Raw genomic sequence first — 72,089 nt, 5'->3', positions numbered from 1 at the left:
TTTATTTGCATCTCTTTATGGTTTTTGTTTACTTTGAATGGTCAAGATTGTTTAAGAGGTTAAATTTTTTAGTTCTCATATAAATGATTTACACACCCCCCCCCACCCTTTCTCTTAGTTATATTGGTGGACTATTATTTTTAACATCAAATTTGTACTATTTTTAGTTTATTCTCTTCATAGATTCTCTGCGAAGCAATCATGTAGTATAACCATCCATTTTGACAAGGCCTATGAATGTAACCTTTTAATAAGTTAATAAGATCAACAAAAATTACTTTTGGGAAAACCCTAGTAATTGGGACTACTATGTGTGACTCTAATTTCATTTCTAGTTTTGTTGTTCATTTAGTTTCAATATAGTGTATGGAATGAATGTGCTATTATTGAGAATTTAATGAATGTAAATGAACTTGGTTTTGTTTCCTTTTTTTGATAGATTGTATATCTTAATTTCTTCAGCATAAGTATCTTAATGGGACTCAAAATTATTTTCTCAATTTGAGTGTCATTCCAAACTTTTGAGTATTTTTGAGCCCTATAAGTGAATTGTAATGCTTATGTAACTAGTCATCATTTTTTAGGCATATGAGGTGTTTTATGTTTCTAACATGTTGCATTTAGCATATCAATGTGTCCTTTAATGATAAATCATCATTTTGAATCAATCTATGAAGTTTCATTTTAAGCATTGCTTAAATCTACATTTTTGTTGATGTTTCAAACAATGATAGAAGGCCTAGTTTGCATTTGAATATCTTGTACCTAGTAATGTTTCATGACTTGCCACTTTGGGATTATTTTTTGTCAAAAAACTTTGCACCCTTACCTGAATTTTTTACCTAAAAGAAACCTTGTGAAGCATGGAAATAACCTCCAAGTTGTGAGACTTGAACAATGAGGTTGAGTCTCCAAAGAAGGTTGGTTTCCTTACTATCAAGATGCACCTAACTATTTCTTGAGAGGAAAAGGGAGAAGGAATGCATGAAAGAAGAACTACCTAATCTAATCTAAGGAGGTGATGCACCAAAAGAATTTTTTCAAACCAAACTTTGCCCATACATGTACGATTAGACCATCATGATGTCAAAGAATATATAGATTCAAACATGTTTTAATCTAGCAATCACATGTAGATTAGATAACCAAATGGATGACATAGGGAAGAAGGTTTTCACTATATATCATTCATAGGCCAAAAGAGATATAATCATGCAAAATATAGATAACCACAATACATTAATGAGGGGTAAATGAATCTTACATAGTACATCAATGGCTGAAAGAGATTGATGAGCCTCTAAAAGTCTATTATTTTGAGAACCTTTTATCTTATTTTTAGACAATTATCTTGTAGAAACATTTTATGACTCTATGGTTTAAGAAAAAGAACTTATGTTTTTATGAATATATTATCTATATGTTAAACATGAATATTGAAGCATAGATTGTTCAGTTATGATGTGTTTTCTTGAATCTATGGACTTCTATGGTTTAATGAAGGAATATTACATGTTGATATATATTTCCTCATCCATGATATTTTTGGGTAGGTTCCTTCCTATCGACATAGGATTTTCAAAGAGTGATAGTTTGAACATTAACATCTTTTCTAACATTGATGATGAAATGAATATATATGTTTGTGGAAGTTGTTGCACTCAATGTTTTGTAAGTACTTGCTACACATATTCAAAGTTAGCATTTCAACACTAAGTGAAAGGCAACTAGATTGATGAATCACCACAATAAGTAGATTATTGTGTGATTTCTATTATTGTAGCACATGAATATAGCTTCCTCAACCTATTATATTCTTAGAGGAGTTAAAATGTAGTTAATTATATTTTTTTTGTAAAATTTATGATCTTTAATTGATCCTCATTGATGGAATGATCATAGAAGTAAGAAATTTTTGTATCTTTCCTTTAAATAATGTCTACTATAGCTTTGAAATATGAGTTTTTCCATAAGGGAAATAGAATAGATTGTTTGTTCAAATTAGTAGTGTGTAATCTTGTTTTTAGATGTAATCTCTTACTATGAATGAATAGAATAAAAAGTTCAAGTTTCCACTTTTTGTCTTGGTTGTCATTTTTGTTAACTCATCCAAGAGAACCCACTTAGTGAGTGAAATACTTTGTTAGAATAGATTTTATTTTCTTATTTGTTTTTTTTTCAAAGTAGACTTTTTTTGTTCCTACAACCATTGATAATAGAATCATTCAACTATTCCTTAGCATAGGTGCATAGATAGATTTACTATTTTTAGCATTACTCTAATCTTTAAGACAAGATGTCATTTCAGTTCCTAGCTTAGTTTCTTTCAACATTTCTTTTCTATTTTAGTTGTAATGACTTAAAGAGGAATTAGAGCATATACTTTGTAGCCACCCTTTCAAGATTACACTCTTGGGTTGACAAAATAAAATGAAGTTAGTATGTTATTCTTAGGAAAACACATGATTCTATCTAATCATAGAGTCAATGTGAAAGGATGTCCAATCCTTTGTTACTGAGGTATTTAGCTAATTGACCATTTTAAACATTATTTTTAGGAAGCTATCAATCTAATTCAACCCTAAAGTCATTATGTTAGATTATATTTTGCATTATCTTGAATGGATAGAAGAAGAGACCCCTTTGGGAGATCCCTTCCCCATAATATTTAGGAAGACATTTTTAATCTTGAACCTAAAGAACCTCATAGCAAGAATGAAGAAGAACTTTTTGAAAATCCATTCATTGCTGCTCAAGAATGAATACTTTCATCCTTTTGATGAATCTTTGCATTTGAATGATCTCTTTGTTGAACCTAAATACCAAGATAATCTACTTTTTCTTTTCATATATCAAGTGCCACTGCCACTCCCTCTCCAAGAATGGATCAGCCTTAGCCTCAACCAACATTTCCTCTTCCTATTCCTCCTTAGCAAGGTAGCCAAAATGTGGAGAATATACCTATTGCTACACTTTCCAATTTTTATGGCTTGATCATTGAAGTCCCCAAAACCTTTCTCTTTGAGTTTGACATACTATGTAGAAGTTATGACTATACACTTGATTTCCACAAACTAAATTTGTTTCCTTCTACCCTCAAAGAAGCTTCTCTAAGATGGTTCATGGGGTTGGGTGCCAATGTTGTAGTAGATTGGCCTACAATGAGCAATTTGTTTCTCACAAAGTTTAAGGAATACCAGAGGGGTCAAGATTTAAAAGGGGATGACATTTTCAAAATGTTCCCAAAGGATGATGAAACCTTGGAAGACTATGTTTCCTAGTTCATGTTCAACTTGTAGCGTAACACACAACATCAATTGAATGAGGAATCAAAGAAACATCTTCTTCTAAGAGGTGTGAATGATGGAATCATTGAAGCTCTAGACCTTATGGTAGAAGGTTATATCACTCAAAAGACTTGCATTGATATATAGAGTATATGCTTAAATTATTCCAGAGCTACTATGAAAAAAGGTAGCAAACTTAAAGATCTACCACATAAGTCCAATGATAGTTCAGGAGTATCCAAGATGGAATAATCTAATTTTCTATTAGATTTCAAGAAAAACATCATTAATTATGTAGCCAATCAGCTAGACACCATACAAACCCAAAGAAAGAAAGATGAAGCTGATGCCATGTTGACTAAATAGTATCCATATTGTCGAGAAAAGGAAAAGCATTGTAGATGTATGTCTATTGCAATTGTGGAGATGCAACCAATTCCAACTAAGTTCAAAGCCATTGATGAAAGTGGAGAGGTACTTTATTTCACTCAAAGAAGGCCATGGGCTCAAAGATAAGGTATACTGCAAGATCCTCTTCAAATTTATACCACAACCTTAGCAAGGTTGGTAGCAACCTCAAAATTAGAATACCCAATCTAGTCAATGAACCCTACTACCACCACCTTAGTAGAAAGCTCTAATGCATCCTCCTATAGCCACTAATACTCCTTCCAAAAAGACCCAACTACTAGTTCAACCTAATCCCAATCAAGACAATACTAAATAGTAGGTTCAAACAAAGCTATGCCATCTCATTAAATGATATTCACTTAAGGTTAGGCACCACTCTTCTTGCACCAAAAAACCTATGATAACTAAAGTTGAAGATCCTTTGGTTGAGCATATAGATGAGTCAAATTAATAGACCTCTCCTACAACCAAAGAACCTCCATTTTCCCATAGGTTGATAGAACAAAGCCAACCCATGAAGAACCATGTAGTCATTGACTTTCTTAATCAGCTAAAGTAGATGCCAGTAAAAATACCATTGTTGGATGCTATTAAGGAAGTCCATGCCTATACTAACGTTATTAAGGAAGCATGCATTAAGCATCTAGGAAGGAAGAAGAAAGATCCAAAAACCATTCATATCCTAAGGAAATTGTCTAACTTAATGCTAGAGAAATTAACTATACCCATATACTTTGACCCTGTGAGTCATGTAGCTATAGTCACTATTCATGGGATCCAAGTTCAAAATGCTTTGGTTGACCTAGAAGCATCTGTTAATTCCATGAAAAAGGAGGTATTGTCTTGAATACATATCATTGGCCTCAAAGAGACCCCCACCATCCTTCAACTTGATGATAGCTCTACCATTAAACCAGATTTGATGATAGAAGATGTTATAGTCATCTTAAATTCTTGGGAGTATCCAATTGATTTTGTTGTGCTCCCCCCAAAGGCTAATATGGGAAGATGTCCTTTAATTTTAGGAAGACCATGGTTGGCTACTATATATGTTTATATAGCTTGCTAATTTGGAAAGATGAAAATACCCAATGGAATTCATACCAAGAACTTGACTTTATACTTGTCCGCTCAACCATTGTTACTAGATGACCAAGTAATCTATCTAGACTTGGGTGATGATGATCTAGAATTCAATTTCATCCATCAGTTGATGATGATAAGTAGAGATTCATTTATAGTTTCTCAAGAAGAAGATGAAATAATCTCTTCCATTATTCTGAATGAATATGGAACATAATCTCCAATGTGTTCTCAAGCTAAACATATCCTACAAACCATTGTACCATCCTTGAATTCACCACATCATTTAGAAGCTTCATAGTTTCTCCATTCATTATTACCTCATAAGATGGATTCTTCTCCTATTTCCCAATTATTCATAGAAAATAAGGTTATTAAGATGGAAATTGGTCTAGGTAAGGAACTAAATGTAAGCAATGCCTTATCACCCTCTCAATAGATAGCTATGTTGTAGTTACTATAGGAGAATCAAAGCACATTTTCATGGGATTACATGGACATGAAAGGATTAGATCTTATGATCTTCACTCACAAGATTTACATCAGCCCTAACTTCAAGCCTATTTTATGACCTTAGAGAAGAGTTAACCCTATCTTAATAGATATCTTTAAGAATGAATTGTAGAAACTATTGAGTGTTGGTTTTATATACCCCATCTTTGATAGCAAATGGGTCTCACTCTTGGTCATAGTACCCAAGAAGGGATGACAATGGTGAGTTTTTGTAGATTATAGGGAGCTCAATTTAGTCATTACAAAGGAACATTTTCCATTGTCATTTATAGACCAAGTCCTTGACAACCTAGCTGGTAAAAATTATTTTTCTTTTCGGGATGATTTTGGTTACAATTAGATTCAAATAGCACTAGAAGATCAAGAAAAAATAACTTTTACTTGCCCATGGGGAATGTTTTTCTATTTATTCCTACCTTTTGGATTGTGCAATGCCCCAACCACATTTCAATGAGTTGTCATCAATATCTTTTCAGATATTTCTACTGACTATATGGATAACTTTACTATTTTTGGTGCCACTTTTGAAGAAGCAAAAGAAAATTTAGAAATAGAACTCAAAAGATGTCAGGATTATAACCTTTCCCTAAATAGTGAGAAATATTTTATGATGAAGGAGGAAGGGGTTGTGCTAGGCCATTTAATTTCATCTAAGGGCATCCATGTAGATCCAACAAAGATTGAATTCATTAGTACCTTGCCCACACCAAAGAAGTAGAAAGATGTACACAATTTTTTGGGACATGCTAGTTATTATAGAATATTGATTAAAAACTTTAGTCAACTTACAAAACCTCTCTATAACCTACTAAAAAAGGATTATGGATTTTCTTGGAACTTTGGCTATGCAGCATCCTTCCTGCAACTTAAGGAAAATCTTACCATAATGCCTATTTTGAGAGGACCCAATTGGGGTCTACCTTTTCAAATTCATGTAGATGCCTCAAACTATGCTATTGGTGTTATGCTGGGATAGAGAGTAGACTCTATCGAACATGCCATTTATTTCATCAGTAAAATTTGTAAGGTGTAGAATTTAATTACATAGTCACTGAAAAGGAATTACTTGTAATCATCTATGCCCTCAATAAGTTTAAGCACTAAATTACTAGATATGAAATATATGTTCACACTGACCATTTTTCTATAAAATATTTGGTGAACAAACCTACAATTTTAGGAATATTGGCTTGATTATTATTGCTCATGCTAGAATTCAACATTACCATAGTTGATAAGCCTAGTAAGGCCAATTTGGTAACCAACTTTCTCTCATAGTTACATGTCCCCAATGATCCCACAACCATTGATGATAGTTTTCCAAATGAGCACCTTTCTTTCTTGTCCACACAAAACCCATGGTATGTAGATATTTCTAACTATCTCACCACAGGTAAAATTCTAGTTTACTTCTCTACCCAAGCAAGAAAGTTACTAGCAAAGAAGAGCTTTAATTATTCATGGATTTCTAGATATATGTTCTATATTGGACCTAATCAAGTTATACATAGGTGTATAAGAAAGGAACATATGATGTCTTGAAGGAATTTCATGATGAGCCCTATGGAGGTCACTTTGTAGCAAAAAGAACAACCTTTAAAATCTTGACAAATAGGTATTATTGGCCAAGCTTGCACAAGCATGTAGCTAGATATATGAAGAAATGTGACAAATTTTAAAGAATGGGAAGACCTACTAAATTAGATGAAATACCCTTGTAGTCTCAAGTAGTTGTCACACCCTACAACAAATAGGGGATTGACTTTGTAGGACCCATTGAACCTATTTCACAAGGCAAATCCTATATTCTGGTGTGCATTGATTATGTAACCAAATGGGAAGAGGCTAAAACCATGAAACACCCAAGGGATATTAATGGAAATTTTTTTATATAAATACATATTTACATGGTTTGGCATTCCTAGGAAATTGACATCTGATTAGGGAACTTAGTTTACATCAAATTTGATAGTTTCTCTTATGAAGGAGTATACTATCAGGCATGGTAAATCATCATCTTATCATCCTCAAGCTAATGGTCAAGTAGAAGTTACTAATAGGGAGCTAGAATCTATTCTCACCAAGATTAAATAACTCCATAGGAAGGATTTGGCTACACACCTTCCTAAAGCCCTTTGGGTTTATAGAACCACCTAGAAGTCCACAACTAGTTTTACTCCCTTCAAGCTTGTTTATGGTAAATCAGTAGTAATGCCTATAGAATTTGAATATAAAACATTGAATACTACCTTGGAGCTTGGAATATAACTCAATATTTCCCAATAGGACTTAATTCTGAGTTTAAGTTGTCTTGATGAATGGAGGAAATTTGCAGTGAACAATACTAAGCTCATTCAACACTAGAGAAAATAGTAGCATGAAAAGTTTATCAAACATAAAATGTTTATTGTAGGAGATTGGGCACTCCTTTATGACTCAAAGTACTAGCATAATCGAGGGAAGTTCAAAACACACTAATTAGGATAGTATGAGATTGTTGTTGTATTTCCAAATGGTGTAGTTCAACCATCTACCATTGATCCTATTTGTTTCAAACTATTTGTCAATAGGCATCGTCTCAAGCTTTACAATAAACTAGTTAGCCATGAAGAGTTCCTACAACAATTCCAGCACAATGAGGATATTTTTATTACTGTAGCCAATGAGTCTGGGTCTCCTACCCCAACTCTTAATACTTCTTGACTCTATTCAAGACATTCATAATAAACACTTTCTTTTTTTAAGTACTTTCTTCACATCCATTCCACTTCAACTTCTCTATCTTCCATCTTATCATTCCATCCCATCACTCTATCAATTCTGATGATATTTTCCAAAACATCTTTCCTACATTAATTGCCAGGTACCTACCACCTAACTTTGCATGCATTTTATTTTATTTTATTCATGTTTTTTTAGTATATGGTATTGTTTATAATTATTCACTCTTGCATATCTTGGCCTAGTGGGACCCATGCCTTTATTTAGTTGGGGAGGGAAATATTAAATGTTTTCTTTTAAAATCAATTTCAAATCGAATGTAGCTTCAAAAGTTCATTAAGATGACTAGAAATAATTGCATACTTAATATCACATGTTGGTGACTTACTCTTATGCAATTGTGTCATTATGAAATTAAGAATATTAAAAGTAGTTACTTAACTTTTAATGATGCTTTGCAATGTGTTTGGATGACGAACCTGTACACAAGTGGAAATTATGAAATTTGATTCAAAAGGGATATTATGATTGTTAGCAAAAATAATTAATTATTATTACACTGTACTTAATTTTACTTAGGATAATGCATTTTTATTAGTTGTCATGTAGAAACCTAGGAATATGCATAGTCATATTAGTTGTCTTGTTGATAACATATGAGTTAGCAACGTACTAGAGCACATGGTGTCTACAACATCTCTTTATGAGATACATCTATGTAAACGTATCCTCTCATCATCACACAAACTCCTATGCTCAATGGAGGATAATCCACTCTTGCTGGACATGTGTTGAGTTGTAATCCTTATCTCTTTGCTAACTACTAGTCATTCTGCCTTTATATATAGGAACTTCTAGTGTGTATTAATTCCATAGCCAATCATTTGATATCCATTCTCATTTGATCATATCTTGTCTCTCTTGTTCTATCTCTTGAGCTTCTAGATCTTGGCATTTCATTCTTGCCTTAGGAAAATTCTTACATAGTATCTGAGCTATACCAAATTCTTACATGGTATCAGAGCTATACCAAATTCTTACATGGTATCAAAGCCATTGGAGTTTCATTGCATAGCCATAGGAGAGATTTTTTTTGTAGGTCAAGATTGGAGCTTGCTAGTGAAATTAGATATTGGCATCTTATTTAGAAGGTCAAAAAACCCCCAAATAAACTTTTGTTTCATCAAAACTGGACATGTGAGGTGAAATCTAGAGTCATTTGATTTTTAGAGATTCGATGGTGGTGATTCAGGAAAAATAATTACAGAGGTGATTTCCAAACAATGATATCTCCTTCATACAAACTCCTTTTTATGAGCAATGTTTTTTGCTTTGGGGTAGAATTTCATGAACTACACATTGGTGTAGGATGTTTGAGATCTCTATTCCAAAAAAATTCTACAAATCATAAATCATATTTTTTGCAACTTCAAAAGTTTAGTTTGGGCTCATCTGAACACATATTTAGGTGCTTTTTTTTTAGAGTGCATGATTTTTTGTCTACTTTCCAAACGTGGTATTAGTTTGGAGTAATTTTTAGTAGACATAATACTTTCAAATTTTGGTCTCATTTTGGTAATATTGGCACTTGTAATTAATTAGATCCTTGAGTGGTCTTGTGTCTTATCTTGTTGAGTCTAATATAGCTTCATATTTTTTGTTGTAACCATCAAAATTAAAAGTCCACTTACACCCTAAATTAGCAAGTGGTCATTGTAATCACACTAAATATAAAGTACCAAATCATGCATTGGGGAGGGGGTGGGTGGGGGTGGGGGGGTGGGTTTCTTTGATTTTTTTTCATTTTGGGGGTGCATACATTATTTGATCTCATGGAGTCATGTCAAAAGTGTCACTTTTGTTTAAGAATCAAATTGACAAAAACAAACTATCAGAAATGGAGTGCTTTGATGATTGATCATCTAAGAGAACATAAGGAAGTTTTTCCTTATCTATATTCAAAGATATTTTCACCTAATACTAACTGGGGACATCTTTCTCTTCTTCTTCACTTTATGTATAATAGTATGATTGAGGAATCTTTTTCTACTCTTAGTAAGCCAAGTAGTCCTCATGATGTTTGATATGTCTTTGGGAAGCATATGGAGATCCATAAATCCCTCCATTACCAAAGGACATTCTACCTCTAGTCACTCTAGTTGTGGTACCTACAACTCTAGTTCAGATCATACCTTCTGATGCTCCTGTTGCTTCTACTAATCTAGTTCTAGCCACAAATGTTTCTGATTTAGTACAATAGGAAACACCATGTCTTCCTATTTCAATTTCATGGGACGACTTCCTTCTAGACATTGTAGTGTTGTTTGTGGAGTCTTATATTGAAGATATGGGAGACATTATTGATGACATCCATCTTCTCTTTGCTGAGGAGAATTCTTCTTCACTTGTTGCAAGGGAACACTCTAACCCTCAACCACTTAATCTTTCTTTTAAGATTGGCATGGTTGTGGAAACTTCTTTTCAGTAGTTGGAAGAGGACTCTTTTACTTCAAAGGAGACATATCAATCTTTGGATATTGTATTCCATTTTCCTCACACATCATATCTTTTGAGTATTCTTCCTACTAGTTGAGGAACATTCTCTACTACACCTATGGCACCACTTCTTCCTACAAGGAGGAACATCATTCAATTTTCATGGTGCAGCTTCTTTAGCTATCAAGGAGCTTCTTTCATGGGTGTGCATTCATCACTGAGGGGAGGCTACATTGCTTCTCTTCCCATATCTTCCTATAAGAATCATTCCTTGTCTTTGGGGTTTGATTCACTTTCATACATGGATATGTTACTTTTTTTTCCACCTTCTTTTGGGCATCCACCAGATTGGCTTGTGGCATCTACATTCATCAAGTACTTGTCAACATATGAGCAGATTTCAGAGGCAACATCCATAGCATAATACATATGGATTCCTCATCCATCTTCCTATCCACAATGGAAAGTATACTTGCACCTATACTTGGTATATCTTCTTCCTAAAGGGAGAAATGTCATTTTTAGGCATTGGATACATTTTTTTCTTCATGACATCCTTGCAGGAGATTATTCAATATGGGGGGATACCATCATTTATTTTTTCTTATGGGGGATATATGCTTGTACATGCATGATGTATGGGGGGTCTTGATTACTCCATCCTTTCATGCATCTTTTACTACTTCATCTCTCTTTTTGGAGGAGGTTTTTCCCATGAGGTTTTCCCTCTTTCTCCATTTTCAGAGAGATTTCATTGCATTGTATAGCATTTTATATAGAGCATTTCATTTGTACATGGGTCACTAACATGGCCTAGTAGCCAAGACCCACATTACATCTTGCATTTATCTTTTGTGTGCTTAAGTGCATTCCCATAACTTTCACTTAAGGGGGGGTGTTAGTGTAAATAATTAATTATTATTACACTTTACTTTAAGTTTACTTAGGATAATGCATTTTTATTAGTTGTTATGTAGATACTTAGGAATATGCATTGCCATATGAGTTTTCTTGTTGACAACACAAGAGTTAGCAACTTTTTAGAGAACATGTCTACAACATATCTTTATGAGATACACCTACGTAAACTTATCCTCTCATCATTGCACAAACTCCTATGCTCAATGGAGGATAATCCACTCTTGGTGGACATGGGCCGAGTTCTAATCCTTATCTCTTTGCTGACTCCTAATCATTCTAGTTGCATTTATATACAAAAACTTCTAGTGTATATTCATTTCATATCTAATCATCTGATATCCATTCTCATTTGATCATATCTTGTCTCTCTTGTGCTATCTCTTGAGCTTCTAGATCTTGGCATTCATTCTTTCCTTAGGAAAGTTCTTACATGGTATCGGAGCTATACCAAATTCTTACATTGTATTAGAGCTATATCAATTTCTTACAATGATATATTGTGCATTAAACTCTCCATGTACACACTATTTTTCTTAATTAACTAGGGCTAGTGTTCTAATATTATAAAACTTGATTCACCAATCTCTGAAACATCATGATTTTTCCATAATTCAACTAGAATTAACCATGAGTGAAGGTATACATAGGAATGAGCCCATTGATCATCAAGTTCTTTTGGGTGATGCAGTCAATTGTAAAATGTTTAGAAGAAGGGGATGGTTGGATTGTTGTCTTAGTTTGAAAGTATTTGATGAAGAGGTAGCTCTTCAATTCATGAGCACCTTAAAAGATGGTTTTGTAGTGATTAAAGGTCTAAAAATTGAGTTCTTAGAGAAGGTGGTAGTCGAGGTCACTAGGTTTCCTTAGGTAGGAAAAAATTGGGAAAAAGAGTTTGACCTAAAAACAACTAGGGCACAATTCAATATACACTGGGACCCTACATTGGACATTGATAAGAAACAAAGTATGTGTAGGTTATCCTTTCCAATGGAGTTTATTCAACTAGCCATGATTATCATCTGGTACTTCAAGAGTAAGGGATGTTACAAATACCTACATTCTATACATTTCAAAATATTGGCTCACCTACGGCATGATTATAGATAGGTAAACCTTCCAAATTTCATGTTTAATATTATTAAGAAGAAAGCTTCTCTAGTGCAATTAGAAAAAGATCAATCTATCTCTCATTGTTGCTTAATAAATTTAATCATAGAAAGGGAATTGAATAAGAAAGTAATTGGGACATGGGAGGAGTTCTTGTAGTTAAAAGAGGTAGAGCCTAGGTTGGTTGGCCCTAGAGGCCAAGGGTGTTGGATGAAGGGATAGAACATCTACTAGTTCTCTAAAGTTGTTCCTAGAGTTAAAAATACTCCAGAAGCCTCTCCCTCTGGTCCTAGACCAACTAAGAAGAGAATTTACAAAGTTGAACCCTCCATTGTTAACAAAAAGAGAAACAAAAATGTAGAATTTTCTAGTGCTCTTAAGGCCCCATCATCTACTAAGAATAGGTCTCCCACTAAGAAAAAAAAAGATTAAAAAATTTAACCTAAAGTAGAAGGGGTAGAAAAACAACCATGGGAGGAGAGTAACCTTAATGAACCCCTACACTCTCAAGAAGAGAAAAATCTAAAAAAAGCCTACTATAGCACCTACATTGGAAATACCTGTAAGTAAGAGGAAATGAAAGAATCCTCCATGCTTGACAACACCACCCATAAGGTGAAGTGTAAAACTCTCTAAGAGTAGGGTTCCTAAAGCCTTTGTTACCAAAGTTAAGGTTGAGCTTTTTAAATATGAAAATGAGTCCTCTCTAGAGGACAAAATATAGCAAACTCAAGCCAGTGAGAATGAGAGAAAAACCCAAAATCTACAAGTGGAAGCTATTTTTAATATTGATTATATGCTTATCGATAGTGATAAGGAGTCTAATGAGTGTGAAATATCTAAGGATTTTGAAGAAAACTGTGATATGCAAGATATTAGTGAAAATTTTGCAAAACTCCCTTCGAAGAATTACCCAAAATTTAGACTGAAAATTGTTAAGGAAGTACTAGAAAAACTAGACCAAGAAGGGTTAGAACATTAGCAGTAGTAGTCACTAAATCCAGTAGGAATGAAAATGTGGAGACAATTGTTGTCATAAGAAAAGGAGAGTACTCCACACTATAGAGTGTCAAAAAAACTCCCCATTTGGCACCTGAATGGATAGACCTCTTTAATCATGAGCCATTGCCACTACCTGATCTATCTACATCTTTGTCTGTAGGAATTATTTTGTTTCAACAAATATTATGGGAGAGAGCCTAATAGAAATTAGAGAAAGAAAAATTAAATCATGTTATTAATGAGTAGAGTTACTAGTTGAAACAAATTTTAGATCAAAATGAATTCCTAAAGAGAAGAATTGAGCAGATCACAAGATTGATTCCTAAGTTAATGGAATGTAGGTTTTCATCGCCAATACATGCTTTATTTCTTAAAGAAAAATATGCAAATTATAAATTGACTAGAATTGTGGAAGCTCTTAATCCCTCTATCTTTACCCCACATGAGTTTTATGATGCATTTTGATCTATTCCCATGGCTTTGAAAAATTTATTATGTGAATTGTATCTTCACAATCTGGTAGTGCCTAATGACACTAAATGAAACCTAGTCCTATATGTAGGGGATGTGCAGTCAAGAGTAGTAAAGTCATGGATACAGAATGAAATAAGCAGAGAACATCAAGTTATTGCACAAATTATTTCACTCTCAAAGTAGGAAGTTATTGTAGCTTTCCTTTAAATAATGCCCACTATAGCTTTGAAACGGGGTTTTTACCAGAAGGGAAATAGAATAGATTGTAGGTTCAAATCAGTAGTATATAATCTTTTTTTCAAATGTAATCTCTTACTTTGAATGAATAGAATAAATGTTCAAGTTTACACCTTCTATCTTGACCATCTTTTCTATTCACTCATCCAAGGGGGCCCACTTGGAGAGTGAAATAATTTGTTAGAATATATTTTATTTCCTTGTTTGTTTCTTTGCAAATTAGACTTCTTCTATTCCTGTAGCCATTGATAACAGAATCATTGAATTGTTCCTATAGTATAGGTGCATAGATAGATTTATTGTTTGCAACATTACTCTAAGCTTTAAGACAAGATGTTGTTTTTAGTTCCTAGGTTATTTTCCTTCGACATTTATTTTTGGTTTAAGTTGTAATGAATTAAAGAGGAATCAGAGCATATACTTTGTAGCCACCCTCTCAAGCTTACACTCTTGAGTTGATAAAATAAAATAAAGTTATAATGTCATTCTTAGGAAAACACATGATTCTATCTAATCATAGATTCAATGTGAAAAGGATGTCCAATCCTTTGTTACTAAGGTATTTAGATGATCGACCAAGGATAAAGAAGAATAACACAAAGTTTAGAGGCAAAGGGAATTTACAATAAGCACGCCAGAGAAATGCCAAAGAAACAAAGAAGAGTCAACTATATGAAGGGTTTTGAAATGTATCTTTATAGCTCAAACATAACCTTTGGATTGCTTTAAAACTTAACCAATGCATTCAAGCCTACTAGAGGATGATTGGATATGATTTAGACAATAGATTTTATTTGGTACATCTTTGGAAACTTGAAAATCATCAAACCCTAACCTAGAAGAAAAAATGAAGTGATAGAAACACTACCATTAATGCTCTAACCATCTAGATGGATAATCAAGTAGTGATCAAATGCCATTTACATCTTTTATAACCCTTACATTCATTCAAAGTGGTTGAAATCAATCATGAAGATTGGATCATGCAAGAAAAAAATAACCCTTTTCATTTTTGGCTTGACAAAACATCAAAATTAGTAGTCAACTAAAGAAAGCAACTAGAAAGAGACATGTGGACCAATGGTTTTATTTCCTTTCACTAGCTTGTAAGGCCTTCACAAGTTGACTCCCTTATCACCTTAACCACACCAACTTTTCAACCTAACTATAACTACTCTAAGAAACTACAAACTTAGTTGTGATGTAGTTGTGACTACTTACCTTCAAACTAGGCTCATTGAGACACATGTCAATATTTTTCTTTGTGGAGTGAAATAAAGTTTGAGCAACTCTACATAGTGACAAAGAAATATCCATGGATCTCATTTCATTTGATGTCCTAAAAATGCATTAGTCCATGTCAACACTTGACAAAGGAGATTGTTGCCTTTTGCCAACTTACCTGACACCCTTGTCCACCTTGCCTCTAACCCATAAAAGAAGATAGAACCCATATGCCATATGTCACTATAAAAATTTGGTATAGCTCTAATGCGATGTAAGAATTTGGTATAGCTCTAATACAATGTAAGAATTTTCCTAAGGTAGTAATTCAATGCCAAGATCAAGAAGCTCAATATATAGCACAAGAGAGACTAATGATGATCAAGATAATAATGGATATTCGATAATTGGATATGAGATATGAGATGAATATACAATAGAAGTGTGTTGTATATAAAGGCAACTAGAATGACTAGGAGTCAACAAAGAGATAAGGATTACAACTAAGAACATGTCCACCAAGAGTGGATTATCCTCCATTGAGCACAAGAGTTTGTGCGATGATGAGAAGATAAGTTTACATAGGTGTATCTCATAAAGAGATTTTGTAGACACCATGTGCTCTAATAAGTTGCTAACTCATGTGTTGTCAACAAGACAACTCATATGTCTATGCATACTCCTAAGTGTCTACATGACAACTAATATAATAATGCATTAACCTAAATAAACTTAAGTAAAGTGTAATAATAATTAATTATTTACACTAACATTCACATTATCACTATCTCTCAATGACAAAAAGATGTACATTTCTGCATAGTGGTATAGCAGCAATCACTGATGTTCCAAGATCTAAGGGCAGATGAAAATATTGAAGAAACATTGGTCGATGATGTGAAGCACAAATTAGAACCTACCAATTGGGACCTATTCTAACAACTCTACCAACTACAAGAAGGAAGGCCCACCATGTGCATGTGGCACACATTCTCTTTGTCACATAAAATAAATTCTATGCACTTCTAAGAAGCAACAAAGTGATAGCCATAGATCATGGAAGATCGGATGATGACCAAGATACAAGCCTACTAGAATATTAAAATGTGCAATCACTTAGGAAATAAGATATAACCTAAGATATTAAAATAGGTATTTTTTTGTGCATTTATATTTGAATAATTCAAACATATGAATTCATAACTATGTTTAAATTCAAATCTTTTAGTTTGGTGAGAAGGAAAAAATAGCTAACAATTTTGGTGACTTAGGGGGATGCAAGCTTGCTATGCATATGACTAGAAACCTTCAACATCCATTGGGATATGGAGTTGTAAAAAACATGAAGATATGCCTTGCAAAAAACTAGAATATTAAAGACATGAAGAAACCTTTGTGACTACAAAAACTTAGGAAAATCCCACCTTTACACTCTCTACAAGACTTCAAAAATTGTCATTCTAGAGGAACAATACCATGTGCAGCTTGCACTTCTTGGAAAATAGGAAAGAATTGAAAGAAATTACCCTAACTATATAAATGAAATATTCATCATCATTAGAAACAAGCTTTAAGATATATGCCATTGACTAGAATAGGAAAGATTTCACCATTAGGCTTGCTTAATTGGAAAGAATTGGCCTGCTTCCAATTGATTATCACATAGGTACCACTCCATATTGCATCAAACTTTGAATGTTTCCCTAGTTTTTCTCTATCTGCATCACATTTCAGAACAAGATCACCTTCCTTAAAGTTCCTAATCTTAGCCTTCTTGTCAAAGGACCTTTTCATCTGTTGTTGATGTGTTTCCAAGGCCTACATGGCTTGGTGTCTTTTCTCCTCCAACTCTATCAATTCTGCTATTCTTGCTATCATAGCATCGTCCTCAATCAATTCCAATTGATGGGATAGTTCAAAAGTAGTAAATTTGAATGAAATAGAAAGCTAGCTTCTCTTCCATTTACCAACATGAAAGGAGAATTTCCTATGGCTCTCTTAGGTGATATCCTATCCACCCATAGAGTTGTTCTCAATTTCCAATACCAACACCTCTAATTATCCTCTATGGTCCTTTTCATTATCCTAATCAAATTCTTGTTGGATGACTCAGGTACTTCATTACCTTAGGGATAGTAATTGGAAGATGTACTCAAATAAATACCATGATCTACTACCCATGCACAAATCTAAGCTCCTATAAATGATTTTGCATTGTCTAAAATTATGGTAGAAGGAGTACCAAACCTTGTTATGATTCCACCTAAGAACTCAATAACTAAATTCTTAGTAGCATCCTTTAATGCAATTTCCTGTGTCCACTTGGTGAAGTAATTTGTAGCAGCTAGAATCCATTTATGGCTAGAACTAGAAGGAGGATTAATAGGACCTATGAAATCTAACTCCCATTGAATAAAAGGTTGATCCACTTGAATAGGATGAAGTGGAAGGGCTACAAGTCTTTTCTTACCTAAAAAGAAGGCACATTTTTCACACCTCCTAACATACCTATGACAATCATGGAACAAGGATGACCAATAATAGCTTGCCCTCATTATCTTCATGGCAATGGTTCTGACTAAAAAGTGACCACCATCAGGACCATCAAGAAGCTCCTAAATTATTCTCTCAGCTTGATCTACATCAATACATCTTAGAAAAGTTCCATTGAAGTCCTTCCTATGGAGAATACCATTAACTATGGCATAAGGAATTGACTACAATTTGAATTTTCTTCTTTAGCCTCTATCCAATCCCTGAGGATATCCATTTCCTAATAAGAAAGCCACCATGTCATCTATCCAACTCCTTGGATTCTCATCTCTTACTTCTTTTTGATCTATCAATATCAAGGAAACTTCTTTATCTCATACTTGAGATGAGACAATCTACTTGCATAGTCCTTTCCCTCTCACCAACTTGGTAATCTAGATGTCCACATAATACTCCATCACATTAGTGATCCAACCTACTCTTTTCTCATTTATATCTTTGCTCAGAAGTAAATCCATCACACTTGGATGAGGCACTAGCAAATGGATTTTATTGTGAGATAGAAGATGTCTAAATTTCTTCAAAGATCTTATGACTACAATAGCTTCTTTTCTATATAGCTATACTTACCTTCATACTTCTTGAGCCCTTCACTAAAGAAGGCAATGGGTTGTTCTTCATTCTTATCATTTGATTGAGTCAAAATAGAAAAAATACTTGACTCTCCTCCTAAGGTGTAAAGAATGAAATCCTTCTCAAAATTTGGCTTGATGAGAGTAGGAACTGAGGCTATGGCTACTTTGATCTCTTCAAAACTTTCTTTCCCTTCCTTGGTCCATTAAAAGACCATATTCATTTTGAGAATAGCTATAAGAGGTTTCACCATGGTAACTAAATTAAGAATGAATCTCCTCACAAAATTAATCCTACCAAGGAAACTTTTCATCCCTTTTTTGTGGTTAGGAAGAGAGAGAGAAAGTATTTCTTTTATTCTTTTTGGATCAATAGTCAGACCATCCTTGGATATAATGTGTCCTAAAATTTTTCCTTGATTAGTAACAAAGACACATTTACTTAGATTCAGAGGTACTCCATACTCTATACACCTTTAAAAGGCTTGCCTAAGGTGGCCAAAATGATCTATCATAATCTTTGAGTATACTATAATGTCATCAATTTAGACCAACACAATTTTTTCTATCATATTCTTAAAGATCATCTCAATTTCCTTTTGGAAAGTGGCACCTCCATTTGTTAGCCCAAATGGCACCTTACTGTAAGCATATGTACCCCACTTTGTGGTAAATGCAGTTTTGTATCTATCACCCTCTTTTACTAATACTTGATTGTAGCCTAAAAGTCCATCAACGAATGAGAACCTTTCTAAACCACTGACCCTAGATAGGATTTATTCCATGGAAGGAACAAGATGACGATCCTTAAGGGGAGGCTTGGTTAAGGTCCCTAAAATCTACACATAGTCTAATTTCTCCATTCTTCTTCCTAACAGGGAGAAGGTTTTCCACCCAAGAGGAATGCTTGATAGGAAAGATAATATTAGCCTCAATCAACTTAGATATCTTCTTTCTCATTAAGGAATTAATCTTAGGATTCACTGGCCTTTTCTTTTGTCTTATTAGTTTGGGATTTTCCTTTAGGTCTATGGTGTGTTGAAATAGGCTTAGGTTAAAACCCTTTAGGTCATCATATGTCCATGCAAACACATCACTAAATTCTTGATATAAATGAATGAAATTTTCTTGTTCAATTTTAGTACATACCTTTCCCATATTTAGAGTTTATTCATTAGCAACCATGACTGGTATGTGATCTCTTTACTTGTAGCAATGTTCATGCCTCTATCTCTTGTTTGATCATCAAGAGTGAAAATATTTTCTAAGGTAATCAAACCTTTAGGCAACTTATTGGAATTGAGATTTATGATCTGGTCCCCATAATAGTCATATAATCTTGACTAGTTTCTATCTGAGAAGTAACTTCATTCTACAAGAAACTCACAATTTGTGCATTAGATGCAAACACTTGTCAATTGATATTATTATTAAGGATAGCAGGCCTAGCCACCACTCTAATCTATTGCTCTCTCTCATTTTCAAGGCTTCTTGGCACATCATAAAATGCACCAATTGCTTCAAGTCTTTTAGCATGTCTATTTTCTTTCCTAGGGATGCTTTGAATATTAAATACATTGAAACCTTCAAGAAAATTCCATACTCTATGTTTATAAGATGTGAGAAGACCATTTTTGGTGACATTCTAATTTCTCACTTGATGGAAAATCAACTCACTATCTCCATATGCACTTAAGGCTTGAATTTCTCTTTTTTGAGCGAGTAGGAGACCTTGAATCAATGCCTCATACTCTGCTATGTTATTAGTACGACTAAATTGAAGCCTAAATGAGAAGTAGTACCTTTCTAGTGTAGGAGAAACCAACATCACACCAACACCTGATCCATTTTTATTTCTTGGTCCATCAAAGTACATGCTCCATATCCCACTTGTATCCTCTTTGTTCTTTATAAGGTTAGGGACAAGAGCATCCTTTTTTAATATACAATAAGTACCAATGCCTGTCTCTAGGGTTTCTAATATAGGATCGAATTGATATGCATTAGCCCACTCATCCAAGAGGAAAATAGGTATCCTTGTCAAGGAAGTGGTAGGCTCTTGCACTATATCATTTCCATATATCTCTAGGATAGTGCAAGTCATTTTGATGAGATTAGGAGTGTAGGGCTCAATGTGATTGAGGGATAAGGGCTCTACTCTGATTGAAGCTTTAGTTCCAAATCTTGTTCTAAAAAACATGTATGACTAATCAGAGGATATGTAGCTGCTAATTTGGGTAGTGAAATCTCTTGAAATACATATGGAAAAGTGTGGTTTACTTTAGTGACTAAAAAATCTTGAACTATAGTACAACTAGGGTAGGCATTTAGGGGTATTTCAACATTCCTAAGGATTCCCATAGTCTTGATTGTACTATCATCCAACTACAATATGTCCCTAATAATGGGCTCATATTTCATTTCTAAGACATCAAAAATACACTTAGGCATCACTAAACTACTAGCCCCTAAATCAATCATGAAATTGTGGACTAGCTTATCCCCTATAATCAGAGAGACATAAAACAAAGGAGGTTTAATTTTTTTTACTTGTTTTTGCCTCTGTTGATGGTTGTACATGACTTGTGGTACTCTCCATGCTAGACAGTAGATCCTTTGGTTCAATTCTCTCCAATTCCTATTGAAACAACTTCTTTTGCATGGGTATATGGTGTAGGAGCACCCACAATGAATCCAAACCTTGGATCCAAATATCAAACCTCAAAAAGATTAATCAAATAGGCATCTAGACCAAATTATATGACCTAATTCCAAGATTGGCACCATTATAAGCCCTTGGTCAACTATAGTCAAAGATGGTCAAAGGGCCTATGATCTTAGATTTTTGGATTATTTCATGTTTTATCATGTTTAGGACCTATTTGGGTCATTATATTAAGTTTTTATAACTTTTTTATAAAGTACAAAAAGTGCAAAAAATGTAAAATTGTTTGAAAAGTTATCAAGCAACTTTTTGCAAATCAAATAAAAGACTTAGCCAATTCCCATAAAAAGATTGAAATGTTGTTATGACAATTGAAAGGCCTGTAATAATCCCTTTCAAGTTGATGATAGGCCAAGATTATGTATTCTCAACTTTCAATCAATAAAGATACCCTATTTTTACTGCAAATAACCTGTTGTCCTGTGTTGTAATGGTTTTTATGGATTCATCCAAAGTTTAAGAACTAAATTTTGGATAAGTGGATGAATTAATTTTCTAATACTTCTAGTTTTAAGTCTCCATCTATCCCCTAACTCAACATATTCACATTTTGTATTAGCAAGTCCAGATTTCTTGCTAACCCAAGGTTTTGAAGCATTTTCAAGCATAGAGGAGGATTTCTCCATGGGAATTTAATGGACTCTAGTAAAATACTACTATTGGATATGTATTTTAAGATGCAATTGGTTTTAAGTTTTTATTTGGAGGGATCCTTGAGAATTTTGATGCCCTAGGCATACATTTCCCATGTGCATGTTAGGAAAAGGAAGCAACATCTTCCACAACTCCAACCAATCTTGGTATCAAGGCTTGAAATAAAGTTTGTAACTTTTCTAGGGTTTTCCTCATATGTTTCTATCATTTTTTTTCAGGATGGAGTCCTATAACATGTACTTCCTTTTTAAATGGACGCCTAATTGCCCTAGTTGCCTAAGCAAGAAAGTAAACAAAAACCCATTTTTTTGTGTCATCAAACCTTGGTGCCTTAGTATGTTTTTTAAGCCCAGTCCAAAACTGAATTTCTTTCCATAGGTTGTGTGGATATATTTCCTTTCAAATCTAATTTTCACCAAAAAGGGCTACTAGCCTTTTGGATGGTCTAACAAAGCAACTATGTGGAAAAACTTACATAGTTTGGTTTTAACCATTGTTTCATGTCATTGGTGACCTAAATAGACTATTCTCATATATTGGTGTCTTCCTTGGTCAATTGAATAAGTTTAAGGTTGTTTTCCCAAAATTGGTCAATGTGTGCATTGTGAGAAACTTGTGATAAGTTATTTTGTTCATAGGGTTAATTAGTGATTAGGGTTTGTCTTGTTTGGGTGTAGGTTTTGATAATTTGATATCATCCTTGTAGCACTTGTGACTAGTGCTTTCATGTTTGATCATCTTTACCAAGAGATTTGGTTGAAGGACTTTAGTGAAGAGGGTTTTTGGACAAGTTGGCCACCTTGTGATCAACCCCACTAGTCTCTATTGTATCAAGTGGTATCAGAGTCATGGATCTTAGTTAAGGAGAGAAGAAGTACCTACTAGGGTAACTAATGATGAACTAGCAAAAATAGTAATGGAGCAAAGAGAAACCAATGTTGAAGGAAGTTGAAGGAAAGTTGGACAAACAAAGAGCACATAGTCTAAAGAATATTAGAATATAGAAGTTGAAGATCTTGATGGAGATAATCAAGTGTCTATTGAAAAAAGGCCTCTCTTGAATGCTCTCAAATTCATGGAGAAAAGAAACATGGAGGGGAAGTTGGAATCGCCAACTTTCAATGGTAAAATGAATGTTGATGTAGCATTGGATTGGATAGAAGCCCTAACTAGTTTCTTTGAGTGTGAAGACATCCCAGAGAAGCAAAGGGTGAAGATGCCAAAGTCCAAGTTGAAGGGAGAAACCCTAACTTGGTGGAACTTCATCCAAATAGAAGGGGTGAAGAAAGGAAGAAACATGATTTCTTCTTGGGTAGAATGGTGGTACTAGTTAGGGAAACATATGTGCCCAAAGACTATGGTGTACAACTACATAGGAGGAAACAAAGTCTAAAGCAAAAGGATCTAGATGTTAGTTCCTATACAAAGGATTTCTTAAAATTGTGTATGAATACCAACATAGTAGAGGATGAGGAATAAAAATAGGCAAGGTACCTAAATGGCCTTAAGTTACCCATCTAATAAGAACTCAGCCTTCAAACCCCTAGTTCTATGAATAAGTGCTATCAATTGGCACTTAAGGTGGAAGAAAAATGGAAGAGGAGGTAGGATCAAAATAAAGGAAGGGAGAATAATAAAAACATCAAATGGAAGAACAATTCTTGGAACAAGGCAAAGAATAGTGGAAAAAAACCTATTGATCAAAATAAGGATCAAGGAGGACAAATTTCTAAGGGAAACTATAGAGGAGGAAATTCTTTTAGAGGAAGAGGAAGAGGAAATGTTCCTCTCATAGGTTATAATTGTAATCAAGTAGGACACCATGCAAGAAAGTTCCCTAAAAAGAGAAACAATTATCAAGGGGAAAGAAGAGCACACATTGTGGAGGAAGAGCAATTTAATTGTAGAGAACTTGAACCTAGGGAACAAGCATGTCTAATAATGAGGCAAGCATTTTTTTTGATCCCACATAGCCAAAATCCACCCCAAAGAAAGAATCTCCTCAGGACAAGGATCAAGTTCCAAGGAAAGGATTGCTATTTTTTGGTTGATTCTAGTTCTACTGAAAATCTAGTTTCCTTTGAAATGGTAGAAAAACTTAAACTACGTAAGAAATCTCACCCCTTGTTGAAATAATTTAGAATAACTAAGCGAGGGGATGAATTAGTTATTCAAGGTCTAGATGTATGAATAAAACTTTTCACAACTTAGTGAACCCATTCATATCCATGCATGCATCCATAAGATTATGTAATCACTAAAACTTATAGGTTACTATCAAATCAACTTGCAAAAATCTAAAGCATGAAACATAATAGATTCATCAACTCAAATAACACAATAATTTATGTAGACACTCAATTTGGGAAAAACCACTAGCAACATGCTACTCCTTTGCACTCTTTTGAAGTGATGCCTTGTGAAAGACCAACCCTATTAAAGGTTACAATACACACTATTAAATGTGACCCAATTAAGGGATTTCAATCACCCTATTAGAAGTGAGCCTTGTTAGAGGGCTTAAGGCCATTCACTTGGAATGCCACCTAGTTAAAGGATTTACAAATGACTATTAAGTCAACCTTACTCCAAAGGATTTACCCTAGACTGATACAATTTTTAGAGAGCAACAATAGAGCTTTGATTTGATAAAACTTATAACTTCTCTTGCAGATTACACATCTTTATTTAGTCCTAAATTATGCTTGGCCTTCATACTTTGTAGTATTGATAGCTTATTCACCCTTCAAGCATTCATCTCCTTAAGCCTTCTTGCTTAACATGTTATTGTAGCCTCTTCTCTTGGGTTACTTGATGAAGGAAAACCCCTAACTCCTTTTCTTCCTTAGGTTGTTGTGCATGACAACTTTGTTTCATGTCTAGACATTCCTATAAATAGGAAATTAGGATATTTTCCCACTCATTTTCCATTGTCAAAATTTAGGGTTTGGATGGATTAGGTAGGATACAATGTATCTACCCCATATCTCATATCTCTTCTAGAAACTTCTCCTAGAATCCATTTGAATTCACCTAAAAATGGTTTACCTCAAATTTTATGCCACCAGCTCATCAACCTTATCTTCCACCTAGTTCACAAAATTCAAGAAAATAAACTTGTCAGCTTAGATTTAGTGAATCTTTGATCTTTAAAATAATATGGTAGCTCGACATTATCAACCTTCTAGTGTTTGACACATACTGCATTTCTTGGAATCTATTAACCTTCTGATGCTTAGTGCATACTGTGTTGCTCAGCATCAACAAAAGTTTACTAATGCTCGACATCAATTGAACTTTACTCAACATCAACTATCTTTCTTGGCATCCACTAGAATTTTCTTTCACTCAGCTCCAACTGACTTTCTACTTGGCTTGCACTATCTTTGCTCAGAACCTAATATGCACTCGATCAAGCTTGGAAAACAAACTTTATGTAACTTGTTCTTCTAAAATTTCTAAGTGTAGCCAACATTTTTAACCTTAATTAGATTATCTATAGTCATTTCATCAATCTTAACTAATCCTTATACTTCATTACATAATCATAACTCAACCAACTCTAGGTGCTTTTGTTACATCTTATTGATCAAATCCTCTTAATCAATCAACTAAGTGATAGAACTTGACTCTTATAAGTTGTCTTACTAATAAATAGCAGTCTAACATTAGTGACAAAACAATGATTGAAACACATAGTCTTCTTCAACAATCTCCCTCTTTGGCATTGATAGCAAACCAAACTAATCAACTAAGTCAATCAAATGATGAACTTCTTATTTAGCCAAACTAACTAGGTTAAAATAGTAAGACAATACCAAAAAGAAAAACTTGTATCAAAATATCTCCCTCTATTAGCAACTTCCATCTTCTGATTAGGTTACAAAACTCTTTCTTATCTTATGACTCCCTCTGAGTTCCTTCTTATATCTTTTTCATCATACATGTGATTTCTTCTAATAGTACTGACCGCTAACATGTCATCTCTTTGACAACAATCTCTTGATACTATTGATTAGGAATATCTCCTTCAACATTTATACTAGTTTGATCAGCAAAATATCTCCCTTTTTATCATTAAATCTCTCCCTCATTTCTAGCTCTTGATCAGTAGAATATCTCCCTCTTTGAAAAAAATACCAAAGACATGTCATCTTAACATCTTAAACATGTAGATATAGACTTTTGCAGTTTCTTCAATTTCTCCCTCTGTCACCTAGCTTGTGACTGAATTAAAGTTTTAGCTCTGTTATTACTTTAGGCAGCTCCTAAAGTAAGATCCTCTGCATCAATGTGTAACATATGAATATCATATTGTTTGATGTAGGGAACTCCTCTTGTTACTTAGATAGCCTTTGACAGGGTTATCACCCCTAATTTACCTCTTAGATACTCATGAGCATCCTTAGGTAATTGTTGTATGAAGATATCAACAATTTTCTCCTTTGTGTTACCATATTCTATCTTCACCTCTTTATCTTGAACTCTCTCAAGTAATGATACTTGATTGCAATGTGCTTAGTCTTTATGTGCATCACTGGATTCTTTGATATATTGATAGCACTTGTATTATCACAATAAAGTATCACTGGTTCTATGATTTCTTCCTTCATTCCTTTGAATAGTTGTTTGATCCATACAATGTTTGTGCAATTTACAATAGTAGCAACATATTCAGCTTCAATAGTAGATTTTGAAATACAACTCTATTTCTTGCTAGCCCATGTAACTAGTTGCTTGCCTAAGAAAAATGCTCTTCCACCGATGCTCTTTCTTTCATCAATGTTTCCAGCCCAATTAGCATCGGTGTAGGCTCTCAATTCAAAAATTTTGTTCTTCTTGTAGTATAGACCAAATTCTTCTATTCTTTTTAGATATCTCATTATTCTCTTCATAGTCATTAAATGATTTTTCTTGGGATTAGCAAAGAATCTTGCAACTATCCCTATAGATAATGCAATATCAGGTCTGCTAGATACTAAATATTGCAATTTTCTAATCATAGACCTATACAAGGTTTGGTTCACCTTAGTAGAATCATCATTTTTTGACAACTTGTGTCATGTCACCATAGGTGTATTTACTAGTTTAGAATCCTCTAATCCAAAAAAATTCAATATTTCCTTGACATGTATTTTTACTTAGTGATGTATATACCATACTTCATCTAATATACTTGCAAACTAACAAAAAATTTGTTTTCTCCAAACATAGACATTTAAAATTCTTGCTTCATCTAATTTGCAAAATCCTTAGATAAAGAATTTTGACCTCCAAATATGATATCATTAACAAATATTTCAAATAATATAATACCTTTCCTTTCTCTATCTTTATGTACAGATTGTTGTTGTCATCAGTCCTTTCAAATCCAATTTTCACAAAATAATTATGAAGTCTCTCATACCATGCTCCAGGTGCTTGTTTCAAACCATATAGAGCTTTGTGTAGTCTACATACCATGTTCTTATTATTATCATCAACTAAACCTTCTAGCTATTCTATGTAAACCTCTTCCTCTAATATGCCATTCAAAAATGTAGACTTAACATCCATTTGATAAACTTTGAAACCTTTGTATGTAGTATAATCAAGTAGAGTTCTCACTCCTTCCAATCTGGAAATAGGGAAAAATGTCTCTCCATAGTCAATTCCTTCTTCTTGTGCATATCCCTTGCAAACTAATCTTCCTTTGTTTCTTGTGACTTCACCATTCTCATCTAGCTTGTTTTTGAATACCCACTTGATACCAATTACATTCTTGTCTTTTAGTCTAGGAACTAGACTCCACATTTTGTTATTTTCTATTTATTCAATCTCCTCTTCCATGGATTTGTACCAATCAACATTTTCTAGTAAATCTCGTACTAATTTGGGCTCCTTCATGCTCAACAAATATGATTCACTTCTCTATCTATTTCTTGTCATTGGCCTAGAATCTTTATCTCCAATGATTTGAGTAGCAGCATGATGCCTTTTGACATATTTGGACAATCTTGGCTCATCTCTTGTTTCTTTATTTTGTGTTTTGACTTCAAAATCACTATGTATATCTCTATCATGTATCTCAGCATCTCTTTCATGTGTTCTAATCTTAGAATTAGAATGTGCATCTACTTCACTGTATAACTCAACATCAGAATGTAGCTTAGTTCTTGAATGCAACTTGGCATTTACAAGATGTGACTCAGTAGTTACTGAAACTTGCTATTGGCTTATAACTTGATTTGCAACATCTTCTTTGGTAGGCATTCCTTCATAAAAGTATACAAATTATTTGTATTCTTCTTTCTTTTTCATAGGTTCAGCCTCATCTACTTCTATATATTCATCAAAATTCACATTTGCACTTTCCACAATTTTGTTAGTGTTAGTATTCAAACACTTATAAGCTTTACTTCTTGTGGAATATCCTACGAATATACCTTCTTCACTTTTTGCATCAATTTTTCCATTCCTAACATCTTTAAGAATGTAACACTTACTTCCAAATACCTTAAAGTATTTTACATTGGGTGGATATCCATACCATAGTTTAAAAGGTGTTGAATGAGTACCCTCTTTTATTTGTACATTGTTCAAGGTATAGACAACTATACTTATAGCTTCTCTCTAGTGTTTTAGAGAAACATTCTTCTCCATCATGAGTGTTCTAGCACAATAAATTATAGATTTGTTTCTTCTTTTAGATATTCCATTTTGTGGAGGGGTCATAGGGGAAAATGTTTGTCTTTTGATTCCTCTGCCATTAAAGATCATCACACATTCACTTTGTGTAAATTCTCCTCCTTTGTTAGATCTCAAACATTTCTTACTTTTACCTATTTCTTTCTCAACTCTTGTCAAGTACCACTTAAACATTTGAAAAGCATCAAATTTTTATTTTAGAAACTATCATCATAGAATAATCATCAACAAATAACATTATGTACTTATCTCCCTTGTAGCTTTGTAATTCAATCAGTCCACACAAGTCAGTATGAACAATCTCTAGTATTCCTTTGGAGGTATAGGTTTTACTCTTAAAACTTGACTTTGTCATCTTGCCTAGCTGACATTGTTGTTGGATAGTGTTGTCCTTGATGTCACACAAAATGTCATATCAGTCTTTAATCTCAATTAACCGAGTTCAGACGATGATAACTGAGCTTACTCGGTCATTGAAGAAAATAAAATAGACAGTGATAATCGAGTCATCGAAGAAAATAAAACAGATAGTAATAACCGAGCTCATCAAAGGAAAGATGGAAAAGTCAGTTTTCACCAAGCTCACTCGGTCATCGAAGGAAAAATGGAGAAGTCAGTTTTCACTGAGCTCACTTGGTCATCGAAGGAAAGATGGAGAAGTCAGTTTTCACCAAGCTCACTCGGTCATCGAAGGAAAGATGGAGAAGTCAGTTTTCACCGAGCTCACTCGGTCATCGAAGGAAAGATGAAGAAGTCAGTTTTCACCGAGCTCACTCAGTCATTGAAGAAAAGATGGAGAAGTCAGTTTTCACCGAGCTCACTCGATCATCAAAGTGGATTCAGTTTCACCGAGCCCACTCGATCATCATAGGGAACTCAGTGCTTACCGAGTTCACTCGGCGACTGAAGGATTTCACGGAATTCTCTGTATTAACCGAGCTCATTCAGTTAACACAGGAATTATTTTTGAATAGAGTTTACCGTGCTGGGTCAGCCAGTAAAGGGATTTGTTAAATCTTGCAATTCAACCGACTGTTGGAATAATTGTTTTCCAAGTTATTTGAGCCGACTTGATAATCTAAAATATATATATAGAGAGTTATTCAAGTTGTAAAAGTCTGTGAAAAAAAAAAAGGTGTAAAAAAAAAACAAGTGAAGAACAAGAGAAGCAAGGATGCAAAAGCAAATACTTGGATAAGAGGAGACTGAGCAAATCCTGATGAAGGATTAAAGGAGCTGTAAAGTTGTATTTGATCAGTAAGGATCCAATCAAGCCGAACAGAGATCTGTAATCAGCAAAAGATAAGTTGCATATTATTCAGGTCACTTCATTGTTGCTTTATAACCTTTGCAGCAGTGAATCCAAATCTCTTAACAGAGTTGGTTTAACAGCCATTTTGTAAATCCTCTAACAAGGTGACAATTCAGTTGAATTGTTCTAAAGACCTCTAGCAAGGCCACTTCTAACAGAGTGTTTAAATCCTCTAACAGGGTCACACCTAACAGTGTGTTTTTGTAACCTTTAACAGGGTTGGCTCCTAACAGGGCTCACTTCAGAAGAGTGAAAAACAGTAACTAGTTACATTGATGGTTTTTCCCATATTGGGTTTCCACGTTAAATCTGGTGTCTCTAGTGTTTGAGTTTGCTGAATTGTTTTGATATCAGTTCTTAATGATTGTTATTATTTGCTGCAATATCAAGTTTCAGTAATCTGTAAAATAGATCAAACTTTTAGACATCTAAGGGACTGTGAAATGTTTTTGTAGTAACTGATTCACCCCCTCCCCCTCTTAGTTACTTCATTCTCATTTCCAACAATTTTTTGCACACTACATTATCAGGCTTCTTCAACTTAGACAAAACTCTAACTTTCTTCATGTTACTGATACTAACCAAGCTATCAAAATTAACATGACATAAACTTTTGTGCCAAAGCCATACATCATCAAATTTTGTAACAAGACAAGTAGCATCCTCTATATTGAGATAAAATAGATTAATTCTAGTTTGATCACCTTTTTTAATCAGCTTCTCGTTTGTGTCATATATCTTAGCAATCTTGTTTTGAAATTCAACCGTGCATCCCAAATTGTTCAATTGTGACACACTCAATAAGTTATAGTTTAGTCCTTCAACATAATAAGCATTATCACATGAAAACTTATCTGTGAGTTTGATAGAACCTTTTCCTTTTATCAAACATGGTGCATCATTACCAAATCTTACACTATTTCCATCATAACAGTTTAAGGTAATGAACTTACTTTTGTCTCCAATCATATGATGTGAGCATCCACTATCAATGATCCATCTATCATTTTTATTCACACAAGCCACAAGTGTAGTTTCCTCATCTTCATTAGATTCATCCTTCATTACAACATACACCACTTCATCATCATTTTCATTAGAATAATCCCTTGTTTCCTCTTCAACAATATAGCATGAATTTTTGCCTTTATCTTTGTAATCTTTTCTATCATCTTCTCTTCTAATCTTGTACTTGTCACCACTTACGTAGTTCTTCTTCTGTGTACATCTTGTAGCAATATGGCCAACCTCATTGCAATTGAAACAAATGATGGGTAACTTACCTTTGAACTTTCCTTTAACTCTGTAGAATATTTTTGCTAGTAGTGCTTCTAGTTGTTCAACATCTTCCTCATCTATATCACTTTCACTAGATACATATTTTATCTTTCTCTTCTTCTTCTACTTCACTTTATCATAGTCTTTCAATAACAGCTTAGCTTTCAGATTCAAGACTCTCAAGTTTGTAATTATCAAAGTTAGATAGTTAAAAAGTAGTGAGTCTACCTACCATATCTTCAAGGGTTAGATTATTTTTTGGAATACATCTTAATTCTTGAATTGTAGAAAATCTAATAGCATAAATAGGTAGTAATGTTCTCAAGACTTTTCTTAACACAGTATCATCATCTATCTGAATAGTGGCTACTTTTATTGCACTAACAACTTCTTTTATTCTAGCAACATATTGAGCAATATTTTCACCTTCTTCCATTCTCATATCATCAAACTTACCTTTGAGACTCTCAAATTTAGCTCTTTGAACATTTTTGTCTCCTCCATAGATGGTGGCTAGGGTATCCCACATTTCTTTACATTGTCAAGACCTTTGATATCATTGAATTTGACATAGCTTAGGGCAAAGGCAATCTCCAACATCGCTTGACTGTGTTCTTTCTTCTTCATCATATCTTCAATAGTTAGAACTCTAGCTAGATCAATGTGTTCCACATAAATGGTAGATTGTATCTAAACTCCAATTCCTCCAAGGTGTAGCTTTATCAAACTTTTCCATGTAAGAATGTTATCTCTATTGAGCTTAGGTACTTCTCTTTTAAACATCTCGATCTTTGTGCTTCTAGTACCTTAAAATAGTCCTCTTAAGTAGATGGCTCTAATACTAATTGATGGAATAATTTAGAATAACTGAGAGGGGGGGTTGAATTAGTTATTCAAGGTCTAGATGTATAAATAAAAAATTTCATAGTTTAAAGAACCCATTCATATCCATGCATGCATCCATAAGATTATGCAATCACTAAAACTTGTAGGTTACTCTCAAATCAACTTGTAGAAATGTAAAACATGAAATATAACATATTCATCAACACACTTGACACAATGATTTATGTGGAAACCCAATTTGGGAAAAACTACCAATAACATGCTACTCTTTTCACTCTTCTAAAGTGATGCCCTATTAGAAGTGAGCCTTGTTAGAGGACTTTAGGCCATTCACTTGGAATTCCACCTAGTTAAAGGATTTACAAATGACTATTAAGTCAACCTTATTCTTAAGGATTTACCCTAGATTGATACAATTGTTAGAGAGTAATAGTAGAGCTTTGATCTAATATAGCTTATAACTTCTCTTGTAGATTATAGATCTTTATTCAATCCTCAATTATCCTTGGCCTTCATACTTTGTATTATTGATAGATTATTCACCCTTCAAGCATTCATCTCCTTAATCCTTCTTGCTTAACATGTCATTACAAACTCTTCTCTTTGGTCAATTGATGAAGCCAAACCCCTAACTCCTTTTCTTCCTTAGGTTCTCGCGTATGAAAACTTTGCTTCATGACTAGACATTCCTATAAGTAGGAAAGTAGGATATTTTTTCGCTCATTTTCCATCATCAAAATTTAAGGTTTGGATGGATTAGATAGGATACAATTGTATCCACCCCATATCTCATATTTCTTCTAGAAACTTCTCCTAGAATCCATTTGAATTCACCTAAAAATAGTTTATCTCAAATTTTGTGCCACTAGCTCATCAACCTTATCTTCCATCTAGTTCAAAAAATTCAAGAAAACAAACTTTTCAGCTTAAATCCAACAAATCTTTCATCTTTGAAATAATGCAATAGCATGACATTATCAACCTTCTTATGCTCAGCACATACTGAATTGCTCAGCATCTATTAACCTTCTAATGCTCAGTACATACTATGTTGCTCAACATCAACTAAAGTTTACTAATGCTTAACATCAATTAAACTTTACTTAGCATCAATTATCTTGCTTGGCATCTACTAGAATTTTCTTTCACTTAGCTCCAACTGACTTTCTACTCAACATGTGTTGTATTTTCTTGGCACCAATTATCCACTCGGTTAAGCTTGTCAGACAAACTTTATGTAACTTGTTCTTCTAAACTTTCTAAGTGTAGCCAACATTTGTAACCTTAAGTAGCTTATCAATACATCATTTCATCACTATCTTAACTAATCCTTGTACTTCATTACATAATCATAACTCAACCTTTCCTCTAGGTGCTTTTGTTACATCTTATTGATCAAATTCTCTTCATCAATTAACTAAAAGATAGTACTTGAATCTTATAAGTAGTTATCTTACCAAAAAATAGCATGTTTGACATCAATGAAAAAATAATGATTGAAACACATATTCTTCTTCAACAATCTTCCTCTTTCAATTATCTCTTTTAATCAGATCTCAACATTCCTTTCCATATCATGTCTCTTGGCTAACAAAGGGTCAACAAACCTTAGTGATAAGACAAGCATTGGTAGACTTTTCTCTAGCAGACTTCAAGGATAAGGTACTTTGTGATGTTGTAGAAATAGATGCATATCATATACTTCTAGGAAGACCTTGGCAATATGATGTTTATACCTTCCACCATTGCAAGAAGAATACCTATTCTATAACTAAGAACGGTGTAACTTTCACCATGAAGCCCATGCCTAATCCTAAAGAAGAACCTACTATTTTAATCATAGGGGAGAAAGAAATGATTGAAGCCTTGAAGTAACTTGATGCCCAAGGTTTTATTTTGGTCTCTAAGCCAAAGGAAAACATAACTTATAAGGACATGGATCCTATCGCTAAAGAAATACAAGGTCTGCTAGAAAAGTATAGTTAGGTTACTATTACTAATCTGCCCATAAGCCTCCCTTCCATTAGAGATATTAGTCACCAAATTGACTTGATACCTAGCTCTTCCATACCTAACAAGCCACCTTATAAAATGACACCAACTCAACATGCTATAATTGCCAAGCAAGTGAATTATTTGTTGGAAAAAGGTCTAATACAAAGAAGTTTAAGTCCTTTGGTAGAATTTTCTCTAGCAGACTTCAAGGATAAGGTACTTTGTGATGTTGTAGAAATATATGCATCTCATATACTTCTAGGAAGACCTTGGCAATATGATGTTTATACCTTCCACCATTGCAAGAAGAATACCTATTCTATAACTAAGAACGGTGTAACTTTCACCATGAAGCCCATGCCTAATCCTAAATAAGAACCTACTATTTTAATCATAGGGGAGAAAGAAATGATTGAAGCCTTGAAGTAACTTGATGCCCAAGGTTTTATTTTGGTCTCTAAGCCAAAGGAAAACATAACTTATAAGGACGTGGATCCTATCGCTAAAGAAATACAAGGTCTGCTAGAAAAGTATAGTTAGGTTACTATTACTAATTTGACCATAAGCCTCCCTTCCATTAGAGATATTAGTCACCAAATTGACTTGATACCTAGCTCTTCCATACCTAACAAGCCACCTTATAAAATGACACCAACTCAACATGCTATAATTGCCAAGAAAGTGAATTATTTGTTGGAAAAAGGTCTAATAAAAAGAAGTTTAAGTCCTTGTGTTGTTCCATCTGTCCTTACTCCCAAAAATAATGGAAAATGGAGGTTGTGTACTAATAGCAGGGCTATCAACAAGATTACTATAAGGTATAGATTCCCCATGCCTAGAATTGAGGATCTATTTGGTCAACTAGGAGGAGCTTACTATTTCACCAAGATAGACTTGAAGTCTAGCTACAATTAAATTAGGCTAAAACACAATGATGAATGAAAGAAAACATTAAGAACTATTGAAGGTTTGTTTGAATGATTAGTAATTCCCTTTGGGTTAAGCAATGTCCCTAGCACTTTTAGGAGGCTTATGAATGAGATATTCATAGATTTTATTGGAAAAAATTTTGTTATTTACCTTGATGACATACTAATATCTATTCATAGCAAGGAGGAGCATCTTGATCATGTGGAACAAGTACTAAGGAGGCTTTATCAACACAAGTTGGTGATCAACTTGGAAAAGTACATTTTTATGAAGAAGGAACTTGTGTTCCTAGAATTTGTGATCTCACAAGGTACCCTCAAGATGGACCTTGAGAAGGTCGAAGCAATCATCAACTAGCCTCCACCAAAGAACCAAGGTGATGTAAGAATATTCCATGGTCTTACTACCTTCTTTAGGAAGTTTATCAAAAACTATAGTCATGTGTGTGCACCCATGCTTGACACCATCAAAGAAGGAAAGAAAAAAAATGTTCTTGGACAAAGGAAGCCAATGATGCATTTTAGTACTTGAAGGATAGAATCTCTCAATACCCAACCTTGGTTCTACTTGATTTCAATAAGGTTTTCACTATTTAAATTGATGCAAGAAATTTGACTATAGGTGCAATCCTAAGTCAGGAAGGTAAGGCAGTAGCTTTCTTTTCTGAGAAACTAAATGATGCTAAGAAAAAAATTTAAACTTATGACTTGGAGCTTTATGCCATGGTACAAGCCCTCAAGAAATGGAGGCACCACCTAATTCCAAAGGATTTTTTAGTATATACTAAGAACCATGCATTGAGTTTCTTTAATTCTTAGGAAAAGCTATCTGTTAGACATCTAAAATGGATGGCGTAGTTGCAAGCTTATACTTTCAACATCAAACATAAGAAGTGTGCTACAAACAAATTTGTTGATTCCCTTAGAAGAATGGTTGGTCTAGTTGAAGAAGTAAAACTACAAAGTGTGGGAATTGATTCCCTCAAGCACTTATATGTTGATGATCCTAATTTTGCAAAGATTTTTCAAGTTTACACAAAGATGTTTGGAAGATACCATACAGATTTCTCTAAATGTATTATTCAAAATGGACTCCTATTTAAAGGAGGTAAATTATGCATTCCCAAATTCTCAATGAGGAAAAATATCATCAGTGAGAAACATTGTGGTGGTCTAGAAGGATATTTTCGCATTGACAAGACAACAAACATAGGGAAAAGATTTTATTATTGGCCAAAGGTGAAAAATGAGGTAAATAAGTTCATTGATACTTATACCATCTATCAATAAGCCAAAGGTGTTTCAACAAATTAGGGGTTATATCAACTCTTACTAATACCCACAAGGCATTGGGAATCAATCTCAATGGATTTTTTTGTGGGGCTACCTAGAACTAAGCAAGGTTTTCATAGCGTTTTTGTGGTAGTGGATAGATTAAATAAAATGGTCTACTTTATACCATGTAAAAGAACAAATTATGCTTCTCATATTGCACATATTTTATATAAGGAAGTAGTTAGGATCAATGGTTTACCACAAACTATTGTATCAGACAGGGATGCAAAATTTAAATGAAATTTTTGGAGAACACTTTTTAAGAAACTTGGTACTAACCTAACCTACAATTCTTCCTACCATCTACAAACTAATAGGTAGGCTAAGGTGGTAAACATATCTTTAAGAAATCTCCTACGATGCCTTAAAAAGAAGTGTTCTCAAAGTTTGTATCTACTCTTTCCCCAAGCATAATTTGCATTTAATGAATCCATGAATAGGTCAACAGGAAAACTCCCTTTGAAGCAGCATATGACCTTCATCCCAAGGGACCATTAGACTTGGTAGAACCACCATCTAATTTCAATATCATTTTTTAAGGAAAAGAGTTAGCATAACTCATTACAAAGGTGAAACATGAAGTAAAGGAAGCAATATAAAAATCATCATTGAAATACTAGGAACATGTTGATAAGAAAAGAAGGGAAATCCACTTCAAAGTTGGAGATAAGGTTTGGACATATTTGAGAAAAGAGAGACTAGCTAAAGGTAGATATTCCAAACTTCAAATGAAGAAATTTGAACCATGTAGTATACTCAACAACATGGGTGAAAATGAATATGAAATCTCTCTTCCCCCTACCTTGAAAATTTCTCCAGTCTTCAATGTTGTAGGCCTCACCCCATACAAATGCATAGAAGATTCAAAATGTGAACAAGGTGGGCAAGGAAACATCCATAGTGAAGATTGTGTAACTAATATCTCTCAAAGAAAACCAATGGAGTTAGAAGAAATTTTGGACACAAACTTGGTAAAATAGAACAAAACCAAGAAGTACATGTAGTACTTAGTCAAGTGGAAAGAGCTCCCCAATATTGATGCAAGTTTGATGACAGAAGACTAGAACAAACAACATGGTAGTTCTATGTAGCAATTTCCCTCAAGTAGGAGCTTGAGTTTTGAAACACAAGGGAAGTATGGTGCAAGAGCACCCAAAATGAATCCAAACCTTTTACACCAAGTCATAAACCTTGGATCCAAATTTCAAACCTTAGATCTCAAAATAAAACCTCAAAAAGATTAATCAAATAGGCATCTAGACCAAATTGTATGGCCTAGTTCCAAGATTGATATTGTTATAAGCCCTTGGTCGACTATGGTCAAAGATGATCAAAGGGCATATAACATTATGATTTTTCATTATTTCATGTTTTATCATGTTTATGACCTATTTGGGTCATTATATTTAATTTTTCATAAATTTTTCTTGTAAAGCGCAAAAAGTGCAAAAAATGCAAAATTGCTTGAAAAGTTGTCAAGCAACTTTTAAGCAACTTTTTGAAAATCAAAGGAAAAACTTCCCCAACAGCCATAAAAAGTTTGAAATTTTTTTATGACCATTGGAAGGCCTATAATAAGCCCTTTTAGTCAAGTGATAAGCAGAGATTATGTATTCTCAACTTTCAATCAATAAAGATATCCTATTTTTATTGCAACCAACTTGTTGTCCTATGTTGTATAGGTTTGTATGTATTCATCCAAAGTTTAAGACATACATTTTTGGGTAGGTGGATGAATTAATTTTCCAATGCTTTTTTTTTGAAGTCTCTAACTATCCCCTAACTCAAGATATTCACATTTTGTGTAAGTAGGTCTGGATTTCTTACAAACCTAAGGTTTGAAGCATTTTCAAGCATAGAGGAGGATTTTTCCATGGGAATTTAATGGCCTCCAGTGAAATCCTAGTATTGGATATGTATATTAGATGAATTTTTTTTTTAAGTTTGTACTTGCAGGGATCCTTGAGAAATTTGATGCCCTAGGAATGCATTTCCCATGTGCATGCTAGGAAAAGGATGCAACATCTTTCGCAACTCCAATCAGACTTGGCATCAAGGCCTGAAATCAATTTTTTAACTTGTATAGGTTTGTACTCACATGTTTCCATAAAAAAAATTAGGATGGAGTCCTCGAACACGTACTTCCCTTGTAAATGGAGGCCTAATTGCCTTAGTTGCCTAAGAAAGAAAGTGAACAAAAGTCCATTTATTTGTGTCATCAAACCTTGGTGCCTTAGTATGTTTTGTAAGCCCCAAAAGGGTGTCCAAAACTTAATTTTTTCCCTAGGTTGTGTGGAGATATTTCCTTTAAAATCTAATTTTCATTAATAAGGGCCACTAGCTTTTAGATAGTTTAACAAAGCAACTATGTGGAAAAATTTACATAATTTGGTTTTAACCATTGTTTCATGTCATTGGTCACCTTAATAGACTATTACCATGATTTGGAGTCTTCCTTGGTCAATTGAAGAAGATTAAGGTTGTTTTGCCATAATTGGTCAATGTGTGCATTGTGAGCAATTTGTGATAAGTTTTCTTGTTGATAGGGTTACCTAGTGATTAGTGTTTTCCTTGTTTGGGTGTAGGATTGTGATAACCTAGTATCATCCTTGTAGAACTTGTGATTGGTGCTTGCACATTTGGTCATCTTTACCAAGAGATTTGGTTGAAGAACTTCAGTGAAGAGGGTTTTTGGACTAGTTGATCACCTTGTGATCAATCCCACCAAGCTCCACTACATCAATATAGTAGCAACAACATCCCACATTGAAATTTTCACATTTTTTTCTTCATTTGTTCTACCACATTAAATGAGACATTATGTTCTTTGGTAGAAACTTTGGGAGCTACATGTGTAGGAGGTTGAGATGGAATAACTAGGGGGCCACTCGCATCTTTTTACCATTATTTTGCCTTTTCTACTAAGAAACATTTCATTGATCATTTAGTACTTGTACATGAGGTATTGTATTTGATGTTGAGGCCTAACTAGGAGGAGGGGCAAAATCTTCAATGGCTCTTCTCTTACTCCTAGTGTTGTGAGCAATGAGATCTTGATTCATATTATAATGTTCTTCTACTTGATGATTCATGAAGGAGTAATCACCTTGCCATTGTAGATGAGAAGCATCAATAGATTGATTAGCATTGTATTGTTGATCTACTACTTGTTCTTATGTAGTTAATGCCAAATAAGACTCTGCCCTCTAATAGATTCAATATCTATGGGAGTAGTTACAAAAAGGGCAAAAGTCTTGATCTTGATGTTTTTGATAGGTCTATTCTAATTGTAAGGAACATGACTCTAGTTTTGGGGCCTATTACGTATCATAACTTGATACTAAAGTTTTTGTGGCTTATTATTTTGATCTTTTTGTCTCTTTATGGTCACCAACTCATTACTCTTTTTTTGTATTACTACACTATTGTCCTCCATCTTCTTTTCTTGATCCTGCAACATCTTACCCATACTTTGCATCAATGTCTACATCATGGCCTCAATCTTATCAACTCCATTAGAAGATGTGGAGGATATTGGGACCACATCAAGGGACTAATTTGTAGAGGAAGTAGGAATAGGGGCTACAATAGATTGATGAATGGGCAAGTCAAGAAAGAAAGGCATTTGAGGCCTCGGAGCTAACTTCCCCCCTTGTATCAAGATATTTTTTTCTCTTATGGTAATCTCATAAGAATTTGGTAAAATGTCCTCTCCCATAGATTGCAGAGTGATAGCAATATCACTATTAAAGGCTCTAAGGTAATACAATATTGCATTACCAAAGGAAAGGCTTTACTATAGTAGGTATTCTATCCCATGTTTTTTGAAACCTATAATTAAAATCAATCATATATTCATGGGGTGCTCTCTTGATAGTTGTCAGCTGCTCTAAAAGTGATTGGTCATCACTTTTTTCCTCAAAATGCTTACAAAACCCTACTCCTAATCCATCCTAGTTTATTATAGAGTTATGAGGTGACCCTCTATACCATTGGAATTTTTTCCCTTTCAAGGATGAGGCTAGAAGCCTAACTGCTACATCATCTTTAGTTATTCCATGTATATTACAAACATTAGATATTTATTGGATATGCTCTATAGGGGAAATAGAGATTTCACTAGTAAAATTAGGTATACTCTTAAGAGTTGATACTAGTATGTCATGTCATTGAGCCAAAAGGAGAGGACTCCCACTATTAAAGGTGGAAAATGCATGTGACCTAGGCTGAGCATATATAATAATGACCTAACAATGCAAGAGCATCCTAGGTGTAAGATCAATCTTGCATCACCCAAAAATATATTCTTTTCAATCTTTTTTATTTTAATAAGGACTAGTAGACAGGGTGGTTACTATTTATGGGAACTTGCTATTTTTAGTAAGTTTGTCATGTGAGCTTGGAATTTTCTCATTTTGTAGAGGAAGGTTCATTTTAGAGTTATAAGCTTACCATAAAAATCTCATTGCTCCAACTTAAGTATCAGAGAAGTTATTGCAGATTTTTGGTGGAAAAATTTGCAGAAAAGTCTTTAGGCTCACCATTGGGGGCTTTAGAGTGCCTAGATGAGGTCCAAAAATTCAACGGAAGTGTGCTTGCATGATTTTGAGCTTGTAGATTAGGAGCTAACATTTCTGAAAATGGGTTATAATAGCCAATCAGAGCAACGGTTCAAGAATTATAGCCTTCCAACGTTGGGTTGCTTAAATTTCTAAAATAATTTGTAAAAAGTGTATTTAGCTGAATCTATATGTATTGTTAGGGTCTATCAGCACTAGGTATTAATTTTGAGCATCTAGAACCTTCTCGAGTAGCATAAAATTTCTTATTTAAGAAAGGCTTAGACATTGTCTAGAAGAACTTTGGGCAGTAGTTCATAGCTTATCTTGCAAATCATTGTATTGAAGGTGACCATGTGGGTTAGCATAATGTACTTATGAATTTTGTAATTTCACATTTGTGGTGCAAATAAGAAGTTCTTATTTTGTTCTCACATTTTCTATTGTTTCTTTATTTCTATTATGAGTTTATGGTATTAAGGGGAGCACCCTTCTTTACCTATTTATATGAAAAGATGGCAACTTAGGTTGTGATCTAGCAAATGGACGAGTGGAAATAGACCTTGCAAGTTTATGTGTTGTTGTTGTACTCCTAACTGGTGATAGAGATAATCTATTTCTCTTTTTTCTAGGGTTTGAAAATGAAAGCTCAGTGTATTGAAAATTACCTCTAGAAGATGTCCTTGTATGAGATTTGAGCATGAATCACAACAACTTGGTCTAGAAACCATATATTGTAGGATAGAGTCACCAAGTACTTAAAAATGAACCTCTTGAAGGCTTGAAAATACTAAGAGTAGCAATATCTTATTAGCACATATTGGAACTTTTCTTCTTTGACACTAATGAAGTTATAAAGCTTCAAGAGTTTGTCCCAGCGAGCATGCCAAAAATTGTTGTCACAAAATTTTGCACCCTTTCCTAAAGGTTTTACCTAAAGGAAACCTTTTGAAACATGGAAACAACCTCCAAGTTGTGGGACTTAAACAATGGGATTGAGTCTCTGGAGAAGCCCAGTTTCCTTACTATCAGGATGCACCTAACTATTTCTTGAGAGAAAAAGGGAGAAAGAATGCATGAAAGAAAAACTACCTAATCTAATCTAAGGAGGTGATGCACCAAAATAGTTTGTTCAAACCAAACTCTACCCATACATACACAATTAAACCATCATGCTATTAAAGAATATATAGATTTAGACTTGTTTTAATCTAGCAATCACATGTAGTTCAGATAACCAAATGGATGACACAAGTAAAAAGAGTTTCACAATATATCATTAATAGGCCAAAAGAGATATAATCATGCAATTTATAGATAACCATAATACATTGATGAGGGGAAAATGAATCTTACATGGTACATCAATAGCTAAAAGGGATAAAGCAGGATATCATAAAGTTCAAAGAAAAAGTGAATTTACAATAAGCATCCCAGAGAAATGCCAAAGAAATAGAGAAGAATTGACCATATGAAGGGTTTTGAAATGTGTCTTTATAGCTCAAACATAACCTATAGATTGCTTCACAACTTAACCAATGCATTTAAGACTATCAAAGGATGATTGGACATAATCTAGATAATAGATTTTATCTGATACATCTTTGGAGGCATGAAAATCATCAAACCCTGACCTAGAAGAACCCTAAAGTGATAGAAATGGTAATATTAATGCTCTAACAAGGTAGATGGATAATCAAGTGGTGATTAAACATCCTTTGAATTATTCCTAGCCCCTACATTCATTCAGTGTGGTTGAGATCAATCATGAAGATTGGATCACACAAGAAAAAACTAACCCTCTTTATTTTTGGCTTGAAAAAACATCAAAATAAGAAATCAACTAAAGCAAGAAACTAGAAAGAGACACATGGACCAATGTTTCATTTCCCCTTTTCAAATAATTAAAAATAATAATCTTTGCTAAGGCAGGCAGGCCCAAAAAGGTGAAGTTTTGGAAAAAGAGGCTAATCTTTGGAAGCTAATGGACTAATAAATGAATATTATTATTAAAATATGTTTTATTAACCCCTCTTGGACGTGAGTTAGGGTTATGCCCTCTTTAAGGGCTTTGGAGGCATTTTGGGCTGATTTCAGAACTTGATTTTGCTCATTTCTTTGTTATTCTTCAGAAGCTGCCAAACCTGTGGAGAAGGAGACCCAAGAACGAGAGTTTGCAGGTTTCCATGGAGACCCAAGAATGGGAATTTTCAGGTTTCTAGTAAGGCTAAGGATGGGAGTTTGAAGCCATTTCATATGCATGCTCATGCAGAGTTTGCCTTTGTGTTGAACGGTGCAGATTTGTGGGTTTTCGGGTGTATATTTTGTAAGAGTTTGGTGTTTCCAGTTGAGTATTTCATATCAGTTTGGGTTGCTTTTGTATATCATAATTTTAAATGTTAAAATAGAGCTGAAAATATGTATTTGGATATGATTATACTTCTGTGATAGATTATTAAGTTTTTGTGGTGATTCCGAGCTATTTTGTGCTATTTTCGGGAGCCCGATGAGCATTATTTTTGTCCTCCGTTTGAGAGCTATTGTGTGCATGTTATATAGATATATAAATGTCATTTTATAGGCTTTTATTCTGCTCAAATTTCTGTAAAAATTTCCACTTTCAGATTTATTAATAATAGGTGAAGCTGTGAAGCTTTTGGCACTATTTATGGCATACCCGATTTGGGGTTTATTGAGAAATTGGTGGATCTTTGTGATATTGGTTGTTTGATCTTAAATATCTGATTAGAAGTTGGAAATATCATAAAAAACCAATAAAGGGACATTTCAGTGGTATCAGAGCCATGATCTTGCCAGCCTGAGGGTTTGTAGAAGTTTGCATGTCAGTTTTGACAATTACCCAGATCTTGCATGTCATAATTTATGGTTGCATGTTGATTCTAATCAATTGCATGTCAAAATTTATGGTCGCATGCAACTAAGTTAAAGAGAAAAAAGATATTTGAAGTGAGAAAAGAATAAAGAAATTTTGATCAAACCTCCAGTTGAAAGTAAAAGTACAAAATCCAAGGAAGGGAAAAGTATGGCTAATCCAGATGAGATGGCAAAGAAATTCTTCCAAGACATCCAAAATATTCAAAAGCAAACAGTGGATAGTTTGGCAGAAACTAGAGAGGCTTTGCGAATATTGACAGAAAAACTACAAGGATTTGCATCTATTAATGAGAAAGGGAGCACTTCAAAGGAGCCAAGAAATCTGAAATCCACACCATCTAAATCAACCAAAACTATTTTCTTGCTTGCAGATGAGCCACTAGTACCAAATCCATCCATTAATCCTATGGAAGAGGTTACAAGTAACTTGATTACATTAAGAGCTACTTACAATGGCTTAGATGATGACTTTTGTAGTTCGGTTCCTTTTAGAGAATATGTGGATATGATGAACACTCTGATGCCCAAGAAAGAGTACAGAAGGGAGCATGACATAAGTGGAAGAGAGCTCAAAAATAAAATAAGAAAGTTTATAGCACCTACTTTTGATGGAACAAATAAAATTTCAGCTAGAGCATGGCTACAAAAATTACAGACCTTCTTCACACTTAACCCCATGAAGGAGAGTGATGCTATTCAAATTGCAAGTCTACACTTGGAAGATGTAGCCTATGATTGGTGGTATCATGGAATCACTACTCAAGGTCATGATCAGGTAACTACATTTGATGATTTTAGTCAAAGAGTGATAGATAGATTTGACCTCAAGGATGATGATTATGAGGATGTTGTTGTGCATGATGGTGAGATACCTGGTAGAGATGAGCAGACATTGAGCATTCATGACTTTTCTAAGAGAGAGTACCAGGCACAGTTAGATGCTTCGTCACATAAGGTTGAGGCTAGTAGTACTTCACATGATTTATCCCGCCAATTGAAGGTGAGTGAAGATAGTATTGTGAGTAAATTATCTCATCATGACAGGTATGTGGAGTTAGTTGGTATTGGTCATATTACTCAGCTGAGGAGTTTGCTTGAGTTACTAGCTGATTCTAGTTTACGGATATGGACTCGAGATTGTTATATTGGCATTTGGGATTCAGTTGACTAGAAATCTTTAACACTTTTTGGTAGCAGTGATTGTTTGGGTGCTATCATGGATTTGATTAGCAGATTGCACGGTGTTGTCTTTTCTTGTGATAGCAACTTATCTGATGTTGGTATTAGTTTTTATACATCGGTGTTGGGCTTTTTTCATATATCCAGTCAACCATACTTGCTGGAATGTGTTGATGATATTTCATATTTGGTAGTGTGTATAGATGAGTCCCAAGATCATATTGGCATTGATGACATCCAGGAGGATGCAGTGGGCAATTTTGAAGACTTAGTTTCCTTGGGTATAGAGGAGTTGAACAGCAGTGCTAATGTTTTTGATACTCTGTATGTTGATATGAGCTTTAGATTTGATTCACAGGATATGGATTGTAATACTCTAGAGACTAGTGACTTTGAGGATACTCCTTTAGACAGTGCATCAGAGGAGGTTTATAGGAGACAGTCAAGCCAATGCCATCATGTGTCTAATCAGTTGAGAGTTAGTGACCGAGACATTGCTATCACTTGCCAGCATTTTGATGTTGCTCGTCAGTTGTTAGCAGTTTATGGATGGGGTTCTCCTACTAGTGATGAGCAGGAAGGCAGTTATCTTTCCTTGACAGAGATCCACTCTTTATGGGAGGCTATTCAGATTTTGAGATAGAATTATATGCAGTTGGTAGCTGATAGATATTATCTTATGGAGTGGGGCAGTATAGCATATGATGCATTGTTGGCCAAGGAAGATGAGGTGAGTGAGCTTACTGAGCAGCTTGAGGTGACTTCTGCAATTCTTGAGAGTACACAGTTGGCTTTCAAGGAGTCGCAGTTTCATTTGGTTAAGGTGACCATGTAGTTAGAGCGACTACAGTCTTTACCTGATTCTATACAGTCACAAGCTGTGGTGTTTGGTGATCCGAGGATGTCCATGGCTGAGATTGTCAGAGACAGTGGAGATGGGGATGCATCCATCCTTGATACTAACATTGGCATATCAGGTTCATTCCCACTAGAGTCAGGTTTAGTTGAGTTGGTTGTTGTAGCAGATTTTTGTATGCTTGACATGGTGGTGGCCTCTAGTACTAATGGCACAGAGACTAGAGATGTATCAAAGATCATGTGTGATGTTGGTGAGTCGGTAGTTGGCATGGTTCCTACTAGTAATACTACTCCCTTGGTGATATCTTCAGAGGTAGTAGTTAGTTCCAACATGGTTAATGATCAATTGCAGTTAGTTTCATCTAGATTATAGTCTAAGCCACTGACTAAGATTGGTGCATTCTATCGGCATTACACTATGAGTTACGCTCATCAATTTACCTTTGATGACCATGTTGATGAGATGATGATACAAAGATGTACTTTGGTTCCTAGTGCTTGTCATTAGTTATGGGATAGTTTAACACCTCAGGATGAGAGTTGTGATGGGCACAACATGGCAATAGGTTCTATAGTTCATAGCTTGATAATACATGACTTAGAGTAGGAGTTTTAGAGTGATGCTTCAGCAGATGTTGTTATTGATTCTACTCCTTTGGCTATGACATCTCCTGACTTAGCTGGTGATCAGTCATAGTGGGTTGTATCACTTGTTCATGGTGAGCTGTTAATTGAGGTTGGTTTTTTTTATCAACATTATATTGCAAGGTATGTACATTAGTTAGCATTTGATCCTTGTGTTGAGGAGTTGATGGCAGGAAAATTTGGTTTGGGTTCCAATTCTTGTTGTTTATCTTGTGATGGCATTTCACCATCAGGGGCACATGGTAGCTATGGTTATGAGATAGTGGTTGGTGATCTACAGAGTTGTGTTGACTGCAGGCATTGTATAGTGTGTGGATTCTCCATACTTGGTATAGTTTCATTGGGGAGCATTCACCATTGTTGCAGAGTTGGATTGTACATTTTGTATAGGCCAGTGGAATGCATTGATGGTATTTACTGTGTTGGTAATCCACTTTACTTGGGTTTTGATGTTCTAAGAGTTTGTGTCTCATGGGTTTCTGACTGTGGAAGTTGTGATTTTGGAGTTTGATTGAGCTATAATTTTCAGTTTGATTATGGATTCCTCTTGGTCATATTGTAGAGGATATTGCAGGAGCCTGTGTTAATTGGTAGTAGTATAGTTCATGACTACATTTGAGATCCAGGTGGATTGATTGGTTTATTGTTTAGCCATTTCTTGAGGACAAGCAAGGTTTGGGAGGGGAGGACTTGTCATGTCCCCTTTTCAAATAATTAAAAATAATAATCTTTGCTAAGGCAGGTAGGCCCAAAAAGGTGAAGTTTTGAAAAAAGGGGATAATATTTGGAAGATAATGGACTAGTAAATGAAGATTATTATTAAAATATGTTTTATTAACCCCTCTTGGACATGAGTTAGGGTTATTCCCTCTTTTAAGGGGTTCGGAGGCATTTTGGGCTGATTCCAGAACTTGATTTTGCTCATTTCTTTGTTATTCTTCAGAGGCTGCCAAACTTGTGGAGAAGGAGACCCAAGAACGGGAGTTTTCAGGTTTCCAAGAAGGCTAAGGATGGGAGTTTGAAGCCATTCCATGTGCATGCTCATGCAGAGTTTTCCTTTGTGCTGAACAGTGCAGATTTGTGGATTTTCGAGTGTATATTTTGTAAGAGTTTGGTGTTTCCAGTTGAGTATTTCATATCAGTTTGGGTTGCTTCTGTATATCAGACTTTTAAATGTTAAAATAGAGCTGAAAATATTTATTTGGATATGATTATACTTCTGTGATAGATTATTAAGTTTTTGTGGTGATTTCGGGCTGTTTTGTGCTATTTTCGAGAGCCCGATGAGCATTGTTTTTGTCCCCCATTTGGGAGCTATTGTGTGCATGTTATACAGATATAGAAATTTCATTTTATAGGATTTTATGCTGCTCAAATTTCTGTAAAAATTTCCACTTTCAGATTTATTAATAATAGGTGAAGCTGTGAAGCTTTTGGCACTATTTTTGGCATACCCGATTTGGGGTTTATTGAGAAATTGGTGGATCTTTGTGATATTGGTTGTTTGATCTTAAAGACCTGATTAGAGGTTGGAAATATCATACAAAACCAGTAAAGGGACATTTCACAATGTTTTTATTTCCTTTTGCCAGATTGCAAGGCCTTCACAAGTTAACTGCCTTATTACCTTAACCATGGCACCTTTTCAACTTAACCATAATTGCTCTAAGAAATCATAAACTTAGCCATGATGTAGTTGTAACCACTTACCTTCAAACTAGGCCCATCGGGACACATGTCAATCTCTCACTTTGTCACATGAAATAAAGTTTAAGAAACTCTACATAGAGACAAAGTGATGGTTGTGGATCTTATTTCATTTGATAGTCTTGAAAATGCATTAGTCCATGTCAACACTTGACCAATCAGATCACTACCATCTGCCAACTTGCTTGACACACTTGTCCACCTCACCCATGATCCATAAAAGAAGATAGGACCCACATGCCATATGTCACATTGTTTATATCTCTCTATGACAAAAAGACATATATTTATGCATAGTGACAACCATTGATGTTCCAAGATCTGACAGTGGATGAAAACACTAAAGAAACATTGGCCCATGATGTGAAGCATGAATAAGAACCTACCAACTAGACCCTATTCTGAAAACTCCACTAGCCACAAGAAGGAAGGCCTACCATGTACACGTGGCACATTGTCACTTTGTTGCATAAAATAAAGTCGACGTACTTCTGGGAAGTAACAAAGAAACACTTATAGATCATGGAAGATCAGATGATGACCAAGATACAAGCTCACTAGAATATTAAAATGCATGATCACTTAGGAAATAAGATATAACCTAAGGTGTTAAAATGGGTATTTTTGCGTGTCCTAATATTTGAATAATTCAAATATATGAACATTTAAGTGTATTTAAATTCAAATCTTTCAGTTTGGCATGAAGGAAAAAATAGCTAACAATATTTAGTATGTATATCAAAGAGCCTATGTTTCCATTTTCATGTCATTTCAATATGTTTTGACCAAGCTTTGGATCCCTTGAAGTTGATTACTTATCTCTATCATGCTAATGCATATTTCTCTGATTTTCAAGAAACCTTGTTTGACAGATTATAACTTTGATGTAGTTGATCATACTAAGAAAATTCTTTTTACATTGCACTCTAGGAGTTAGAGACTTACTATGTTGTAGATTTGAGCCTGTGACAAATCCATTTGACTAGTTTGCAAACGCGATTCCAAATGTAACTTATAAAGTTTTACTAGTGTTAAGAAAAAGTAGATTGATCAATACCCCTATTTTGGATGTCATAACTCTAAATCTGTGATTATTTGAACTAGATGGATTATACCACTACATTCCACTTTGAAAATTCTTTAAGTTTGTTAGTTTTCAAACCTTGATGAATCTATCTATACACTTTCCCAGTTCTTTCTATCTACGCAAATCACTGTCCTAGTGAGGTTTCTAGTTCTGCAATCCTGAGTATCTCACTTTGAAAGCTTTCCAAACTTTCCCTATTATTCATCATGAGCCCAAATCATAGAATTATACTCTCCTCATGGCATTAAACTAATGCCCCAGTTTTTGTGTCCCCAAGTGTTAGTTTGACCCATTTTCAAAGCCAAAATTGAAAATGTTTTATGGTTTTCAAACATGTTTGTTTGCAAGCAATTTTAATTGAGCAATTTTGATAGTCAATATCTTTTGACTAAGTTATCTTCATGAGGTGATATTTTTTTAGGATGTAAGAACATGGGACAAAGAATCAACATGTCATTTTTCAAAGCCCACTTGTTAGATTTAGTCAATTTTTCAAGCCAGTCTCAAGGGCATCCAGGCATTAAAATCATAGTTTGCAAAAATGGAAAAATGAGTTTTAATTGGTATTTTAGTTTTGGATTTTGATTTTTATTAGTACGAAGTGTTTAGTGGGTCAATCTAAAGGAGTAGATGTTTAAGTTAGTTTATTTTTTCAACCAGACCCGCTTTGGGGCCCCACTGATTCTAGCAGATTGATGAGATATTAGGGATATGATGGTACCAAGGTTGATCTATGATCTTGTGGAGTCATACCTTTTGTTCTTGTGGTAGGATATTGACCATTTGATTAATATAGCATTGTGGGCCTTTATAGAAAGATATACAAAGAAAACTTCACTTGTCCAAATTGGTTTTCTTTAAGTTCCTAGAAACTAATTCTGATGATAATTGAGCCAAATCCTAGAAAATCATATTATGATTCCTGAGATATTAGGAAATTATTGGTTCAAGAAAGAATATATTCTAGTCAAATTTTAGGAGGAAAAAGATACCAACCTTGATGACATTGATACAATTTTTTGTGATTTCATTAAAAACCTTGTGTAAAATAGGAGGTACACTTTATGTCCAACTATCCAGCTACTGAGATCATCACAAAAATGGAGGAGCATGCAAAGTCTCTTGTTTTTAATGTTAAAAGAAGAGATTACAAGATGAGGCTATAGGGCCTTTAAAATGGTCATAAGGGGCATCTCTCTATAGCAGCATAGGTTTTTGAAGTTTCTCCCTCTTCTTTTGTTGTGGAAATGAAAAAGGGCTATCATCTTTAATACTTCATAACATTTTGGATCATATGACGATTCCCAAATTAATAGCAGTAGTAGATACTTGGATCCTCATAGGGAGACTGTACTAATACACTAAGAATGTAAAGTAGCCAGTGCATAAGATGTAATAAATGTGGATTGGTATCATGGTGAGGAGAATGCCACAAATTATAGATTTGTGCATGGAAATTTTAAAAATGAGCTTGAAAGTTATATAAATATGGGTCAACATTGTAAGGATGCGGTCACTTATAAAAGAGGAAGGTCGAATGGGTGATTTTGTTGATAAAGGCCTTTTACCTTGTGAATACCCCTTTTTAATACCACTTGCACTGAAGGCTCGGTATCCTAACCAAATCAAGCCTGGCATATTAATGATGATTTAAGGATGAAAAAGTAGATAGTTAAGGAAGACTACTATTTGGTTTTCATCGCAAGCAAGAAATCCTTCCGCATAAAAAAAACAAGATTCTTAAAGTTGAAGGAGAAAGGCCTCATGCTTTACTTGTGCCATTTCCACTATAAGGCAATATCAATCTAATGATACAATTGGTGTAGAGGTTCATTTCTAATGGATTTTTCAAAAATGAGTACAATCATTACCACATAATGGAAGTGAACAAGGAGATGGCTTAGTTTCAAAGTCAAATAGGTTAGCAAGTCATTTGGTGAGCCATACGCAATCAGGCAGAATGCCAACATATGAAAGCATATGTTGACTTTTGCCCAGTCCTTTAGTGTTTAATTCAAAGCAAAGGGGATGGATAGGAGAGGATAATGATGTCTTTGTCCTTCACTCTTAATTCAACCACAAGTTTCAAAAGGCTTATGTATTAGATATGTTGGAGGCAGATCATATTTTTTAGTGAGATGGTCGATCCCTTAGCAATATTCATCGTGGCCTTTAGTGCCATGATGTGAGCAGAAAAAACACCAAAAAATGATAATCTCACATGTACCTAGATTAACAACTAGAAATGAGTAGAAGCAATATTTTGAACAAAACCATACTTTAAGGAAGAAAGAGGGTGATGTTAGCAAGTTCCATGAGGCACTCAGTCACAAGGTCATGAGGCTAACAACAAAGTAAGATGTTAACCGTCTGGCGATGCAAAAAATGGAGATTTAACCATAGTTTTCAGGTTGTCAATAGTAAATGTCAAGTCAAAAAAGTGTTGTGACCATGAAAAAGCCTCATTTCATCTAATTCTGATCCTTAAACATAGTTAAGAGGATGAAGCCACAACACCACGAAACAAGGTTAGTCACTTGGTCATCAGGGTTAAAGCAGAGTTAGTGGTTAAGGTCATGAACTTGAAAGAAGGAAACATGTGGTGAGGGAAGTGAGAGGTGGTAAAGCTAGCCAATTATGAGTTGACACATGGCAATAATTTGGTTGACCCAAAATGAGACAGAGGCCAAAATATGAAATAATATAGAAATCAATATTTTATTAATTTTCTTTCAATTTTGAATGTGCGATCCGTAGTGTGCAAAATTTAAATAAATCTAAAGATATTTTATAGTTTAAACTATGAACTATTCAAAAAAATTCATTTAATCTCTAAGTATGAAATGGAGGAATGAATTTTCAAATGTGCACCAAAGGGAAAATTTAATTGAAAATGTGCACCATAATATATAGTGGGAACCAAGAGAATCTGACTTTTCAATTTCTGTAATTAGGTTTTACATAGGTCTTCAATGGTAAAAGCTATAGGCAGTTCTATGTTTCTAGGGAATCCTCAGTATTTTATCAAATTTATTGTTTCAAAAGGAATAATAATCAAGATTAGACTGGATTTTGATATTATTTGATGCATTGACAACCATAAAGAATGGAGTGAATGTTTTTAGGGGTAGTTGCAGAGAATAAATGTTTTGTCGATAGAGGCAGTTGAAGATTCATGGCCAAGGGTAGATGAAAACAAACAAAATCAGTTTGAAAAATCTCCACATTCTAGATGTGTATCAGATTTTCCTTTAGAGGAGGGATTTCTCATGTATTCTAAGAAGATATTTCAAACATTCTAGAACATTATTGATGAGATTTGATTGCTAGTAGATGAGGGAAGAGACAATTTCTACAATAGAAAAAGGAAGAGTTTCAACTATACACTTGGCAGTAGTAGATCCAATTTGGGAGCCTCTTCCTTATCTATATTTCTCTCTTCTTTTGTCATTGTAAGGGTTCTAGTTTTGGGAGAATTTTCTCATGACTGTGAGACAATAGTTGGTTCCAATTTTATGACTATGATACCATATTTTTAGTTTTTCTTTGTAAATGAACAATAATAACAAAGTTTTATGTATAGTCCTGATATATTGAGTTGTTTCTCAGATTATTTACATAAATATTAAGCGTAGTTTTTCAAAGAGATGAATACAATGAACAACTGATTTCTTAGTTTCATTATGATTCTCATCTCCTTCCTCTGTTATCTACAATGTTTTGTGGTTTCTTAACAAAGAGAGTAAACCCATTTGCAGTCCCTTAAAGTTGAATGTCTTGTTGGGTTTTTCTATTGGAACAAATAGCCAAATAAATGCTTACCTACTTTGGTAGGGTTGCAAGTTTCATCAGAAGGACATTGCATAATTATGAGAGTTTTCATGAATATTGATGTCTAATTCACAAGATGATAGGATAGATCCAGGGTCCTAATACATGATATGTGTCGATGATTTTTAGCGATGTGTGTTTTGTAAGTTGTGGGATTGCCCAATAGATAAGAAACTAAACAGTTATAAGATCAACATGTTCTTGTTGTTGCATATTCAGATTATGTTGATATCAATCTTTAATTGGATATCTTTTTCCTTTATGTTTAAGAACTAAAAAGATATTTCCCTCACTTCGGTTATCAAATTTGTGTATCATGTTATTAGCTATTTCATGTCCATGAATGTTTCATAAACATAGAAGATTCAGGGTTTTTTATCTATTATAGATTTTGTTATATTCTTTGACACTGCTACCATATAAAGAATCTGACGTCTACCCTATTAGAAATAATAGTCCACCAAGATAACTAAGAGTAGGGAGTGGATCAGTTATCTAATTAAAACATTTATCAACCTTAATTAATCTTAACCATTCAATTAAGGTAAACAACAACCATAACAAGATGCACATACATAATTACACTAGATTTTTTAACTAGGGAAACCCTTGACTAGAGGGAAAACCCCAATGGGAATGGTGCCCATAAAGATATACTGATATATGTATTCCTTATTAGAGGATGGACCCTGTTAGGAGTTTATAAATACATCAAGTACATAAGAGTCCCTATTAGGAGACTTTGAATCCCTATTAGGAGATTCCAAACTTATTAGGAGTTGTGCCAACCTTGTTAGGAGTTGTAGAAGGCAGAAGGACCCACTGTCCAAACAACTTCTGAGGCAAGACCACTAAACTTCACTACCCCACTAATCTCTTAACTATTCCTTGCAAAATAATTGTTTTTAATATGCTTTATCTTCTTTCCTCTGTCTTATCAACTAGAGAAATCATTGTTAAATGTTATAGACCAGGTCATAAACCTAAAATCCAAATATCAATCCTTAAATCTCAAAATAAAATCTTGACAATGAAGCTTTCTCCAACTTCTCTCTACTTTGCTTATCCTCGCATATCAACCTTTTTTCTCTTCTATTCCAATATTCATGCTTCATGTCATCATTCATACATAACAAAGGAAAATTTCCTTCCTTTATACCAAATCCATAAAACAATTCCATAAGTTGGATATTACACCTTCTCAATTAATTATTATAGGACCTCATTAAGAACATGTTATACTTAGTGATAACATCAATATGTCACCTTGTAACTTGAATAACTTTGTGTATCTTTAATATTATGACGAGCAAGATAAGCCATGTCATCTCTAAATGTCTTCTACATTTCTTTAACCTTGCTTCTCAGAATAACACCTCTGCTAAGAGATATAACAAGTTTACCAAAACATGCTTCTATAAAATCTATCTCAGATCAGTCTTCACCAAAACTTGCATAACTTCTTATAGAATTAATATCTTTTGTACTCGTGGTTAACTACATATGTGGCACACTTATTAGTATCTCCCAATAACCTTTCTAGTGAGAATACTCAATGATTTTTCCATACCATTTTGATCTTTACCATTGTTCTTCTGTCAAATATCACAAAAAAATTTCTATGCTGACATCAATGCCAAACATAGTCATGAATGTAACATATCATCAAAATAATGATCTAATCATGTTTCTACAATACTCCCCCGTAGGAATATCCTTAGCATTCATGCTTCCAACAATCTCCCCCTTTGGCATTGATGGAAACATAGATGAAAAACATCTAGTTCCAAGAATACCAACTGTTAAAGAGTGTTGTCCTTTCTTTTTAAATCTTCTTCATCAATCATACACTCTTCTCCCCATTGATATACCTCAATGTGATTTATATCAAAAAAAAAATCATGTTGTAATCTGTCCCTCATTGACATCAATGTCAAAAGTTTCAACAACCATCTATCATTGCAACAACTATCTCTGACTTGCTCAAGTGTCGAAAGACACTATTCAAAACAGCATCTATCAAGAGTCCTAGATGACTCTATCCATCATAGATTCTCCCCCATACAGAAAGCGTCAAAATTTAGTCTAGATAAACAATAGATCTCTATATCACTAGACTAATTCACTCTTGCATCATCTACTCTAATGTAGGTAGGGGCATAACCCTTAGCATACCTCACAAACACTCAAGAGTCTCTTTGGGAAGAGGCTTAGTAAAAATATATGCAATATGCTATTTGGTGCTTAGATACTCTAGTCCAATTTCCTTTTTTGCAACTTTCTCTCTCAACATGTGATATTTGACAAAAATGTGCTTAGTCTTAGAATTTAAAATTGGATTCTTAGACATATTTATTGTGAATGTGTTATCACAATGTATGAAGACAAGTTCATTGAATTCTATCCTTATATCCTTTAGCATTTGCTTACATCCAAACAACTTGATTATAATTATTTACTACTACAACATATTTTGCCTCTATTTTAATCTGTAAGATACAATCCTACTTCTTTCTTAACCAAGAGACCAATCTTCCTCCAAGAAAAAATGCTCCACCACTGGTGCTCTTTCTATCATCCATATTGTCTGCCCAATTAACATCAGTATAAGCATATAAAGTGAAATCATTGGATATTTCATACCCCAATTTGAACTCTTATGTTCCCTTCATATATCTAAATATCCTTTTAACTATTACATAATGTGCTTCTCTGGGATCAGCTTGAAATCTTGTAACAATTCCAACTACTTTCACTATATTCGGCCTTGTGTGAGTTAGATATTGCAATCCTCCAATCAAAGATTGGTACTTCTTCTACTCAATAGTAGGTATCTCATCTCTTGTAGATAACTTGTGTCTAGTTATCCTAGGTGTTCCAACTAGTTGACATGTTTCCAAACCAAACCTTTTCATTAGATCTTTCAAATACTTAGTCTGAGAAATAAAGATTCCTTCTTTATCCTACACAATCTATAATCCTAGGAAGTATTTCATTTCCCCTGTCATGCTCATTCAAATTCCTTATTTATTTCTTCTCACTTTCATTATCATCTCCTCGAAATATGACATCATCAACAAATATTACCAAAATCATCAATCCATCATCTCTTTCTTTCTAGTATAGATTATTGTCTACCATACCTTTGCTAAATCCAAGTTTTTTCAAATGCTTCTCCAACCTTGAATACCAAGTTTCAAGTTCTTGTTTTAAGCCATAAAATGATTTCTTTAATTTGCATACAATATCCTTGTCATTTGTTAAATGAAAACCTTCACATTTTTCTATGTATACCTTTTCTTCAACTTCTCCATTCAAAAATATCAACTTGATATCCATCTGATACAGTTTGAATTTCCTATGTGCTTCATAGGCTAAGAATAACCTTACTACTTCAATTCTTTTCATAGAAGCATAGGTTTATTCATAGTCTATTAATTCTTGTTGGGATTAACTTTAACAAACCAATCTTGCTTTTTTCCTTACAACTTCACCTCGTTTAGTCATCTTGTTCCTGAATACCCATTTTGTTCCTATCACATTCTTGTTTGTTGGTCTAGGGACCAATTCCCATGTTTCATTATTCACTATCTGATCCAATTCTTCTTTCATAGCTTACTTTCAATAGTCATCTTTGCATGTTTCATATGCATTCTTTAGTTCTACTTGATATATCAAACATAGTTATTCATTGATTCTGCTTCTTTTCATCACACCTTTATCTTTGGTGCCGATGATCTAGTCTAGTGGATGGTTCTTTGTCATATTCTTACTAGAAGTAGGAGTTTTTATCTCAACTCTTAGCTCACTTCTAGGTTCCAAACTTTGTTCCTACCTTTTCTCACCTTCATTCTACAAATTATTGTTAGTCTCAAAGAATACTTCATCATTCCTTGGTTTAGTAACAACAACATTCTCATTATTAAAATTGTAGTCAACTATTCTTTCTTGTATCCTAAATTTCTCACCAACTCTTACACTCACGCTTTCAACAATAGTCCTAGTTCTTAGATTATAACATCTATAAGCTCTTATTTTCAATGAATAACCAAGAAACATACCTTCATAACTTCTAGCATCAAATTTACCAACATCATCACCTATTTTGATATAACATTTTTTGCCAAAAATTTTGAAATACTTAACTGTAGGTGAGTGACCAAACCATATTTCATAAGGGGTCTTATTTGTGTCTTTCCTAACCTACACTCTGTTTATTGTGTAAACTAATGTATTCACAACTTCTCTCCAAAAAATCTTGGATACATCATTCTTAGCTAACATAGCTATTTTTGCTTCTATTACTGACCTATTTCTTCTTTCTATGATGCCATTTTGTTCAGGGGTTCTAGGAGCTCAAAGTTGTCTTTTTATTCCATTAGCTTCACAAAAGATGTTAAAATAATTTGAAGTAAACTCTCCTCCTCTATCTAATCCTAAACATTTAATCTTCATACTTTATTTATTCTCAACTCTATTCTTGAATATCTTGAACTTGTTAAATGCCTTAAATTTTTCTTTAAGAAATGCAACCCATGTCATTCTAGAAAAGTCATTAACAATAATCATGAAGTACCTTTCACCATAGGATCCTTTAGTATTTTTAGGACCACAAATATCTATGTGTACAATCTCTAACTTTTCTATAGTGGTAAACTTCTTGCTAGGAAAGAAGCTTTGTTATGGTTTGCTAATACACACTCCTTGCAAATTGTGTTAGTAGGCTTTATAGTCTTAGGAGAATCTCTGACTACAAATATATTGCTAGTTTTAACAATTTTTTCAACATTTATATAACAAAATATTTTATGCCATAACCAATTGTCATCTACCTTTGCAACCAAACATTTCATTTGAGGATTTAACTAAAATACATTACCTCTAGATCTAGTTCTTGTTCCAATTACCTTTCCATTTTTATGTCTGATCATGCATGTTTTTTCTGTGAATTGCAACTAATAAACTTTATCCACTAATTTCCCAACACTCAAAATATTGTGCTTCAAACCATCAAAAAAATATACATCCTCAGTTTTATTCTTACCATCAAGAGTTATAGATCAAATACCTTTAAAATGGCAAGCTACATTATTTTCAACTTTGACAATGCCTCCATCATAACTTTTGAAGTCAAAAAACTTGTTCATATCACCAGACATATGATGTGAACAACCAATATTAATTATCAAATTAGATTTCTTTTCCACCTATGATATCAAAGCCATTTTCTCTAGACTTTCTTCTTTAATAGCTACTAACATGTATTGCTTGTTCATAAGATTCATCTTCTTCATTGGCATACAAACAATCTCTATCTCTTCTATGTTTGAACTTTCCTTTATACTTTTTCTCTCTTTTAAGACACATAGATGCATAATGACCAAACTCATTACAAGTCCAACATTTAGTGATTTTCTTACCATCTTTTTATCTTCTTACAAGAAGAGTTTCTCCTTCTTCTATCTTTTTGTCCTCATTAGATCTTCTACTACTAGCAAAATCTCCTCTACCACTTGTGCTCCTTGATAGATTAAGTCAAATGTTTAGGGAACTGAAAGTTATCTCTATTCTAGATAATTATCTAGACTATCTAAGCTCATTCTCAACTACTTCAAGTCTCCCAAGTAATGTTTCCTTGGTAAAATCTTTGGTACAAGAGATCAACAACTATATCATTTGAACTGCCTACTTAAATGGTGGTGTTATACTCTTCAATATCTTCCAGATCACCTCATCATCTTCCTTGGTCCCTCCTTGAGATTTGATACCCATAGTAATTTATGATATTCTACCTACATATGTTCTTATAGATTAATCTTCCATACATTTTAGCATCTTGAAATGCACAAATCTAGCTTTGTAGCCTCATTTTCTTAGAATGTACATCACCTTCAAAACTATTTTACAAAGCTTTCTAGATCTTATGAGAAGTATAAAGTTTTTTTGTCTTATTGTACTCTATTTCAAGAAGTGTAGACAATAGTACTTCTCTAGCTCTCATGTTGCACATGAAAAGTTCTCTCTCATCATTGGTACAAGTTTCTAGTGCACTTTCAGCAAAATTGTCTTTTTAGATTTTTTCAAGATCTAATATCCTGGACCCATACACAATAGATGTGACTTCATCTTTTCCTTCCAGCTATCACAATTTGTTCCATCAAAATTTGGACTATCCTTTCTAAATATGTTAGCCTTAGATCTCCCAAAGTTGTTAAACTTTATCTTCAAGGACCTACTACTTTGATACCAATTGTTAGAAATAATAGTCCACCAAGATAACTGAGAGAGGAAGGTGGGGGAGGTGAATCAGTTATCCATTTAAAAAATTTATCAACCTTAATTAATCTTAACCATTCAATCAAAGTAAACAACAAGCATAAAAAAATGTACATACACAATTTTGCTAGGTTTATTAAATAGGGAAACCCTTGATCAAAGGGAAAACCATGGTGGGAATGATGCCCACAAAGATATACTTATATATATATATATATATATATATATATTCCTTGTTAGAGGATGGTCCTTGTTAGGAGTCTATAAAAACATTCAATACATAAGAGTTCCTGTTAGGAGATTCCAACTTTGTTAGGAGTTGTAGAAGTTAGAAGGGCCCAATGTCAAACAACTTCTAGGGCAAGACCATTGAACTTCATTATCCAATGATCTCTCAACTATTCCTTGCTGAATAATTGTTTGTATTATGTTTCATCCTCTTTCCTCTCTCCTATCAACTAGACCAATCACTATTAAACCTTGTATACCAAGACACAAACCTTGGATCCAAATATCAAACCTCAGATCTCAAAATAAGTCCTCGGCATTGAAGTTTTCTCCAACGTCACTCTACTCTGCTTATCCTCACATATCACCTTATTTCTCTTCTATTCTACTCTTTGTGCTTCATGCCATCATTCATACATAATAAAGGAAAATGGCCTTCCTTTATACCAAATCCATAAAACAATTCCATGAGTCAGCTATTACATCTTCTCAACTAATTATTATAGGACCTCATTAAGAACACGTTATACTTAGTAATAACATCAATCTATCCCCTTGTAACTTGAATAAATTTCCATATGTGTAATATTATAATGAGTGATCTTAGCCACATCATCTCCAACATGTCTTCTACATGCCTTTACCTTGCTTCTTAGAATAAAAACTTTGCTAATAGATATAATAAGTTTACCAAAACATGCTTCTGTAAACTCTATCTCAAAATAGTCTGAACTAAAACTTGCATAGCTTCTTCTAGACTTTAATATCTTTTACACCCAAGGTTAGCTACATATGCTACACGCTTAGTAGTATCTCCCATTAACCTCACTAGTGAAAATACTCAATGATCTAATATCTTTTGCACCTGAGGTTAGCTACATATGCTACACACTTATTAGTATCTCCCATCAACCTCACTAGTGAAAATACTCAATGATATATCCATACCAACTTGATCTTCACTGCTATTCTTCTATCAGATACCACACAAAAATGCTATGTTGACATTAGTGACAAAAACTTTCATGAATGTAACATATCATCAATAATGATCTAATCATGTTTCTACCATACTCCCCCATAGGAATATCATCAGCATTCATGCTTCCAACACACCTACCTAGGTCTTGTTGGGCCTGAAGAGAAGGAGAGTAAATAAGCTTATAGTTAGCGTCAATGTCTAAATAGGTGCATTGAACATGTGAATTAGCCACCCCTAGGTGTATGCGTTCTTATCACTGGGTTATTTAAAAACTATTAATTCAGGAGTCAGCACATCTCTTTTGTTCTCTCTATTATACACCAAAGTCTATTTGTGTTTAGTGTATTTTTTTTCATAATTAGGCTAGAAATTGGTGGATTTAGTAGCTAGGAGATAGAAAATCCAAGTATTGTCAAAACATTAGCTAGTATTTTAATCTGAGAATTTCCTATTTTTCCATCTCTTCCTTTCCTCCTGCTATCACAATTGGTTATGCATTCTTCCATTTCTTGCATTTAGGTCAAAATAGATTGCATGTTGTGATTTAGCCCCCCTTTTAATTTTCAAAGTTTCTTAAAGTGTTAAGAAACTTGGTATTTACCTCTTCTTCTCTTTGGTTGAGAGCATACCCCAAAAACCCAAAAAACAAAATTCATTGCATATCTTGCATTCAAAAGGGAGTTGTACCTTTCTATTCAAGGGTCCTTGAAAGATTACTACATTGACCCATTCTTTTGTTAAATTATTTGTTCTCCATAATCCATTGGGAAGTTTAAGAGTCATGGTATAAACCAAAAAGATAAGGAGAAAAACTATTTTCCAACAGTTTTTGGTGACTCTACTGGGGATTGAACTCATACAACCTAAGTTTTATTAGTATGTATAGGGCTTTACTAAGACACTTAGATATTATCTCTATGGAACCCAATCAGTTGAGTCATGCATAACAACTTATAATAAGAAATAGTGTTGCCTCAAGAATGACAAATCTTCATAGTGAAATCTAATCTTGGCTTCTACAATGAACAAGAAGACATAATAAATCAATTGAATACCCTTTCTTGGAAAATTCAAAATTCCCTTGACTAATATAGAAGAGTAAGCATTTCCCCCAAAAGAGAAGAGGCCAATGTTGAATATTGGGAGGGAGTTTTATGGGAAAGAAGATTACAAGAAGTGTACCCATTGTGAACTAAGATAGTTCACCCTGGATCCTAATTATACATGTACAGCTCATGGTAAAGGGAAAGTTGACCTTGTATTCAAAGAATCATAGAAAGTTTCATTCCCTATATTGGTAGATCCTATAGGAAGAGGGAGAATGCACTCTCAAGATGCTCTTTTTTTACCACCTCACCCTATATCTTGGATACACATCCATTCATCTTTTCCTCCTATTTTTTGCACTTAAATCCCATCATTGTGTAGCAACCTCACTTTTTATTGAGTAGTTACCCCTACTATAGTCACTTTTTAGGCCATACAAGTAATTTTTCCTACCTCAATGGATATTCCCTAGGGTAATGCTATTGGCCCTCTACAACTTGCTACCAATAATGACCTCCCTAGAGCTTCTCAAAAGAATTTTCCCAAATTCAACGGTGATGGGAAGGTCTCTATAGATGAGGAAATTTTGGATTTCTTCATTGCATGCAGTGTCATTTGTCCTCAGCAGGAAGATGTAGCAATGAGGATGTTTTTGAAAACCTTAGTTGAGAATGTAGCTAACCAGTTTCAACACCTTCTACTAGGATGTATCATGACCTGGGATGACATGCAAAACCAATTTGAAGCACACTACAAGAATAAAAAAGATGAACATACTCTATTGACTCAACCTACCCACATAAAGAAGGAAGCTAGTGTTCATATGAGAGACTTCATTACAAAGTGTAATAAGTTGGTCAATAGGATCCCTGCTACAAGAAAACCTACTATAGATGACCAAATAATGTTATTCATCATATCCATGCCCTTAGACATAAGTTTTCAAATTAGGCATATGCATGTGGCTAAACTGCTAGTTACTTAGACCCTAGAAATTAAATTAGAGGGTGATCTAATAGTAGCCAGGAAATGGAAAAGAGAAACTCAAAGTGGAGCCTCAACAAGCTCTACCACTAGCATAACCAAAAATACTAAAGTAATACTCTAGAATCTCTCTAATGAAATGTTTGCCATGAAGAGACAAATGGGGAAACCTATTTCTTTACTCCAACAGCCATATCAAGACATTTCCTAAAGGCCACATGAAGGAAGACTATTGTAATTATTGTCTGCTCAGCAAAAACTTGTTATTCAGGCACCTCCCAAAAAGAAAAATATGTGCATATTCCACCTAAGATTAGATCACGATGATGATTCCTTCCCATAAATGAGCAGGTATAAACAACTCACTAGTAGTAATGAGCTAATTATCGAGTACCCCAAAAGTGAAGATGATTTTTCTCCCCATGGTGACTCTAGAACATTTATTTTGGAGTATGATTAGAGGTTGGAGTTGATTTCTTTTCCACCTTAGGCAAAATTTAGATGACCATGGCTACAAGAAGTCAAAGAGAGAGAATATAGTGAACTCTATGCCTACCCAAAACATAGGCACTAGCCCTTTACAAGCTACAACTAGAGTATCCACTTCATCATCCTAGAGGAAAGAGTAGTTAAGGTTTCATCCAATCAATAATTGTCACTCCTCATTTGACATAATAAAATATTGTAAGGATGTTCATAGTTAGGTGTCTTTCCTTGACTATCTCAAAACTCATCTTGCTAAATTACAAAAGCTAGTAGATTATTGTAAAGGTGATGCTAATGCTAAAACTCAACCTAATGTCAACTCTACCATTACAAATGACCAACCTCAGTTGGATAGTGACCCACTATTTGATGAAGAGCTTGTCTTACCTATGCTCTTCAAAAAAGAAGCATTAGTATTGGTTGCCTCCACTTGTTAGAGGTCGAATCCATTCTATGTTTCATTATATGTAAATGGCCATAAGCTTAGTAACTACATAATTGATTCTAAAGCTTCTGATAACATCATTCTCTCTTATGTCATGCATGCCCTTGGCTTGACCCTTACTAAGACTTTTAGATGTTTCTATTCCATGGATGCAAATTTGGTCCCTCTATTAGGTCAAGTGAAGGGCACATATAGCATTTGCCACTAACTCTACAAAGATAATGAAGCTAATCATCATGGTAGTAGATATTTCAACCACCCATGGTATTCTTTTGAGTAGAAGCTTTTGTAGGGACATGGGAGGGGAAATCAAGATGGATTAATCTCATGCCATAATTCCCATGGGTAACTAGAAAATAAGGTTTGAACCTGAGGAAAAGGCCAAATTCATGGTCCTAAAGTATGATGACTCTAAGGCATAAATCCTATATTAAGAAATGGAGTTTGGAAATTATATGATGTTCTCTTACTTCAATTGTTTTGACGAACACCCAGAGCCTCCTAGTGACCCAGAGATTTGGACCCTAAAGTTTGATGACAATTGCACTACCACTAGGTCTAGAGTTGGTGTAGTGCTTGTATCCCTAGATGGAGATGTAACTCATCTTGGATACATATTGTAATTTAAAAACACCAATAAAATAGTAGCCTATGAAGCCTTTTTATTAGGTATCACTACTGTAAAGGAGAGAGGAGTGATTCTTAAGAGCTCAAGGAGATAAAAAGCTTATAGTAAAACAAGTTCAAGCTTAGTACACTATAAAGAATACAAGGCTCAAGAATTATAGAAATAGGGTCTAGGATGAGATTGAGCATCTAGTTGCCTTCTCAATACAAGTTGTTCCAAGGGAGTAGAATGCAAGGGCTGACTTGTTAGCCACATTATCCTCACTTCTACTCCCACATTGTCATCTCATAGCTAATCAATACAAATTTGAAGTCTTACTTAGGCCCAAAATTCTTGACAATGTTGAGATGTGGCAAGTGTTCAATGATGATAAGAAAATCTAGTGTTTCCTAGAAAGGTCTAAACCTTTTAGTGATTAGTATTTCAAAGGAAGAAAAAATGCCTACAAATATTTCTCCCGTGAGACCAAGAAAGAGTTAGAGCTTGAAGATGAACAACTCAAAGGTAATAAGATCCCTTGACATCTTATTTTCCTTAAGAAACTATTTGATAGGCATGCTTCCTTTATTAGAAGGGAAAGGGGAAGAAAAGGTGGAACTTCTAGAGAACATGAAGGAATGAACATTAGCACTAAATATAAACCCAATATTGTTAATATCAATAGAAGCTTCTTGAAGTTAGAAAGGGAAAAAGAAAAGGTATTTTTATCAAAATACCAAGATGTATTATATTGGGGATATGAAGATCTAAAGACCTTTAGGAATGGTGAATTCAACAACAAAATTCCTACCAAGCCTGAAGCCACCCCCTTTAGGAAAAAGTAGCATAACTACAACCCTATGGTCTCAGATGCCATCTTTAGGGAAGTTCACAAGATGTTAGAGGCAAGAATTATCTACCCCATACATCACTCAACATGGATAGATAATATTATACCTATCCAGAAAAAGAAGGGGAGATTATAATTTGTGTGGATTTTAGGAATTTGAATCAAACATCTCTAAAAAACAACTATGCCTCGCCCAATATGGATCATTTACTACAAATAGTGGTTGACTCTAGAATGATGTCTATGTTAGATTGATTTTTGAGTTTCAACTAAATTAAGGTAAACACAAAAGATCAATTCAAGACAATGTTCACCACCCCTTGGAGAATGTTCACATATAATAAGATACATTTTGGGCTCATCAATGCTAGAGCCACCTTTCAAAGGGCTATGAATTCATTCTTTGTTGATTTCAAGGATAAAAGCATTGTCATATACTTGGATAATCAAATTATTTTCTCCAAGAAAAGAGAAAAAAATCTAAAGAACTTGAAGAAAGTGGATAAGATGTAGGGAGCATGGGATTTCACTCAATCCCAAGAAATTAGTCTTTTGTGTTACAAAAGAAAAAATGCTAGGTCTTATAGTCTCCCAGGAAGGCACCAAGATTGACCCAAAACATGTTAGAGCCATCCAGTAGCTAATTTGACAAGAAGAAAATCTAGAATTATATCACTCTTTGGATAGGTGAACTTTCTAAGATTTTTTGTCCTTGATTTCTTTGAAATCACCAAATACATAGATGATATGATGAAAGGAAGTCAAAGCTTCAAATGCAATGATTCTAGAAGAAAGGCTTTTAATCAAATTAAATATGTCATAGCCAAAGCACCCATGTTGGTATATCAGAATTACATTAAGGAGTTCATACTATATTGCTACACCTTAGCCCATACACTATTTATGATACTCATGCAAGAAAACAAGGTATCCAAGCACTAGTTGCTTTCATGAGTATTCCCCTTAAAGAGAATGAGTTGAGATACTCTCAAATGGAAAAGCACACTTATGCAGTGCTAAGAGCACTCAAAATGTTTAGGCTATATGTATTACACTCTCACTTTGTTGTGTTTGTACTTGATTTAGCCATCAAAAGCATATTGACCCAACAAGAGATATGTTACAACACTAGAGGTGCATGGATAGAAAAAAATCCAAGAGTGTGACATTGGCCTAAAGCCAACAAAGTTGGTGTGAGGAAATGGCTTATGTAGGATAATTTTAGAAAATTAGGTTTTAAGACAAGAAGATGAATCTTCAAGGGCACTAATGGTCAGTCTCCAAGATCCTTGGTTCTCAAGCATTGCCTATTTTCTAATTTACGAGGATTTCCCTGATGGACTAACATAAAATCATAAAAGAGTCCTCAGAATTAAATCACAAAGGTATGTCATATATGATGGCCAACTATATAAGAGAGAAATAGATGGAACCTTCTTGAGATGTGTGGATAAACCCCAACAAGAAAGGTTTCTTTATAGTTTTCAGAGTGAGGCCTGTGGCGGTCATTTTTCATCAACAATTATAAACTAAAAAATATTGAGGCAATGCTAATACTGACTTGGCATGCTTGAGGATGCTTATAAGTGGGTGGCCAAGTGTGACAAGTGTAGGATGTTCTCCATCAAGCCTCAATTAGTTACTCTGCCTCTAAAGCTAGTTTTTATAGAAGGCATCTTTCAACAATGGGGAATTGACTTCATCAAAATAATAAATCTTCCTTCTTTTGTTGATCATTAATATATCATTACCACTATGGACTACTTCACCAAATGGGTGTAAGACAACCCTACCAATAAAACTACTTTTGAAGTCATTTGTGAGTTCATCAAAGAGAACATGTTGGTAAGGTTTGGCATGCCATTAAAGCTTTTCATGGATAAAGCTTCATACTATTCTTCTATGGAGATTACAAAATTCTACAATGACAATAGCATACACCTTAGTTATTCATCAAATTACTTCCCTCAAGGAAATGTTCAAGTAGAATCAAGCAATAAGAACTTGATCAATATCATGAAGAAATTGGTTCCTAAAAACCAAAAGAATTGGTAAAAAATATTGCATGAAGCACTTTGGGCAGATAGAGTAACATCCAAGAAGGCAATAAAGATTTCCCCATTTGAGCTAGTATATGGAGTTGAGGCTAGCCTTCCTCTCTTGTTAGAGCTATCCATTTGTAAACTACAGCAAGTGATTAAGGATCCAATATTCCAAAATGGTGTGGAAAAGTGCATCATGTACCTAACTAAGCTAGAGGAAGAGTGTGAAAGGTTGGTTGATCCCAATACAAAGCATCAAAAGTGTGTGAAGAAATTCTTTGATAAAAAGGCCAGACCAAGGAAATTCATGGAGAGTGATTTGGTCCTATTGTGGGATAGGAGATGTGAACCCAAAGGTATGCATCACAAGTTTGACTCCTTTTAGAAGGGCCCTTTCAATATTATGCAATTTATCCCTTGAGACCTTTCCAGATGGAGTCTCATGAGACCATGCCATGCTAAAAAGTTATCCCTATTAAGCCTCAAAATTTTCCTCTTGTAATACATCTTGATCTTTAGCTTAGATCCTTGAAATCCTTCTTGCAAGCACCAAAAGCTCTGATAATTTTTTTTGAAAATATAGATGGAGTAATTGAGAGGGGGGTGAATCAACTACCACAAAAAAAAAATCCATAGATCCCTTAAATGTCTTATAAACTTAGATACTAATGTCATTCAGTAGCCATATAGAAAAATTATGTAACTCGATAGATGTATGTTAACTTATTTAGCATTCACAAAGATTTAACATACATGCATAAAAGAAATAACATTAACATAAGAGACACCAGATTTAACGTGGAAACCCAATATAGGAAAAACCACCAAGTAACTAGCTACTGATTTTCACTCTTCTAAAGTGAGCCCTATTAGGAGCCAACCCTGTTAAAGGTTACAAAAACACACTGTTAGGTGTGATCTTGTTAAAGGATTTAATCACCCTACTAGGAGTGGCCTTGCTATAGGACTTAAGAAAAATTCAATATAACTATCCACCTTGTTAGAGGATTTACAAAACTGGTTGTTAAACCAACTCTGTTAAGAGATTTAAGAATCACTACTACAATGATGAAAAGTAACAATGAAGTGACCTGAATGAGATGCAACTGAACTTTGCTATTATAGATCTCTGTTCTGCCTCACTAGATCATTTTTGATCAAATACACCTTTCCTACTCCTCAAGGATATCTAATCCCTCTTCAAAATTTTCTCACACCTTCCTCAATATACTTACATGCTTGCTCATTCAATCATCCATTCATCATCATTCTTTAGAATTCACAACTTGACATTTTATTTATACCATACAAATTTTCAAGTCGGCTCATTAACAAGTTATAATTACCAATAATCATTACATCAGTTGGCTACATTCATTACATGAAACAATTATACTTTATTTCTCAAAACAATGAAATTCTGCATTGGTCGCCCTGCTCAATAAACACTATGAATTCTGCAAAATCCTTTGGAGATAGAGTAAACTCGATAAACAGTAACTTTCCTTTGCTAACCTTCCAATCTTGATAGAAACTAACTTCTATCATAGAAACCTTCAACGCCTGAGTGAGCTCAGTAGAAACTATTTCCATAGAGTATATTCAGGAACACTCAGTAGACTCTATAATTCACTTTGCTAACCAATTGATCTCAGTAAACTCCATCTAATAATTGATATTACATTTATGTAACATCAAAGACAACACAAAATTGAACAATTGTATCCAAAAATCTCCCTCTTGGGCATTGATGGTAACACAACATGTCATAGCAGAATGAAATTTGAGAACAATTCTTTTTCTGAAAGAATATTTCTCCCTCTTAGATTTTATGCCACAAACTTCTCAAATACAGTAATCTCCCTCTAAACTCTTCACAAACAAATTTAAATTTTAGAAAGATATGATATTATACTCTCCCTCTTTGACAACATATGTCAAAGACAACAAATACCAAATGAGTAGCAATGTACCTCAAGTACTAATTCATATGCAATGTTCCCTTGATTATGTTGCATCAAGTGATAGATCTTCAACTTGGTTCCTATTGATGCATCACTAAAACTTTGTTTTAGTGAGCTTCAAATAGGTGAATGACCCCTAACTTACCTCTTAGATAAAAGAATGCATCCTTCGGTAATGGTTTGGTGAATATGCCAGCAATTTGTTCCTTTGTATGGACATATTTCAATTTGATCTCCTTATCCTATACCAATTCTCTGACAAAGTGATACGTTATTGCAATGTGCTTGATTTTTTTATGCATCACTGGATTCTTTGATATGTTAATTGCACTTGTATTATCATAGAACATAACAATAGGTTCTTTGATCTCTACCTTCATTCCTTCCAATAATTGTTTGACAATATTAGAAGAATTCACTGTTGTTGCTCTATACACTAATCTAATATGCTAAAAACACTAATTTAATGAAAACAAAAGCATTTACACATTAAACTACCATAACATATAAGAGAGACTAAAGAGAAACCCCTAATTGAAAATGTGATCCATTGAAAGACTCTCCCAATAGGAATGGCTCTTTGTTGATTCACTATGTCTAGTTAAGGTTTGTGCCTTAGGGATGTATGCTCAAGATTGGTGCTCTATGCTTCAATGGAGATGGATAATGGAAAATTGGTAGCCTTGTGAGATCTCAATTTGGGTTTATGAGGGTATGGTTGATGGATTTGTTTCTCAAACTAGCATAATAACTTTACTAAATGGATTGTGTTGAAATAGCTTGGGAGGGGATCCAATTTATAGGCTAAGAGCTTGAGGGTTTGAGGGCTAAGATGCAAGGATGGGGAAAAGCTTATAGAGGGCTCAGATTGCATGAGAGGAGAGCACATGGATTGTGCTTCCTTACAGCCAATCAGGGAGTGACACATGTCACAGGGTCATTGGTTAGAGAAAGAGGGTTGAGGGGTCAAAAAAGGAGGCTCAAAGCCTTAAAGACCCTCATAATGGCTTGCAAGAGCAATGAATGGGCTTGTAAGAGTCTTTATGGCTTTGTAAGAGCATTCATGGTTGGGTGGTTGGGATATTTTGGAGGGAGTTGAGATTGTTGCCTTTGCTTGGTTTAGGAAAGTCTTAAGCTTGCTTAGGGAATTTGACAAGGTTAGGGGGTGGGATTAGGCTTGGGTTAGGATTAGATTAGGGATGAAAAAGCATTTAATGAGGGTGGGTGAGTTAGTAACTAAGCTTGGTTAGTATGGGCGGATGGGGTGGATTAGGCTAAATGGAGGATTAGCTAAGAGTCTAGAACTTCCTAGGATGAGTATAAATAAAGTTTATTTATCTCAAAGGCTTAGGTTGAGGAGATATTCATTAAAATATTTTTAATAAACATGAGGATTAATATTTTACCTTAATTAAATATTTTGAGTTGGGATTAAGGGTAGAAAATGATGGGATTAGCCTTTAATCAAAATTAAAGAAGGATTAGAAGATTTTGGAAGAGGTTAGTGATCTTAAGGAAATTGGCCAAGTTTTGGGCAAAAAATAAATAAAATATTTATTTTGGGATTTTTGGTCAATTTATTAATTAAATAATTAATAAATAAGGAAATAAAATTTAAATAAGATTTAAACATTTTTGGGAGGGATTCCTTAATTAAATATTTTTAATTAAGACAAGGGGATCTAATGGCATAAAAATTAATTAATTAATTAATTAATTAATGATGATGTCATCAAGGACTTTTCAGAAAATAAAAATAATTATTTTCTAAGGGATTTTAGGTGTCTACATTTTGCCCCTTTTTGATGTGATGCCGCAAGTGGCATGGCATCAAAGATAAGAAAATAAGATGCCCAAGGCTAGAGCAAAAGAGGAAGGAATGGACTACAAGATGCCCCCTCAAGAAGGCGGTGAGAAGAAAAAGTGAGGCTCAACAGCTTCTTGAAAAAATCAAGAATCTAGGATGAGCAAGGAGACTCAGATTGGCAACAAGAAGGGCTGAATTAGATCAAACTCTCACTATGGGAGAATGATAAAGGGAGGATCAGAGGAACAAGAGGAAGCAAGCTTAAGACTTCAAGGGAAATGGAGGATGAAGGAGTGGAGGGCTATAAAAAGGAATCTAGGATAGGGAGATGGATGAGAGGATGATAAAAGTTGATGCAAAAGGATTTCAAAGAGTCAGATTGGTGGAAGATGGGTTTCAGAGATCCCTAGGACTAGGATTGTGGATCTCAAAAGGTGAGACTTGGTGGATTCATTGGATTGGTGGATCCCTAAGACTAGGATTGTGGATCCCTAAAGCTAAGAGTGATGATTGATTCTGAGAGATACGGTTGCACAAGCTAGGGTAGGAGAGATGGATGTTGGATATGGATGGGGGATAATGGAGATGAAGAAAATCCATTGAAGCTTATTAAGCAGGGGGATACTTCAAAGAGAAGTACCACCATGTAGTTGAGCACTAGATTTACTATAGGACTGTTGGTTAATTGCCAAGGTTACCAAGAACATCAAGGCCTTTTCACCAACTGTCGAGAGGACTGATGGACTGAATAAAACAAACACACAAGGATTGCCCCAGAATCACACATGAGTCTCAGAGGAAACAACGTGGAACTGACACTGGGTAACCCACAAGCAGAAAAGAAGAAAAACAAAAGACCTGATCAAGACCTTACCCTCAAATTGCCCCATTCGCAATATACTATGATATGGAAGATCATGGAAACCTTGAGGAGGGAACAAAAGGATTGCTTGGAAAAGATACTTCAAGACCCAAAGGGAAGATTCCAAATCAAAAGAAAGAAAAAATCCAAAAGAGAACCATTTGCCAACAAAATGGGTAGGACAAGGTACTAACAGACCAAGATCAAACATGAGGAAAGCTATATCCTACAAGGATCTATAGAAGAGCACCTAAACTGATAGACTTGGATGAGTGGTGTTTCTGGCAAGTAGAAGTAAGAAGGATAACACTTTGGTGATAGGAGATCTAGCTAAAGGATGCATTGGAATAGCTAACCAAGGGTTGTGTGATGTGTGCAAGATGCTG

The 72,089-nt window shown here is 34.3% G+C and overlaps 1 pseudogene; it reads left to right on the top strand.

Moving 5' to 3' along the window:
• Window positions 1–35,957: 35,957 nt before the first annotated feature.
• On the top strand, window positions 35,958–50,563 carry LOC149533643 (CBL-interacting protein kinase 23-like; annotated as a pseudogene).
• Window positions 50,564–72,089: the final 21,526 nt, after the last annotated feature.

This window comes from Cupressus sempervirens, chromosome 10, assembly GCF_028749045.1.
Source record: "Cupressus sempervirens isolate cs-2001-9-10 chromosome 10, ASM2874904v1, whole genome shotgun sequence".
In the NCBI taxonomy this organism is placed as follows: Eukaryota; Viridiplantae; Streptophyta; class Pinopsida; order Cupressales; family Cupressaceae; genus Cupressus; species Cupressus sempervirens.
This window is presented reverse-complemented; position numbering and strand designations above follow the sequence as displayed.